Source organism: Equus przewalskii, chromosome 1 (assembly GCF_037783145.1).
Source record: "Equus przewalskii isolate Varuska chromosome 1, EquPr2, whole genome shotgun sequence".
Taxonomy (NCBI): Eukaryota; Metazoa; Chordata; class Mammalia; order Perissodactyla; family Equidae; genus Equus; species Equus przewalskii.
In genome coordinates this window covers 101421921-101494009 of record NC_091831.1, presented here as the reverse complement: position 1 = coordinate 101494009, position 72089 = coordinate 101421921, and the positions used below count along the sequence as shown (strand labels likewise).

General features: G+C 37.4%; 1 long non-coding RNA gene across 1 annotated transcript; it reads left to right on the top strand.

Moving 5' to 3' along the window:
• Positions 1-24444: 24444 nt before the first annotated feature.
• Positions 24445-50105, top strand: LOC139083335 (uncharacterized). Its single transcript, XR_011539975.1, has 3 exons — positions 24445-24538; positions 25422-25507; positions 49648-50105. It is a non-coding gene; the product is annotated as an uncharacterized lncRNA (long non-coding RNA).
• The last annotated feature ends 21984 nt before the right edge of the window (positions 50106-72089 follow it).

Genomic DNA, 72089 nt, shown 5'->3' with positions numbered 1-72089 from the left:
TATTAAAAACCCCACCAGACTGGTGCATTTGTCACAATTGATGAACCTACCTTGACACGCCATTGTCACCCAAAGTCCAGAGTTTACATTAGGGTTCACATGAGTATTCCTTGTCATTATACCTTTGTCCTTTTGCACATTTTTACAGGACTTTTCCACTCTTGGTAGTAGCTTAAGAAAAACAGAAGTTCCCATTTAGTAGGTACACAATAAAATAAACTTATTCATTGAGTAACTGATGTTATAATATAATAAACTTTTGAGAAATGCGCTCTTGCGATTTCATTCTTCTACAGAAATTTTGAATGATCTAATGTTTCAACCCCTGTTAAACTCTGCCCACTGCCAAAACTATTTTCAGAAGCGTTCGTGCCTTAATGGAAAAGGTGCAAACATAGTCTATAATTGCCTACGTACAAGATATTTTATTAAATAAAGACACGGTTTTAAAAGCAAGATTTCTATCTAAAAAGATTTGGGGAAATCTTGTTATGGTAGCTCATTTCTTCACATTCTTACAGCGTAAGTGAAAGCAGTCTCAGAGGCTGGTTGTAACGGGAAATGTGGTCCGGAATTGTAGCTCAAAGACACTTAAATGATATTAGAAATCCTCTTAATTCTGAGAGCAAAGAAAGTAAAAAAGTAATCCAGTCAAGTATCGAGCAAGATGAGGGAAGCATGTAGGTAAAAGGCCCAGAGCGACCTTCCCTGGACAGACACGGCAAGAATCACGCAATTGTTTTTATGGCTCAAGCTTGATTGAGACCTATTTTAAACCGAGTCTTTTCTGCTTTGGCCTTCTCTTAGAGGAAGACAAATGCCCTTGAAAAGGAGTCTTAAAAGTATGATTCACGGACTTGGGAAGAATTACCGGATGCCGACGGCCTAGAGTGGTGCCTCCCCCCGGAGGAGTTCACATTTCCTTCCTCTTAATCTGAGTGAACCATTAAAAAGTTAGTCAGTTCCCCAGAGGCCCTTCCCAAGGAATCTCCTAAAAGGAAATACCCTGCACTGGAAAGGTAATTTACCTAGATAGGAGTTAAAACGCGAGGTTCCAGTTCAGAGATAACCAATGACTTCACGTGGGCTGGTGGACTGAGCCTTTAAAGGATTCTCCTTGAAGTTAGTTGACAAATCGAAGAGGTAGGCAGAACCAAAAAAACACATATATTTATGTATTTTTATAAGCAATTAAATCTCAAACAGGATAGTTGCACAGCTGTTGGAATATCAAAGTGTAAATATATAATAAATTGATTATTTCTGAAAACAGACTCATATTCAAGCCATAGACATATTGTTTTCTACGCTGAGAATGTTTTTAATTATTTTATCTGGTGGGAAAACTCTTTTGTTAAGGATGGGAGGGTGGGAAGGGAGCAAAATCGGTGCTCTGGACCTTAGGGAGTGCTGTGGTCACTCAGTGCCTGACGTCTTCTGGAAGCAGGACTTAAGAGCTGATTGCCTTTTATGGCAAAATGACTCTTACGAATTTGCCTTTTTAAGGTCCACTGGAAAATGGAGCATGGCTACAGAAAGCTGCAGCTGTGAATATTGGTAAAGCAGCTTGGTTTCCCATCTCTGGCAATTCCCTCTCCCCTGCCCCCACCTCCAAGTAGCGTCTTACCTAGTTTTAGAGTAAATGATAGAACAGGACAGAATGAATGAGGACTTTTTGGATCATGTCTATTCCTAGTAACAAAGTAATTTATTTTCTAGTGTTCTATAGGCAACAGATAAGAAACTGACCACTGCATGTCAGTTAACAAGAATGTTTGCATTTCCTGGTTCCAGGCTCACCTTAGAAGGAATTTTACTGATGGTCCTGAGAATTCTGTCACAGTTTTGTTGCTCAAATAGCATCAGGACATGCATTTAACATTTACACACTCTTTCAGTTGATTGCTTAAAAGTTGTCTCCTAGCAGAAAATGGAGAGGAACTGTAAACACAGAGAAATGTGGAGAAATGAAAACGCTGGAGCTGCCCCATGTAAGGAAGAGGCTATATACTGAAATCCAGTGACAAAACTGAGAGACTGGACTGGGCAAAAGAGGCAAGCACATTCTCATCTTTTACTTACATTTTCTGAAACTGGAAGGACTAGATTCTGAAATGTTGATGGATTGAAACAACCACAACAAGCATCTTATTTCCTCAAGGAACTTAATGTTTCTTAGCTAAAGGGCAAGGATTTGATACTATGTTACCAACCAAAGTCAAGCAAGAAAGAAGTTTTGGGAATATTGGGATTTGTATATCTGTAATAAATATAAACTCTTAAGCGTGTGAAATGAAAGGCAAATCATGGGAAAATGTGTGTTTTTGTTTATCAAATAGTCAAATTTAAATTATCTGATTATAGGGCAAAATTGGGAAATTTAAATTATCTGATTGTAGGGCAAAATTGGGAGCAAGATTTTAAAGCTGCCATTGTAGTGCTTAATTTGCAGTTAAAAATAGTAAAACTATTGATAAGCATTTGTGCCATTATTTCTTGTCCTGTGAAATATGAAAAAGAGCTAGGAAAAAATCCCCTTCCATTTTTTTTTCTTTTCAGAAAACTCAGTCCACAGGCCTGCATATTGCACTCACATTTTTCTTGTGTGCTTCCTTCTGTATGTTTTGGCCGCACTGGTGGAATTTTCTATGATAAGAGGACCACCAATCCAGTATGCATGGTGTGGGGTTGGCCCAGTTGAGTGGGCCCCACTGGGCCTCCGAGGAAGACGGCCAGGAATTCACAGGGCTTGATCACTACTGGGGCTTTTTCTGCTTTTAAATTAAGTCTGCTCTTCCTGGTAAGTGAACGCCTGGACGTTGGGGCTTTAATACCAACTCAGTGATTGAGCAAAACTCCGTCAAGAAGAAGCCCCAGCAATGCTTACTTGACATTTCTCTAAGCTTGCTTAAAAGTGAAACGAGAAGGAGTCTAAGGGCAAAGGGGGTCATTTCGTGAGCTCCTACTAGGGCCTCAAAAAATTTTAAACCAACTTCCACAGGGGAATATGTAAATATAAGTAAAAGTGTCTTCATTCATAAGGGACCAACAGTTTGTCTTTAAAGCTCTTCATTTTATGCTCATAACATATCTGCCTACTATTCATATTTTCTTTTAAAAAAACAGTATTAAAAAGAAAGCTATCAGGATTCTTCCAGTCTTGATTTCTTTATTGCCGTCTATGATCCAATCTAATTTGGTAAATATTTATGGACCACATAGGCCATTTAAGTTACTGGGCGTGTGTTGATATAAGGGTAAAGAAAGTAATATTAGAGTTTGGTCAAATGGCTCTAATGGTTAGTAACCAATTTTCGATTCTCTTAATATGGTTACCAGCGTTTTTTTCTTGACAGTTTAGTTTCATTACTGTGACCAGTTTTCATCTCTCCTTGTGTCTACACCCTTTAATATCTGCCTTTGTCATGTGACAAGGGGGAAGAATATATCTATTTGTCCTTTAACTTAGAGTTACTCATAAGACTTGCTGTGGCTAATAGAATTAGGTGGCAATGATAGCATGCCTCAAGGGGCTTTGCAGGTTTCTGTTTTCTTTCTTGTGCTTCTGCTGTGGCCTTGAGGAGCACATGCTTGGGCCATACCGCTGGTCCCTAGAGGAGAATAGAGTCACCCCAGTTGAGTCATCCCAGCCAAGCTCAGCTTTGATCAACTAAGCCCCAAGTGACCTGCAGATACACGAGCGATAATAAACCATAGCTGTCTAAAGCCACTGCATTTGGGAGTGGCTTATTGTATAGCAATAATTACGTGGTAGAGTAAGAGTCATTTGTTCATTCACTTATTCATCCTTAAACATCAGCTGGACACCTAAGCCGCCAGTTCTGTGGCAGAGGCCTGACATACAAAATGCAAACTTCCAGGGGAAAGAGATAAACAGAGCAGTAAATGAAATAGATGTACAGAGTGCCAAGATGAAAGTGTGCCTTGGCTGCTATGATGACTCCCTAATAGGGTGCTACAAAAGACATCCTAGATAAAGAGGAATAATCTAAAAAAATATTAAAGAATAAGTAGGCATTAGGAAGGCACTAAAGCCGGATTCTGAAGGGGAGAAGTATGGGAAAGCGTTCTAGGCAGAGAAAGCACACAGTATTTGCAAATATCCTAATACTGAGAAAGAGCCTGGTGCTTTGAGGCAGAGCAAGGAATCTGCCAGTGGCAGGAACCAGGCCTCACGTTTTCTTAAACTCCACATGGTGCTTAACATAGCACAGTCAGGTATGGCTCAAGAATGGCTTGACTATAGTATTGGTCCCTGTCTCGAGTGGAAACTAGAAACAATGTATAAGGAAAGTCACCTTAAAATTACCCAGCTCTCTATCTAAATTCAGACCTGACTTCTTGAGAATGTCAGACTAAGGCAGGAAGCCTTTTGATTATTTGTGGTGTTTTTCTCTTCACTTCCTGCTTTAATCTTATAGCACAGGGACCAAACTATTCTAAGGGGAACTACTTCCTTGGTATTTTTGGCATATGCCTTACCAGGAAACTGGTGGAAGTGTCAGGGGTACCCTTTTCAAGAGATTTCCACTTCAACCAAGGGGGGTTGCATCCACTTCCTAACCATTCAAGGCTTCAGCCATTTGTGGTTTGCACATGTTCACTGTCATGAAGCCTTGTTGAGAAAAAGTCAGGAAGTCCTTAAAGGCCCCACAACTATGTTTTCTCAGCTTCCAAGTTATTAACTCTGCCATTTATACGAAACAGTCATTTAAGTAGAGAGATCTGGAAAATTACTATGTTCCAATTGGAAAGATGCTCTGAGGTCATCGGGCCCAGCCTTCCCCATTTACCAAGTTGGAAGGGCCTGCTCTGGGGACCAAAAAAAAGTGACTGGTTCAAGGTCTCATTAATTAAGGACAAAAATGCAACCGGATCCCCTGGTTCCCAGGCCAGGGTGCTTAGCATCACAGCCGATCGCATTCTTGACTTTTTATACTGCTCATATTATCTAGAACACTAAAGATGAACTGTAGACAAAACTTATAAAGAGAGAAATGCAATGCTTCTAGTATCTTAAAGCAAGAAAGAACAAGTGAAAAGAGAAAACGGTATCCAGGACTTTTCACAGAACTGAAGGCACGTGTTTGACAGTTATGTTGAATATTTTACAATGGTAAAACTGTTAGTAAACTTGAGTTGTGGGTGTATGAAGTGGAGAAATGGACAAGAAAGGAAGAAGAGGAAAGAAGACACTACATCTTTAAATTGAATTGAATGTTCTGTGACTTTAAATGAAAGCTCTTCTGTTGTTGGGCAAATAAATTTAAACCACTTAACATGGCAGAGAAGGTCAGGCAAGCTTATTATAGTGATCATAGCGTTACAGCTATTGCGATTGACCGCTGCTCTCTGGAATCACCAATAATCAGAGACCGCAAGCTGTGTTTGCAGAGAAAGGTCATCATTCATTTTTTTCAAAGCATTAATATCTTTTGTTTGTTTGGCTCAACATGAAACAGGAATCGATAGAGGTAATTCACAGAGCAATTAGCCCCTCATCTGTCAAACGGCATCTGGGTGTATTTAACAAAAAGACCTTTGGAAAGGTTTAAAAAGGAAGAAAGTGCCTGTACCATCAACAATTTATATTTTCTACATGACATGTTGTGTATGTATCTGTGAAAAGGGGGGCCTTGGGACTAAGAAAATATACATAAAGCATGCCATAAATCTACACTTCAATGTTATGGTGTCGCAGTGTAGAGATAGACCAAAAAAAGCTCAGATTACATTCTCGCCTGGTTCCCATGAAGATAGCAAGTGGCTTTCAGGGTTTTTGTATCATGGACCAATGCCGTCTTAGTATCTAGATTTCTCAGAAAAGAAGACCTCAAGGAAAAACTTGTGGGTGTCGGCAGTATAACAAATTGGAGGGGGTCAAACATCAGGGACAAATGCTCCCTTTTGGCATCAGAGCCTACGACTTTTGTGCCTGACTAGACTGCTCCTGAGCCGGGCCATAGCCATGCTGTGTGACCCATTGCGTGGAGACAGCTCCCTCCCAGATCAACATCAGCCACACCACACTTGGTTGGCTTTATCTCAATATCTAGTTTGCCTACATTAAAATAAGAAATGAAAAAGTGAAATGCAAATGAACTTAGAAGACTTCGATATTTTAAAATGAATCCTGTTCCGGGTCTATTTTTCTTTACTGAATTTCAAATGTGTGTACTCTGGGATTAATGTAGTAAGTATCAAAGAGGTAGGCTTTTTTTTTTAAAAAAAATTCAGCTTAGGGACTTGTCCACACATTTACACAAATGCTATTACTCTCAGCAGGACCAGATGTATTTCGGGAATGTGGTATTTTCTTTTCAATTCTCTGGCTCTTCCTTCTCATTTTTTCCTGACTTCTCTCCCCTCCACCCCCCTTTTTAGCTTGGTCTTCACCCAGACCATAAGATCATGGCCAGAAAGAAGTCAGGAGATAAAAAAGAAAGTTACAAAAGTTTTACTTGTTCTGTGACTTGACAAAATGTGTCTTTTGGTTTTGAATTTAGCTTTATTCTTAACATCCAAACATTCTGAAAGGTTGCTTATCCATCTCTAAGACTTTTCCAAGGTAACTGTGAACATCTGATCCAGAAATTATGTTATACAGTTGATTGAAAATGCAAGAGACTACACTGAACTTTGAGTATAATTAGAGAATACCACAGCAAAAGTCTGAAAGGAAGCAATCTTTAAATAATGCTGTCTTTGGGCAGATTATGGAGGTTATTTTTGTGTCATTCAACATTTCTATATTTTCAAAATTTCTTATATAGACATACTGCTTTTTAAGACTAAAATATTACTTAAATTTAATGTGGTAACACAAACAAGGCAATCATGTCTTTGCAAAGTCATTATATTTCATACTAACCTCAGATAACCAGAATTTTACTTTTTGTTAATACTGTCAAACACTCTTATAGAATTTGTCTCATGGCTAGCACTGAAACCAGTTCTTAGAGCCTCATGAAATTGTACAGAGCATGTACAGTTCTAATCTGACTGTTAAGACTGAAGTTGAAGCCAGTGGGGTAGCAGGAAGTAGCCCATGGAACATCTGGATTTCTGAAATAATGAAATCCTGTTATGAAAGAATTTCACTGTCAAGTATTTGAGTTCATTTTATTTTTTCTGAATGTGGAATTTAATCCTGGAGGCATTTTGACATGGTATTCGCCTCCCCCCAACCTCCCAAGATTTTTGTTATTTTTTTCTGTTTACATGAGCTATGTTAGATGCTTCCAAGCATTCAAAAAATAGCACGGCTTCCTTTAATTAGAAAGTTTCTTTGTAACCCATAGACAATGGCTAATAATTATTTTCCAAACTTCCACTTACTAAAGCAAACATCACAGTCAGCAGTTGCCTAGGGTCTATTTTGCTTTCATGAAAATACTATACTTCAACAATAATCCAAATCATCACTACTTCCAAATGGTTATTCACAAATAGGGGTCATTATTTCCTTGTTAGACTATCTTAGGGGTGAGTATGGCCTCCATGGGCTTTGTACATTCTTCTGATTTGTAAATCAAACCTGAGTTAGAAAGATGGACCGCCACCTCCTCCGGGCTCTGCTCAGTGTCACAGGGGTACAGTTCATCAGACAAACACCTCATAAGCATCAGTTCTGGCTGCCTTCCAGGGAAAACCATGTCATGCCATTGAATAACACTTAGGACCCAATCTTTCATCCTCCTCCTCCATAACTAAATAAATTGGGTAAAGGTCTTGCCCTGTCTCAAGATAACAAGAAGTTTAAAGAACTTACTAGTGTTTCATCTTGCAGACACTAAGCTTTAGAGAAGTGAACAAAAACAAGATGGCGGCTTTCCTGAAGTTCAAAGGCAGCTTTGATAGCAAATGAATACTGACAATCCTTTTCATTTTTCTGATGGGCAAAAATAATGCTGCTAAGAACAGGGTGGGGATTGGGATTGAGGGCTGATAGAAAATAAGCGTAGACTTTTCCTAATGTTATCCTACTCAAAACCTAATCATCCAGAACAGGACTCAGCAAAGTTTTTCTGTAAAGGACCAGATAGTAAATAGCTTATGCTATGTGAGCTATTCCCATATCTTCAACAGCTACTCAACTCTGCTGTTGCAGTGTGAAACAGCCACTGAAACTTGTAAACAAATTTCATTTGACCATGTTCCAATAAAACTTTATTGTGGACACTGAAGTATGAATTTCATAACATTTTTATGTGTCACAAATATTACTGTTCTTGAGATTTTTTTCCCAGCCATTTAGAAATGTAAAAACCATTCTTGGCTCACAGGTGATACAAAAGCAGCCATTGGGCTGAATTGGACTCTGGGGTCATAGCTGGCCCGCCTCTGCTCTAGAGTTTGGAAGTTCTAGTTCAAGTTTGTGAATCAGATCTTATAGAATGACAGGCTCTTCTTGGCTGACTCTCTTTAGCAATGGCTGTTGTTTACCATTTAACTACCATTTCATGTGAATAAAGGTATTTTTCTTTAACTTGAATCTTTTGCTACTTCAGAAAAGACTCATTCAACTTTTTAAACTCATTGAATTTAGGAGAGAATCTTAATTATGTGTGACTCAGGCACTGGCTGAGGGGAATATGCATATCCAGACCAAATTAAACTGCATAAAATCATGTTTTTCTACATTAAAAATAGATTTTTTCAGGTCAAAGTCCAAAACAGTCTAAAAGTCAACATCAATTTAAATTATAGTTTATTCAGGTAATGACTACATAATTATTAAATAATTTTGAAAACTCTTTGGTGACAAAAGGAAATGTAAGCGGAAATAAATCTGAGTACAAAACTCTACATTCATGCATATATATATATGTATCTCATATAAAAGAAAGTTATAAATTAAAATGTCAACAATATTTATGGGGATTATCAGCTTAATTATTTCTTTGTGCTTTTTTTCTTCTTTCCAAATACTTCACAATGTGTGTACTACTACTATAATTAGAAAAAAACAGCCAATGTTATAAGAATAGCCTTTGCTCCCAACTTTTAAAAGCATTTCATGGACAGATCTATGCCTCTGTAGAAATCCTGGATGAGGAATCATGGAATATTCTGTATAATTCATTGACCACCAGAAGACTTTGTGAGAGCATTGAAGGTAACCTCCAGTGAGCTCATAAAAATAATTACCTTAAAGTTGTACAAATTCAGCATTTATTTTACTGAGGAAGATTCACTCTGAGCTAACATCTGTGCCATTCCTCCTCTACCTTTTTGTATATGGGACACCTCCACAGTATACTAGGGGAGTGGAGTAGGTCAGCGCCCGGATCTGAACCCACGAACCTGGGCTGTCAAAGGAGAGTGCATGGAACACTAACCACTCAGCCATGGAGCTGGGTCCAAATTCAGCATTTTTATGACATGCAAATAAAGAAAAGGAAGGAAGAAACGTGAGATAACACAAATAAGATCTCATAAAAGGGACAGCGATAACTATATGTAAAAAGAAGTAATGGATGTTAGGAAGTTCTGTAAAATTTTGGCAGGTCAATAGAATTGAATGAGAGAGAGCCAACAAACCTCCCTCACTCGTTATTCAAAAGAGGCACAAAGCACTAATTACGCTCTGGCAACGAAATCTTATTTATATTTATGACCAAAGTTTTCTTAAAAGCTTGTCTTCCTCTTCATTTGTAAGTTTCCTAAAAAATTGGCTGAGGCCAAACAATTAAAGTTTCATTCATGGAGACAATGTTATCAAAAGGGATTCTGCCATGCATTTTTTAGTGCCTTTTTATTCCAACTTTTTGAAGAAAGCAGATCTCAACCGACAGACCAACACTCGATTCCTACCTATATCTTTATTCCTGTTACATTCTAGACACCACCAGGAAGAGGTAAATGTAGTTTATTTTCTCCTTAATTGAAAAAAATAATGAGATCTTGAAAGGATGTCTGAGAAGAATGTTCTCTTAAAGATACATTATTAAATGACTGCTTTAAATTATCAAGTATCAAAATGGCTTTATTTATGTTGTTCACTGCTTGGAAGACAAGTAAGTATAGGAGAATAAGAGTGGCTTCTCAGAAGTAAAATAAAGGCACTAGAGGCATTTGATAAAAGCTGAGATTTAATCATTAGATTTGGTATGTCAATCATTTTAGACTGAAAATACTAATAGTCATATACCTGAGAGAGATATTATGGATGGCCTCTGTCCTCTCTCTCTTTTTCTGCTTCCATCTCACAGAGACCTAGTTCCCAAGTCGTCTACTTGACTGACGGACTTGTAAGGGAGAAGAAATTAGAGCGGTAGGATCCACCTGTTTCACTTCACCTTATCAAATGCACTGGCCAATTTAGATTCTTAGCAGTTCTTCACAGCCTGACAAAAATTAGGATTATTCTGGGGCTTTGTGAGCCCTCCTCTCTCTCGGGATGGCGACATTCTGTCTTCACAACTCACATCCAGCCACCAGGTACCACCCATGGTCCACTGATGGCTTCTTAGTGCGTTCTAGCTGAAGTTAGAGGAAATGTGACTACACACTGCGCTTTCTACTGCTCTATTTTATGACTTGTAAGTTTATTTTAATGTTCAAAACTCATCTCAAAAAGATCCAGTTCTCTATGATGAGCTGCTGATTGAAACCCTACCATAAATGAGAATCATGTATGTTACGGATGGTGGACACTGCTCCTGTTCTTCTTGGGGACCTGCCATTTACTCACTAAGCGCAAGTGCTAACTGAGTTGTATAGAAAATGTATTTAGAGATTGACATCATGGCTGCCGAGAGAGAGTTATGAGAGACTTTGTAGAGGAACTAGAATGGGAATTGGGTCTTGAAAGATCAGCAAGTTGGGATGGGTACAGAGATAAGAGGCAAGAGAAAGTAAGGACCTATGTTAATGACAAATATATTGTGTCTCGGGGTCTGTTTGCGTTGCTGTACACATGCTATCCCATTCAATTCTAGTTAGATCAGAAAGCTGAAGCTCAGAGAAAGTAACGTTTTCGGAAGACTGCACAGCTAAGAAATACGGGAAAATGGATTTGAGCTCAGATCTGCCTCATTTTGCAATTCGTATTCTTTTCAATGCACTGGAGTGTATCAAGGATGTTTTTTGGAAGGCAGACTGATGGGAGCAAGAGTGAGGAGGTCTGAATAAACACCAGCTTTAGGAGGACAGAGCTTCCTTCCTGGAAACAGTGGTTGGGATGGAGCAACAAATAAGGAAAAAAAATGTTTTCCAGAAAGAGTTGCAAAATTGGATTCCACCTGCATGACAAACATTTGTCAAACCTGAATTTATCTGTTGATTGCAAAAGTATTCCATGTTAGTAATGGAAAATTAGGAAACTATAGAAAGAGTCACCAGCTATAGAATCAACCAGAGCTAGCTACTGTTGATGTTTCAGTATATTGCCTTCCAATCTCTTTATCCTTTTTCTTCAATAAAAACATATTTATATATATAGTTTTTGTGAAATTAGAATTTTGCTTTTCATATTTTCTGTAACCTGATGTCTGATTTAACAACATATCACAACTATATTCATCCCATGGTCTCTTTGAAAACATATTTTAATGGATATAGAATATTCCATATGTATAGATTACCACAATTTATTAAACTTCTATCATTGGATATTGAAGCTATTTCTGGTTTTTCACTCTTTTTAAGCTATAAATGATGTCTAATTTTTCCTGTCAATTGTTTCATTCATTTCTGATTTTCCCTTAAAAAACAATTTTAAGAATTCAGCTTGTTTTATTTCCTGTGATATAGAAAATTGAAATCTAAATTTCAATCTTATATCATCCTAGAAACTGAAGCCTAGGGAGGACCCCTGAGGGAACAAACAACATCCTAGCAGAAGTTTGACCTAATCATCATCATCATTATCATCTTCATTACTTTAGGAAGTTAATCATCCTCTGTTATCAAGAAGAGGGAGAGAAAGATTGAAGAAAAGGCACATAGGAAGAAATGGAGAAAGAAAAGGAACCCTGATTTCCCTTCTTCAGAAAACAGATGTATTTTCTCTAGGTAGGCAAACTTTTTTTAAAGTGCAAACTTCCTGGTAGTCTTGGCGGTGGTGGGAAGCACCCATTTTATTTATTTTAATTTGTATTTTGAGGAAGATTAGCCCTGAGCTAACATCTGCTGCCAATCCTCCTCTTTTTGCTGAGGAAGACTGGCCCTGAGCTATCATCCGTGCCCATCTTCCTCTATTTTATGTGGGATGCCTACCACAGTATGGCTTGACAAGTGGTGTGTAGGTCTGCACCTGGGATCCAAACTGACGACGCTGGGGCTGCCAAAGTGGACATGAGAGCTTAACTGCTGTGCCACAGGGCTGGCCCCTGGAAAGCACCCATTTTGGATTTTGTCAAAGTAGTTATTGGCTTTTTAATGCCCAGTAGCATTCAGAGATGGTACATCTATATGACTCTGCCAACCCTTCTCCTCGTTCTGGAACATCACACAGTGAAGGAAACCACCTGGGTTTGAACCTGGGCTACTCAGTTGAACAGGTCTGTGACTTTAGACAAGTCCCTTACTTTCTCTGAACCTCAATTTCCACAGGAGCGAAAGGAGATAATAATGCCAGCTGGGAATGTTTGGATCATGATGATTAAATTAGATAATGTATCATCAGGCAGTCACGCATAACTGGTTCCTTTTTCCCTTTCCTCCACAATTTTCCTTTTCACAGAGGCAGGAAGCTCCATCTTCTTCAGGAGCTTTCTTCAGTTTAACAACAGAGTTCAGTTATTCCAGAAAGTTTTAAATCCCTGGGCACCAAGGATTCAAAGGCATTACCCCATGTCCTTATAGGTATTGCAGTCCAGTGAGAAAGACTGGATGGTAACATAGTAATGAGCTAAAATGCCAAAGGGAGAGAAGTTGTGTATGTTCCTAAACGGTGGAACACACAAAGTTGTATATGTTCCTAAATGAGAGACGGCCAAACCTATTTGGAGAGGGGGCATCAGAGAAGTAATTTTTGACATGAGACTTACAAGATGAGTACATGCTTGCCAGGTAGGGGAAGGGAAGGCAACATCCCTGGGTTGGGTTTTTGCTTGGTCCTGTGGTGGTGGGGAGTGGGTTGGTGGTTGGCACAAGAGTCCCTAACAGAAGCTAAAAGTTATTCAAATGCCACTTCCTCTGCAGAGCTCTGTCTGGTCCCTTATACAGGAAACCCTCTCTACCGCCTAGCACTTTAATTGCACCACATCTGTGGATTTCTTTGATATATACTACTTCCTGCTTTGCCTTAGAGATATTTGTGTACTTATTTTACTTTCATTACACACTGGAGAAACCAGAAACTACCTTATCCTTGTATTCCCCACAATGCCTTCAACTTAATATACATATTTAGTGTATACATACATCCACAGGTATATGTATGTACATATATATAAGTATATATATTTTTATATATATGTAAATATATATATTTCTTTTTTAAAGAAAGAAAGCCAATATATTTCACATTCACTCTCTTTTTTTTTTTTTAAAGATTTTATTTTTTTTTTCCTTTTTTTCCCCAAAGCCCCCCAGTGCATAGTTGTATATTGTTCGTTGTGGGTCCTTCTAGTTGTGGCATGTGGGACGCTGCCTCAGCGTGGTTTGATGAGCAGTGTCATGTCCGCGCCCAGGATTCGAACCAACGAAACACTGGGCCACCTGCAGCGGAGCGCGCGAACTTAACCGCTCAGCCATGGGGCCAGCCCCTCACATTCACTCTCTTAATCACAGTAGGGTTCTTGGTCCTTTATTTATGGCCTTTGTGTTGTTGAAAAGAGCCTGTCTTTTTGTTATACAGCTTATTGCATGTTAAACTTTGATTGACAAGCGATACCTTCCCCTTCACCTCTGAAAACTGGCTGAGCAGGTTTTGCTTCTGTGATCAACTAAATGATTTTTTTCTAAACAATGATTCTTCTAGAATAGACAAATCAATCTATCTCTTCTCTACCATCCATGCAACTTAGAGCTCCTCAGGCAGAAGCTGGAGCATGACAAGGGAATGCCCAAAAGAGGATGATTTGCTAAGTTCCCAGCAGAGATGGAGAATGGCTGGGATCCTGGGTGGTTGTGTGACCAATTCAGGCATACTTTGTCCCTCAATCTGTTGGGTTTAGATCCCCTTCAATCAATTAATGGGCTACGGTTGGCTCCAAGTCAAACCTGCCAAGAAGACTGTTAATATTCACCTCATTATCTTGATTATTATCGGTAGTAATAGAAGTAATAATATATTACAAGAATATCATTCATAATGGCTTACATCTATTGAGCATTAACCATGGCCAGACACTTTCTAAACACTTTGTCAATACTAACTAAATTAATACCTAAAGTGATTCAATGACTTGGTTACTATTAACATCCTCATTTAATAGATGATGAGACTGAGGTGCAGAGAATTGAAGTATCTGTAACCTGCCCATGGATCTCACCTGGTAAGTGGTGACTCCAGATTTGAACCAAGAGCAATTGAGCCACCATCTCATTAATCCACCCGATTGAGGATGTGGGGGATCAGAATTGGCCACCCCAATATGTGTCTCTTTGGCTTGATTAATTTTAAGAACAAAAGACTCTGAAAGAAACTTTAACCTCCCCCCCCCCAACTGCCTAAAATAATTTAAAATAGAAGGGCCTGTTCCAGAAAGGAGCTAATACCCTAAGTTAACTGTAATGTAACATAAAATGTGTATCACAGGTCACGTTGTCTGTAGTTGGCCCATTTACACTTCCATCTCTGCGTGAATTCTCTTCTTCCCCTCTGAAATCTCAAACCACTACCCCCAACATTCTCCTTTGTCTTTAGCTGATGACGGTATTTAAGATGAGAGCCTCTACCATTTTGGTGAGTTGTCAGTTTTACTGATGTGTCCCATGTATACATCTTATAAAGCTTTGTTTGTTTTCTCCTGTTTTTCTGTCTCATGTGAATTTGATTTACAGTCCAGATAGAAGGACAAGAGGATAAAGGAATTGTCTTCCTCCTCTACAAGGAATTATCACTGTCCCTATTTTATAAATAAGATACAGAGACTTTAAGTGACTTATCTAAGTTCACACATTAGAAAATGGTAGAGCCAGGATTTGGAGCCGAGTCTGTCCAATTCTATAGCGTGAGTCTGGGACTCTAGGCTTCCCACTCCCAGGCAAGTTTTACAACACTTCTAGTTATAACTACATGGTATCTTTTCCTTACCCACGGGCTTTACCAAGTGATGGTTTCCTAGGATGAGAGAGAAATGAATAAGGTGGCTTCCGAACACTGGTATAGTAGTCATTGAAGTCAACTAAAGTAAGATTTGATGACTCTATGAGTGAGTTAATTTCAGGATATTTGAGATATTAGGAACGTTTCCTATAGGATCTGTCATGGATGACTGACGTCATTATGCTCTGCAGTAAAAACTATAGTTATTTTACTACATTTTGTTATGGTCCAGACTTCAGACGATGGTTTAGGACAAAAGGAGTCAAGAATCCAGGTCACCATGTGAGAAGGAAATATTCCAAAGTGGTATAGATACAGGGCACAGTACATCAAGATACAATCATCTTCTGAAACACCGAATTATACAAGCCAAAGACTAGGGAAGTCACATATGCCTTCATGCCCAGAATAAAGACTGGCCTGGGTGCCTGAGCCCACAGGCCAAGACAAGTAGACACTTCGAGTGTGTTTGGCAGAGAAGTGGAGATGAAAGCTGCTCCAGATTCCGAGCTCAGATTTGAGTACAGCAGAAAATATATCATAAATAAAAGTGGTTGACTGATGGATGCCAGCATAATTTATTGTTTATTGAATCTTGGATGGATACCTCCTTTTCTCAGATCATAGTGGGTGTATTAATACTCCACCAAATCTGTGGAGTCTTGAAAATAAAGTAATGAATTTGATCACCACAGCAAACTTCTGCTAATTAACCTGAAGTATCTATCTTATGTGTTTCTTTCCTTCAAGCAAATATATGATAAAATTGCCCAGTTGTCATTTTATTCTCCGAGATACCAAAAGAGACTTAGCAGAGTATATAGTGCAGGGTAAGATTTCTTATCTCTGTTGAGGGTGAAATCTGTGATGTGTGTTTACTTATGGATGGTGCCTACAATTGTCCTGCTTAAATGAAATCTGACAATTGTAAGTGACTGCAGGAAATGGCAGTGAGTGCTCCTAAATAAGTAAGGTTGTACAGAAGCAAGGGACTTTCTTCCCAGTCATGTAACCAAATTTGACAAAGCAGTCAGCCATCAACAACTAGTTATATGACAAATAATCCCTTAACAATCTATTGAGGTCTTCCTGTTGCTTACATTAAACTATTAAACAAGTCAGAAAACAATTATTTTGGCGAGATTGGCAGATAATATACTTAACTTCTTAGCAGTGTAACTGGTTTATTAAGGAACTTTAGCAAATTGAGTTAGAAATAAAATGCGTTCTTTTTGTCATGTTTTACTATGTTTGCCGATCCTGGTCTTCAACTATGCTATGTCAACATCCCCCTTTCTTATTCTTGAAATTAACTTGGCAAGTCCTATAATTTTCCAGTCCTTCTCAGATATTAAAATTCAGTTTAGCCTGTTTTAAAACTGAAATCTCATATTGGGTTCAAATTTCTTCTCTTCCTTTTCCCCAACTATCCTCAGAACAAACCCAATCCTGGGTGCTTGCATTGGAAAAGGGAGGCAAGAGATTTCCTTTACACTCCCACCACTCTCTCTCTTCTGGGTTAAGCTCTTCTGCCCTTCCTAATGTGACTCTGGCTAGGAAGAATTGAAGGCACATTTGGCTTCCCCTGTCCTTGCCTGACCTTCTGGTGTTGGGAGGAGAGTGTCAGGGAAGAAGGGAAAAGAGGAAGGATGTATCTAAATTGCTAGAAAAGTCAGTTTGGAACAGGGTCCTTGTTTTCATTGATTCTCTTTGCAACTGGGAACCATCGCTCATGAAGAACTCTTTCTACTGGAAGTAGTGTAGTTTAACTCTCAGATATCTTTGTGAAGATCCTGTATGCCCTTGGTGTCTCCAGAAGTTCTTGTTCTCTTCCCCATTGGCCTAACAGCCTCGAGGGCAGCCTGTGTCTCCTGAACCCTCTTTAATCTCAGTGCTTCCTCACTTGGAGACAGAACCACCGAGTCTTCGTTGCACACTCTGAGGGCCAGAGAGAACACTGGGTCAGGGGGGCTCAATCTTCTTCCCAGGCACATTACATCATCGTCCCAGCAGGCCCTACTCTCATAGGCTACTTTAATCTACTTTCTAGTAGGCTTCTTACCTCTGAGCACCTCTTGACCAACACTGGGCCCAGTTTCTATGAGTATTTTGCCCCCAAACACAAGTAGACGCATGTCAAAGCCACACAAAATTTCCCTCATTATGTTCCTCTTTTCTTTCATGGCAGCACTGGGACATGATAAAGCTTCTTGGTTCTGAAAACACCCAGCTGGAGAGTAAGACGTCAGCTCCCCTTTCTCAAAGGTTGTTCCTCAGTCTACAAGTTATACTTGTGAATTTTCTCCCTAGGAAATAGCCTCTCCCCATGAACCTGCACTCTTCAAAGAGTGGAGGGACTTTCTTCTCTGTGGGGCCCTTTGTGGGTAGACTGGGAGTGAGGTGTGAGGGTGAGTTGAATGATGTCTGGTTAGTGGTAGCAGACTCCATTCACATTACCTGGGGAAAGTGTGGCCCCAACTGTTGTTGGCTCATTGGTGACTTGAGAGTGTGAGGTATCTGTGATTCATGTTTTCAGTTTTAGCCCTGATTTTTACTTTAGTCCTACTACAAAAAAAGTCCCATTATATATATACATGAGAGAACCAGAGTGGGTGTTATTTCCAAGGGTCAAATGGGTACCATGTTACTTCCACTTCTCTTTTCTACTGCATCCTCCATTATCTGAAAAGCCAATGCATTTAGAATCTCCAAAATAAAGATGCTGGTCCTAGAAGGGAGTTGCCAACTATCTCCCACCAATTAGCAGTGAAACTGAAACACTTTCCCTCCCTCTCTTCTTGATTCGTCCTTGCTTCTAATATTTGGGGGAGCAAAAGCATGGAAAATAACATGTGGTAACGAGGGTGGACTCTGTTTGTAAGGGTCAAATGGGTATCATGTCACTACTACTTCTCCTGTCCACCGCATCCCCTGCTTCCTAATGAGCCAATGCATTTCCTGCTTCTTCTCCTCAAACATCCTTTAGAGTTGCCCACACTACTTGTTAATAAGCACAACTCTGCTGCTTGCGCTTTACTGGAAGTAGGCTCAGTGCTGACAGGATCTGACCTCTTGGTGGGTGAAGGGGAATGTGGGGTCACAGCTGCACATGACCTTCTGTTCTTCAGACTTACTTCTTAGCTGAGCAGTCAAATTTTGATTTAAACTTCTTTTTTCCTAGGCCCTAGATCAGTTCCTTACCTTGGAGCATGGCCCCTTTGCTGATCTCATACATTTTTATTTTATTTGATACTTGATGCAATGCTTGGATTATAGAACTTCCATTCAGTAAAGGTTCTGTAACAAATTGTTCTTTTGTCCAATTGCCAACTATCTCAGACTAAAAACATATTGGGGGAAAAAGCTAGAGAAAAAATTAAATGGAGTCAAAATTAGGGGCCGGCTAATAAAATCAGATTTTCTTGACACTTTTAGTCAATGCAAAAATAATTGTGGGAATATAAAAGGTTTTTTATGGTCAATTATTCTTGTCTTAGTAAGAATCTATAATCATAGCCCCCTCAGAATAGGTAATAATCCTCCGCAGAGAAAAGTGAGACTTCCCTGCAGATCCATAAGAAACGTAAAACGTTATCACATGCATGCATAAAATATATTAATATTGAAATGTGCTGGCTGTAAGGTCAGGTGGGCAGACATCTTTTTTCTACCCTGAAAAAAAATATATACTATCTGACTTTATTGGGCTGCTGACATCCAATTGATCTGCATTATTCTTAGCTGGCAAGAGCCTATATACCTAAATGCCTCAGATAATAGGTATTACAGTATTAGGTAAAAACCCGCCATGCAGTCTGTAGCAATATCAAAAAGGTAGAAAGTGTAAAATAAGGGAGATTAAGATGACACCAGAAAGCTTTGAATGAGGTGTCATTTTGCATTTAGAAAGACAACCAGGATAGTTAAGACAGAGGGAAAAAATGCCCCTTTCTCACTAGCTGCCCTTAAAGGTTTACAAATGATCTGTTAACAGAAATGAGTTTCTCTTGGGCTTGAGACACCATTTATTACGCCGGGACAGAGACAAAAAAAGGAGATGGAAAAGACGGGCAAATTATGCTTATTTGAAGGCAAAATGCTTCCCATCAGCAACATGATGAAAATGTAGCAAAGGTGTCAGCCAGATGTTGACATGTTAATATTTTTCATGAGGTCTTTCACTGAGGAATGAGTACAAAGAACTTTTGGGGTGTTCTTTAGAATATGAATTGAAATGCTTTGTTAGGCTAGAGGGCTTGCCTGGGAAATCACGATTATATTTGATGATGAAGAGGAAGAGGAAGTCGTCCTAAATAGGGGGCTTGAACCTCGATTCCCTGGCTGCCTCCCAGATGTCTTGTGCTACGAATGGGCTCATCTGATCTCTCCTAGTCAATTTCATTCTGGAAAGTAGCCAGTGGGCCTAGTTCACGACCCAGTGATGTCATTATAATTCATTCTCTCTCACCACAAAGACTTCGGAACTTTCCAATTTACAATGGGTCTTTTTAATAAAGAAGAGTGTCATGCACAGAATTTTTAAGTGTTTCTAATGATTGATCTTTTTTTCTGTTGTAGCCTCAAAATGGCCTATCTTATTCTTATGAAGACTTGACTATCAAAACCGTTCAAAGAATTGTATATCTTTGTTAAACTGCATAGTATGTCTTGTAGGCCGAACAAGGCTAACTGAAGCTTATTACAAGAAAGCATCTTGTCCAAACAAAAAAAAAACTTTATATCTTATTCATAAATCAGAATAGGGTACCTAAAATCAGAATGGGGCACATAAATGTTCATTTTTGACCACTCACAGAGCATCTCTAAATAGGGTAAATGCCATCTTTAGCAATGTTCTCTGAGTTTTGAACCTGCTTTTTAAGTAGGGAGAAGCCAGGGGCTCACAGAGACACATGTGAGTCATTGAAGAGGGCTATGCCATCAACTGTGTGTTCTCTCAACACCTCTCGGGGGCTATAAGGAAGTATTCACTGATCAAGATTATGCATAAATCGAGCTGAGCACCCAGGAGTTAGGGCTCTCTCCCAGAACCTCACCTCTTTGAACTTAGTGAACCCTTCTTGCTAAAATAAACTTTGCTGAGACGACTTCACTTATCCCTGGCACAGATCTTTAAAACCCTGGGTAGTACAAGTTGAGTGGATGATCAATGCATGTGAGGCCTGTGCTGTAATTTAACTTGCTCTGTCTGACAGGAGATGTGGAATAGCTAAAGAGAGGCTTTACTTGTAATCTTCTTATCACCTTATCCTGGAGTGTTTGTGAAGAGCGAGGCCTTCCCTGCACTAACTCCAGTTGAGGGTTAATGCTACGAAAGAGAAATTGCCCTTTCCTGTGTCTGATGGAACCAGCTGATAAAGCCTTTGCTGCACACCTTGGGAAGCCTCATCTCTCAGGGCTGAATGGACATTAGCTTTCCTGACCTAACATCACTTCTCTTTCCTCTACACGCTCATTAACAGAAATAATTTGCCATAATTATGATGTGCCAGGAAAAATTCTGTACTTTCTTTTTCACCCCTTTTTCTAACAAATAGGTTCTAAATAAGATCTTCCTTGCTGGACCATTGTTAGCAAGAGATGGTGAATGAGAAGACGGAAGTGACCAGACCACCAATGGAGGATGGGGCCAAGATGGGATGACCTGAGTGTTGAAATGATAGTATAGAAAAGGTCAGGACTGACAGAAGGAGTGAGGGGTGGGAGGAGTATAGGAGGAAAAGAGAAGAGAAAAAAAAAGAGAGAGATAGATAAAGAGGAGTGGGGAGAGATGTTTTTAATAAGAAAGAACACGACTTGGAGGAGCTCAGAAAAAAGACAGCTCAGGATATGGCAAAATTGAGGAAGGTTGCATGCAGAGGGAGGGCTGCACAGAGAGGGGGCATCGACCTTTTCAGGAGGCAGTTTGCTTGTTTTTACAGAAAGCTGAGCCACAGCAGAGTCTGTCAGCCTCAGGTTCCCCAGTGCCAGGTAGTTCACACTCTTCCTGATGACTTTGAGGTCTATAAAATTCTTGGAAGTGAGCGCTCTCTGAGTCTGATCAAGGGAATGTTGTCTTTCCAGGCAACAGATCCTGGATTGGATGTGCCCTCAAAATGACCACATATTAGTGGGACAGCAAGTTCTATCAGCCAGCAATCACCACCAAGGGTAAAATTGTCATCATAGCCATAGATGTGAAGGGTTGGGGGGACCCAGAGAGTAAGTAGAAGGGGTTACAGGACAAGCTTCACAGGGGAGATACAACAAGGATGATAGTAATAATAATAATAACAGCAACAATTTTAATGACAAAATTAATATCAGCTACTGCTATTTTTTAAAGCCCCTATTATGACTATGTGTCTTCTGTAAACACGTCTGGCTGTATGTGGATCTGTAAATATGTATGTATGTATGTATGTAAATATGTATGAATCTATAAATATGTCTATGCTCACAGAATCCCTCAAGGTAAGTATTATTATTATTTCAATTTTATAACTGGAGATATTAAAACTTAGAGAGCTTGCAAACTTATCCAAGGAAACATGCCCACATATTTGTAAAATTAGATCATGGTATAGTGAATAAAAATATACAACTATTATCTATGAGATCCATGATATCCATGAGCAGAGTGAGAAAGAAGGGAAGGGGGAAGGTGGTAAGTGAATGAAGACACAACTGGAAGATTTGTTGGAAACTAGCTTGGTGAATGGTTCATATGCTGCCCATATGAAGCTATATTCTATCTTATAGGCAATAGAAAAGTAGAGGAGGTTTTTAGGAAGGAAGTCATATGACTAGAGTTACATTTGTGAAAGATAACTGAAGGATAATTGATTAAAGGAGGGGTAAGAATTCAGTTAGGATGACAATAAGAGGTTTATGGCAATAGGCCAAGCAAAGCACAATATGGGGCGAATAACCCACAAAAATAAACACAGGGACTCATTTAATCCTAACACTGAGTGCTATCACTCCTAGTACCATCTCCATTTTATGGCAAAGAGGGTTTAAATCTTCCCACAGCAGCAAGATTAGTAACGGCAGAGCTCAGACTCAAACCCAGGTTCTAGAACCTGTTCTTGTATTCACCACACCATATTTTTTAGAATGATAATAAGAGTAGGGATGGAAAGTGAAAATATGAGCCAGATTCGAAAATCTTTAGTGAATTAGAGGACACGATGAGGACATCTGTAGATAAAAGTGGAGAGGGTAGAGAGTCAAGGTGAGAGTTTTTATAAGAGCATGGGGAAATTATGGTCAAAAAGGTTTTGGGGATGAAGACTAGTGACCACAATTCTGACACTGAAGAATTTGTAAATAACTAAAAATCATCCTCTAATTTTGGGGTCTTCAGAGGGGAGCAGTGTCCTTCAGGACCAGCCCCTTTCTACAAATTCTGATTTAATTGGATTGATGTTGACTACAAGATATCAGCTTTTTTCCAAGCTGTCCCATAAGTATAAAGTGAACCCTCCAGAGAGAACCCCTGAGTAAAGTCAAGGAAGGGAGAAAATTTTCTGAAGAGTAGAAGATAGAGGAAAATTTGCTGATCACAGAGTGGGAACTCTAGTAGTATAAATGGAAGTATTTGAAAAAGAAGAAAACACAGCCATTGGAGTTGCTAATGCAGTTGTACAGATATCTTTGAAACACTGCCTTCTCCATTACTTGATTTTATATTTATTCCATGATAATGGTTCAGTCTGGTTGCATTATTCTTTTACTGTAAGCATCCAAAAGTATTTTTGATAAGAGAGGAGTAGGATGCGAATACTAAAAAATAATGATGATAAAATGTAGGGATGTATGACAGACTACTGGCTTGTTAATACATAGAAGATACAATTTATTAACTGATGCTAGGAGGGTGAGTTTTTACTATTCATACAGTGGGTGATGGCTTGGGTTGAATCATCTACAATGTCATGCTCCAGCACCCTCCTCTGCATTTTCCTTTCTCAGATGCTTATTGCCTCATATAACAAAAAAGGCTCCTGTCCTCATTTTTAAACCAAGACTTAGAGAAAAAAAGAAAGAAGGAATGCAGGTAGGAAGGAAGGAGGGAAAGAAGAAAATCAGAAGGAGAAATGGAGCAACTCCTCACGTAGCAAGAACAAGTGGAATGAATTAATGGCAAGTATAAGGCACTGGAGGAATGGTTGGACGAGGAAGGACAGTTTATGATTATCTATTGAGCTAATAGGAAGAAATAAGAAATGTAATCAAGCTGTTTCCTGGAACACAGCATATGTAGACGTAATCAAAGGATGCTGCAGCTTCATATTGTAGTATGCGAACAGTTGATGATCCTAAAGAATTAAATGGAATTAATTAAAACTCTTTAAAAAAGCTATTAAAGAATAGTTCCATAGTTTTCATTATTAAATGCCAATTTAAACATTTGACTTTGATTATATTTGAGAAATTGATTGTACCGTAAGAACAAAGATACCACAATATCTTGGAAATAGCCACTTACTCCAGGTACTTGAGTTTGTCAGTCAAATATAAATTCTACATTTGGGTCCAAAACCTCAGTTGCACAAGGACAGCGTGATTTGACTTATAAGTAGCATATTTGTCAGTTGTATACGACGGCTGCATAAATAAGCAAAGTGGACATGGCTGCATAATGAATGAGCTAGAGCAGGGAGGGGTATAATCCTGCTTACCTGCGGGCTGTTCTACTCACACCTGTAGAAGAGGGTTCTGTTCAGAAATTAAAAGGGGCATTGATGAGCTTGAGCACAGAGAAAATAACCATCATGATCTTTTTCTTGGCTAGAAAACAGCCTACAGAGACATACTAACGATCTTCCAAAGGTTGGTTGTCTACTGTATGCCATCCTAGAAAGTCTTGTTAAAAATAATTTTGAGAAGGGCAACTTCGGTGTACCATCAGGAAGAACATTCTAATAATTAGAACTTTCCAGAGACAGAATGGACCTCTATTGGAGGTAATGAGTTCACTTTAGCAGGAGATGTTCATCTCAGTACTAGGTAATCACTTGTTGGACCCATTGACAAAGAGATGAGGGGAGCAGAGCAATAATAATAATAGTAACGATAATAATAATAATAAGTGATAGTTATTGAGTATTTACTGCATGCCAGGCGCTGCTTTATATATATCAGCATATGTATCCCAACAACTATCCTATGAGACTGATGATATTCTTCCTATCCTACAGATAAGAAAAATAAAGCCCAGAAAATTGTTAATAAATGGCATCGCCAGAATTCAGCTCTACACTTAACAACCATACTATACTGTTCCTTAAGGTAGGTGTGATAACAGGCCTTCAACGTCAGTTTAAATTCTAATGATCACTGATTTTGGAGTTATACTTCAGGAGTTAGAATAGAGGTTTGGAGTCAGACCAGGGTTCAAATCTGGATTCTTTCTTTTTATTAATGTGTGACCTTGGGTGATGTACTTAAACTCTCTGAAGCTCGTTTTCTTCATCTTTGAAATTGAGATCATAATATTTAATTCATAGGACTGTGAGGATTAGATAAGATAATGTATGCAGCTTTTAAGTGCACTGCCTAGCTCTAACTATACTCTTAACAAATATTTTAGTGTTGCAAGACATAAGACATTATTACAGTGGTTTTCTGAATTACATGTTGCGCTAAGTTTTAGTATCATAATGTTTTAAAAAGATTATTGATTCTATACCAGATTTGAATCTTCTCAGAGATTAACCATTTGATTTCGTCCTTCAACCTCTTCTATAGTAAGAGGCCAATTTAAAAATAATTGACAATTTGAGGGAAATATTTGCAATATGTATAGGAAAAAAAGACTTAATCAAGAATGTATGAAGACAACTGAGCCAAAAAATTAGGCAAAGAACAAATCATTCACAGAAGAAGGGATACAAATGGTGAATAAACATAAGAAAACATGCTCAAACAAGTTATTTTCGGCCCAACTCTCTGGAATACTCATCATTGTCATCATCGTAATTATAATATCCACCTCACTCCCTTATTCCCCCTTGACTCCACATCTCCTTCCAATTATCACTTCATGTCTCCGCTTCCTTCATAGCAAAAAAATGCAAAAGATTTGTCCATACTCACTGTGCCTACTTCTTAACCTCTCTCTTGGTCTTGAATCAACTCAAATCCAGGTTTCTCTCTCTCTTTCCCATTGTAGAAGAGGAAGTATGTTTCTCCTAGCACTGTTGAATGCCATCTTGAAATCACAGATGAAACTGATTCTACATAAATCAGAGCAGAAAGGTAAGAGGAAACCGTCCTTAGTGACATGACTGAGAGTTCTAACTAACCAACCTTAAAGCCTACTTTACTTTTAGACATTTCTGTTATCCTTTAATCCATTTGGTGAGGCTTCTGTTTCCTAGAATAAACCTGGATGAGTAGCACCACTCCTCCAGGAAGGTCTATGGATAAAGATGGATTTCCTAACAGGAGGGAACATGTGGGGAAGCAATGACTGGCAGCATTTAAGGAGAAAATTCCTGGAGACAATGGTATACAAAAATGACAGTCAATATTCAACCTAAAGATTTGTACCTAAAGAGTACAGGATAATTCACATGTGAGCCAAGTTAAATCAGTGAGAGATTCAACCAAGATCTGAAAGTGTTGGTGAGAGGACAAGTGATAGGCTTAAAAAAAATCATGAAATGGTTTGAATTAAAATATGTATTTTTTTTGCTCTAGGATTCAGACTAAAGCAAATTTAACGTCCAAGTTTGTTAATTTATCAGTGAATTAAAGAATCCTTGACTCCCTCCTGCCCTCTTTTTAGTTAATTGAGCCAGTATTTACCCATGACCTTGGTGAGATGCTGGAGACGTAATTATGAGTAAGATATTCCTCATATCCTTATGTAATATTACACAATATAATAGGGAAGACAAATATGAAAACTATTACTTTTGTATACTTCCAGTGCAGTGAGTGAATTTCTTGGGTTTGATTTTCAAAACCTGAATTAAAGTTCTTCAACTTATTTTAGAAGAAAACTTTTTAAGCCCAAGATTTAACCAACAAATTTGGCTTCTTTAAGTTCTTTATTAGTCTTACTTTTTTCCGCTCTTTTTTTTTTTTTAAAGTTTTTTTTTTTTTAAGATTTTTTTATTTTTTCCTTTTTCTCCCCAAAGCCCCCCGGTACATAGTTGTATATTGTTCGTTGTGGGTCCTTCTAGTTGTGGCATGTGGGACGCTGCCTCATCGTGGTTTGATGAGCAGTGCCATGTCCGCGCCCAGGATTCGAACCAACGAAACACTGGGCCGCCTGCAGCAGAGCGCGCGAACTTAACCACTCGGCCACGGGGCCAGCCCCTTTTCCGCTCTTTTTGGCCCTAGAGAACCAAAGAGAGAAAGGTGGGAGAGGGAGAATGATGAAGTAGGATATTCTTAGAGGGAACCAAAGAGATCCAGAAAAACTCTAGAGTACAGGGAAAATGAGCAAAAAGTAGAACCTGGCGAATCTTTGAAATAAAAGTGAGTTATGAAGCTTCTCCACCTTAAGGTGATTTATTCAAAATTTTATTCATGGCATAAAAAGTGACCACTAGAAACCTGGATTATAAACGCTGACTGTCAAAAACTTAGCCAGGGTTCGAATCCTATGCCATGACCCTTGCCCACTGGTCCAGTTGAGCTGTTTTCTCTGTATTCTGCCCCTTCTGTTGTGCTAAATAAGTTTTACATAGTATTTGTAGATAATTTTTCTCTATAAAATATGATCTCTCTACCCAAATTATACTTTACATTTCTCAATTAATGTCTACGTAATTATATATTTTAGAAATGTAAATTGTGTTCCAGTTTATGGCCATCATTCATGAATATCCATTCTCATAAACAATATTTTCATAATACTTCCGAAGTGGAAGAAGAATGATTCCAATTGTGCTGGATTCCAGGAGGGGCATCTGAGAAGTAGAAATTTGCTCTCAGGGATAGACACATTGAATCATGTTTTGAAATTAAAAAAAAAAATGTTTCCATGGCTGAAAATTTCTTTAGTGTATCTTATAGTGACGATTAAGTCTTCTGAATTGAATTCAGTTCTTTCGCTATAATTCTATGTTTTTGTTTATCATAATCTATAAATTCTTAAAGCCTATATTAAACACTTGTACCCAACACAGAATAAAATAAATGGTCATAGCACATAAGGTTATCAATACGTTTGAGGATATTTATGTTTGGCAGAGTCAGACATCCTGACTTTATGTTTATAGATACTCATGTTTATGTTATAATAATGTATACACAGTAAGTATATGTGTATTTGGAGAGTGCTTCATTACATCTTTTATTGTACCAAAGAAGATTTATTATGTGGGAAAAAAATACCTCACATCTCTTATTTCCTACCATTTTAAACAAGAGAATTGTTGTCATCGCTATGTTCACTGTTATCTTCAAACAAACTCATGGTCACTGTGCTTGCTCTTGAGCTGCAATGAATTTAAAAATATAAAACAACAACAACAAACAAATTTAAAAAACATGGTTCCCACATTCAAAGAAGTGGAACAGAAACTCTTAATGTACATGTACTGTGTATGTTAAAGAAAATATAACCACGGAAAGCAGTCTATGTAAATACCAAAGGAGTAATGGAGTTGGCAAATAGGATCCTGTCAGAAGAGGGAGAAGGTTCTCTGAGTTGGACATGTGTGTGTATATTTGGGAAAGAGTTTCACAGAGGGGAGAAACTTAAACTGAGCTTTTGAGGACTGGTAGACCTTGGATTGTGGAAAGATGGGTGAGAGAGAAATCTATTTCATATATTAAGAAGGAAAGAAAGAAAGAGAGAGAGAAAGAGGGAGAGAGAAAAATAAAGAGAGAGAGGAAAGAAGGAAGGAAGGAAGAAGGGAAAGAACAGAAGAAAGAAGGAAGGGAAGGAAGGAAGGAAGGAAGGAAACAAGAAAGAAAGAAAGAAAGAAAGAAAGAAAGAAAGAAAGAAAGAAAGAAAGAAAGGAGGGAAGGAGGGAAGGAAGGAAGGAAGGAAGGAAACAAGAAAGAAAGAAAGAAAGAAAGAAAGAAAGGAGGGAAGGAGGGAAGGAAGGAAGGAAGAAAGAAAGAAAGAAAGAAAAAGAAAGAAAGAAAAAGTTCTAGAGGCTTCCACTTTTGCCTGGGATATAGAAAGAAATGAAAGACTTTAGCTCCCTAGGAAATAACAAGAAATCATCAGCTCAGCAGTAAAAAAATAAAAAACACATACTTTCTTTAATACCATCAAAGAACTGTGGATGCAAAGAAATCCAAAAGAGCTAAACTCTGGAAAGACAAACCTTTCTAAGTAAATGAAAAATATAGGACGCATTCACACTTTGGTCAGTTGCTGAAGTTGGGGGCAGGTGGGCTGAGGAGCAAACTTATCAGCAAGGACAGTCTTTGCTTAGATAAGAAGAAACAAACCAGACTTTTTGATGAATCTGTGGGCTGCCGTGGCAGACTGAATCTGGAGGAGCCCAAAATGAAAAGAGAATCCTCTCTGCCAGGTTGCTTACAGGGGAATTTAGATGACTAAGCAGAGGCTTGGAGTAGAGGCAGAAAGATTCCACAGACTTGCAGTTTCACAGTTGTCAGGATCTCAGTTTCCTAATAATCACAGGGGTCCCACCATCATGCAGCCTCATTGTCTGTGGTCTCACAGTCCTCTGGGCCTTGGAGAAACGGCAAATATAAAGGCTACTTTCTTTATTTTCTTAAATTTTTTAAAAGTCAAAAACTCTTTAAAAGATAAGCTAAAGAAAAAATTATAACAATGTATGGGGTTTTAATATGTAAAAGTAAACAGTGTAATAAAAATAGCACAAAAGGTAGGAGGCAGTGTAACTGAAATTATACCTCTATAAAATGATTTCATTACACACAGACTTATATAAAGCTCTTTCAAGATAGAATGTGATAAATTAAGAATGCATACTGTAATCTTTAGGGCAACCACTAAAATAATACTACAAAGACGTACATCTAAAAAGCCAATAGAAGAGGTAGAATGGAATACTGAAAATTTCTGTATTAACCAGAAAAGAATTCAAGAAAAGAGAAACAAAGAAACAACAACAACAACAAAAAATAGAAGGAACAAACAGGAAACCAGTAGTAAAATGTCAGACTTAAACCCAAACATAAATATAAGTAAATTAAATGGGTGAAACACATCCCATGTGAAAATTAGACATTTCACAATGGATAAAAATAAGACCCAAGGATATATTACAAGAGATACACTTTAAATATAAAATCATGGATAGATTTAAAGTAAAAAATGGGAAAAATATATACCAGGTAAACAGTAAGCTTGAGAAAGCTCATGTAGCTATATTAACATCAAGTAGAAGGGACTTAGTCACAAGGAATATTACTACTAGAAATAAATTGGATCACTTCATGATGGAAAAAAGATCAAGTCATTACACAGACAAAACAATCCCAAATGTATACTCATTTAATCACAGAGTTTTAAAATAAATTAAGCAAAAATTGATAGACATAAAGGAAAAATTAGATAAATACAGAATCATGTTTGAGGATTTTAACACCTCTCTATCATAAGTAATTTATAGAATAAGTGAATAAAAATCTTTGCAAATATAGAAGATTTGAACAACATGATCAATAACTTGACCTAATTGATGCTTATGGAACAATTACACCAACAACTATGAACACATATTCTTTTCAATTATACAGAAAGTATTCAATAAGATACACCATATGCTGAACTATAAAGTAAATTCCAATAAATTTAAAATGTTGAAATCTTAGAAAATATTTTCTGACATCGATGAAATTACGTTAGAAGTTAGAAACAATAAAACAGATACGAAAGCCTAAAATATGTGAAAGTTAAACAATAGACTTCTAAATAACCCAGGGGTGACAGAAAATATCACAAAACAAATTAGAAATGATTCTAAATATATGATAATGAAAATACAACACATCAAAATTTGTGGGATGTAGCTAAAATGGCTTTTAGAGAAAATTTATATCTTTAAATACTTAAAAGAGAAAAGGGTGAAGGTTAAAAATTTATAATCTAAATTTTCACTTTAAGAAAATAATGAAAGAAACAAAATATACCTTAAGAAAGTAGAAACTAAAGAAATAAAATGAAAAAATCAGAATCAATGAAGTAGAAAACAGATAATAAAGAAAATCATCAAAATGATAAGTAGCTTTATGAAAAAAATGAATAAAATTGATAAATTGCTGCTAGATCAAAGAAAAAAGAAATGCAAATTATCAATATCATGAAACAGGAGGAATTGCTACAGATCCTATAGAAATTAAAAAGAAAATAATGAGATATTCTGAATAAGTTTTGCCAATAAATTCAACAGCCTAGGTAAAATTTACAATTTACTTGAAAAGTACAACCTTTCAAATAGTCAACAGAAAGAAATAGAAAATTTGCATAGTGTTATGTATTAGCCAGCTCAGGCTATCATAACAAAATCCCACAGACTGGGTGGATTAAACAATAGAATTTATTTTCTCACAGTTCTAGAGGGTAGAAGTCCATGACCAAGGTGTGGGCTCATTTCATTTTCTGGTGAGAGCTCTCTTCTTGGCTTGCAGATGTCTGTCTTCCTGCTGTGGACCACATGGCCCTTCCTCAGCACTCTGGCACCTCTTATAAGGACACTAATACTGTCAGATCCGGGCCCCACCATTATGACTTCATTTAACCTTAATTATTTCTTAGAAGCCCTGTCTCCAAATCCCTCAGCCACAATGGGGGTTAGGGTTTCAACATATGAATTTCAGAGGATACAAACATTCAGTCCATAGCACTCTATATCTATTAAAGTAGTAAATGCTAAATGTAAAATTTAAAAGCTTCTCATTCCCCCTGCCCCCGAAAACAAAGAAACAAACAAACAGAGAGACATCAGCCTCATAGGGGAGTGAGTTTCCCGGAAACATTTCCCCTCCAATATACAAGGAGAAAAACCTTCATAACCCAACAGAGGACATCCAAATACAACACAAAAAAACGTCAAAGAGACCCACGTAGCCATACGATGGATAGCAGAGAGGCTGGAGGCCCCTCAGAGGAGGTGGAACAGGGTAAGAGATAACTTGGCTCCCTTCCGTAAAGACTGTGATCAGGACGGCAGGAGGCCTCTGAGAGGAAAGGAACAAGGGAGGGGATGTTTGTTCTCGGGAACATCAAGAAATCCCAAGTGCCCTTGCAGCCTAGAGGGAAGCCCTCTACCAGGGCAAAAGCTTTCACTGGGGGTGGGGGAGGGGTGACCTTATCAAGCCAACAACCAAGGAGAGCAGATAAAGAGAGCAGAGGGAGAAAACTCCAAGGAGAAAGCACCCCTCCCCCACCGACTGAGGCCCCGCTCCAACCCCTGGGATTTTGGCTGAAGGCACAGGGCTCAGAATACATGGCTCTTGACCCCCACCCAGTGATGATAGGTAGTAACTGTGACCTAATAACATCAGGATGTGAAAAAACAGAGCCACTCCATCTAGCAATATCAAACATTATATTAGATCTCCAGACGAGAGAGAAAATGACAAGTACCCAGAAATTAGTGCTGAGAACACAGAAATATGTAACCTAAATGACAAGGAATTCAAAACAGCTATGATCAAAAAACTCAACAAGGTAAAAGAGAATGTAGAGAAACAATTCAATGAGTTCAAACTACTTCACAAAAGGGACTGAAACTATAAAGAAGAATCAATCAGAAATATTAGCGATGAAAGACACAATGGAAGAAATAAAACAAAATATGGATTCCCTGAACACTCGAGTGGACATCATAGAGGAGCATGTCAGCATAATCGAAGGTAGACATGTTGAAATGCTCCAGACAGAGGAGGAGAGAGAACTAAGACTAAAAAGAAATGAAGAAATCTCTGAGAAATACCTGAATCAATTAGGAAATACAACATAATAATTATAGGTATTCAAAAAGGAGATTGGAGTAGAAAGCTTGTTCAAAGAAATAATAGCAGAGAACTTCCCACACCTAGGGAAGGAAATCCACGTGGAAGAGGCTGCCAGATCTCCTAAACATGTCAATGTAAAAAGACCTACTGCAAGGCATATAGTAATTAAACTGGCAAAACTGAATGACAAAGAAAGAACATTAAGGTCAGCAAGGCAGAAGAAAATAACCTACAAAGGAGCTCCATCAGGCTTTCAGCAGATTTCTCTGCAGAAACCTCACAAGCTAGGAGAGACTGAAATGATGTTCAAATCATTGAAAGACAAAAACCTTAAAAACTTTCCCAGACAAGCATAAGCTAAGGGAGTTTGTAGCCACAAGGCACCCCCTACAAGAAACCCTCAAGAAGGTCCTCATACCTGAAAAAAAAAAAAATAAAAAGGAAGAAAGGGGTTACAAAGCATGGAGTAAGGTGTTAAATAGGTAGACAGAATCAGAGCAGGATAACCAATACTCAAGTATAGCATTAAAGACAAAGGGAAGGAAAACACCAAAAACAGATAATCTTGTCATTTTAACCACACACTCATAACACAAGATGGAATAAGATGTGAGAAAAACAACTTATGAGGGGAAGAGGAGAGGGACTGAATCGATTTAGTCTAAGGAAATTAGAGGCCATAAGAAAAGGGACTATCTTACCCATAAGATCTTGAATACAAACCTCAGGGTAACCAGTAAACAAAAAAGCAGAACAGATACACAAATTTTAAATAAGGAGAAAACAAAGAAACACAACATAAAAAACTACATAACTCTATTGGTAGGCCAAACTACACAGGACAAGAAACAAAAGAAATGCAGGAAAACTGGAAAATGAGTGATAAAATGGAAGTTTTAAGTCTTCATATCTCGATATTCACCCTAAATGTAAATGGATTGAATTCTCAATAAAAACACACAGTGGCAAGATGGATCAAAGAACAAGACCCAACAACATGCGGCCTCCAGAAAGCACATCTCAACTCCAATGACAAACACAGGCTCAGAGTGAAGGGATGGAAGATGATATCTCAAGCTAATGGCAAACAAAAGAAAGCAGGTGTTTTAATACTTATGTCAGACAAAGTAGACTTCAAGATAAGACAGGTAAAGAGAGACAAAGAGGGGCAGTATATAATGATCAAAGGGACACTCCATCAAGAAGAAATAACACTTATAAATAATCTATGCACCCAACACAGGAGCACCAAAGTACATAAAGCAACTATTAAACCTAAAATAAGACACAATAATAGTAGGGGACCTCAACACTCCACTCACATCAAGGGATAGATCATCCAGACAGAAAATCAACAAGGAAACAGTGGAATTAAATGAAAAGCTAGACCAGATGGACTTAATAGGTATATATAGAACACTCCATCCAAAAACAGCAAAATACACATTCTTCTCAAGTGTACATGGAACATTCTCAAGAATAGACCATATGTTGGGAAACAAGGCAAGCCTCAGTAAAGTTAAGATTAAAATAATAACAAAAAACAAACAAACAAAAATCTCTCCAGGCCCAGATGAGAAGAGAACTTCAAACACTTCAAAAGTGAGTACTTGCAAACATTTAAGGAAGAATTATACCAATGTCACACAGTATATTTCATAAAATAAGAAGGAGGAAAACATCCTAATTTGGTTTATGAGTTCAGCATAATCCTAACTCCGAAATATTAAGAAATAGAATACAATATATAAAAATGATAATATATAATGTTTAAATATGACGTATCCAATATGGCAAGGTTGGTTCAACATTCAAAAGCTAATTTAAATTTATCACATTAATAGAATAAAGAAGGAAATTACATGATTATCTCAATAGATGAAGAAGAAATCATTTGACAGAATTCGACAGTCATTCATGATAAAATCTCTCAGAAAACTAGGAATATTCTGAATCTAATAAAGAGATGTCCACATAAAAATTTTCACTTAATGGTGATACATTTAATGCTTCCATCTAATTAGAATGTCATAAGGAAATCCATTCCATCACTTTTATTTCATTTTTCCTAAAGGTGCAAGCAATGCAACAAAAGGAAGAAATGGCATAAAGATTTGAAACAAAAATGGAAAGCTGTCATTATTCACAGGGAACAAAATTATTACACAGAAAATCCTAAGGGAACTACCAATAAAATGCAAAACCTAGAATTAATGAGGGACAGAATATAGCAGCATTGCAGGATTCCAGGTGACTATATAAAATTTAGCAGCATTCCTATATAATAGCAATACTTTCCAAATAATAGGAAAATAAAATTTTAAGATGCTGCTATGTACAGCAATGTCAAGATAAGCCAAAATATTTAGGAATAAAATTGACAAAAGATGTGCAAGACTTGTATTCTGAAAACTAATAAATAAATTTAAAGATAAATCAATTGAAATGACTAAAACAATAGATTCATTATTCTTAATATGAATAATTTTACCCAACTTAAAGTATAAATTCAATGCAGTCTGAATCGAACTCTCAGCATGCTGTTTTTAATAGAAATTATCAATCTGATTCTAAAATTTGTATTTAAATGCAAAGCTAAAATGATTCTGAAAATTAGGAAAAAATTGACAAATTTTGTTACTTGATTTCAAGAATTACTATAAAACTATAATAAAAATCAAGATGACATAGGTAATAGAAAAAAATAGAGAGTCCAGAAATAGATCCACACATACACAATCAACAAATTTTCCGCTAAGTTTTTAGGATAACTCAAAGAAGAAGAAGATAGTCTATTTGACAAACTGTGCTGGAACAACTGCATATTCATAGGAAAAATAATCTTGTCCACTACCTCACATCTAATGCAAAATTTAATTTCATATGGAGCATAGACCTAAATATAAATGTTACAACTTTAAAACATCTAAATAAAAAATAGAACAGTATGTTTGTGATTTTGAAGTAGGCAATAATTTCTTAGATAGGATACAAAGTCATTAACAACAGAAGAAAAAATTACAAATTAGACTTCATTAAAACTGAAAAAATGTCTGCTCTTCAGAAAATACTATTAAGAAAATAAAAAGGCAAGTCAGAGGGCCAGCCCTGTGGCTTAGTGGTTAGTTTGGTGCACTCTGCTTCGGTGGCCTGGGTTCAGTTCCCAGGTGCTGACCTACACCACTCCTTGGTGGTCATGCTGTGGTGGTGGCCCACATACAAAATAGAGGAAGATTGACACAGCCCAGGGCCAAGCTTCCTCAGCCAAAAAATAAAAAATAAAAAAGGCAAATCAGAGGCAGGGAGAATATATTCACTTCACACTTTACAAAAGAAAGTATATATGAAGCTGAAAGGTATGTAAAAAAATGTGCTCACCTCACTAATCATGAGGGAAATGTAAATTAAAACCATAATGAGATATCATGTCACCAGAATGGCTAAAATTAAAAAGATTGACAATGCTAAGAAGTGGTGAAGATGAGGAACATGTCGAGCCCTCCTACAGTGTGGTGGCCGTGTAAAACGGCACATTTGGAAATTTTTGAAAACTGTTTAGAAGTTTCCAGGAAAGATAAATATATACCTACTCCATGGACAAACGATTCCAACTCTTAGATATTTACTTAAGAAAGATAAAAACCAATGGGGCCAGCCTAGTGGTCTAGTGGGACCACTTCGGCGGTCCCAGGTTCACCGGTTTGGATCCCAGGTGTGGACCCATGCACCACTTATCAAGCCATGCTGGGCAGGTGTCCTGCATATAAAGTAGAAGAAGATGGGCACGGATGTTACCTCAGGGCCAATCTTCCTCAGCAAAAGGAGGAGGATTGTTGGTGGATATTAGCTCAGGGCTAGTCTTCCTGAAAATAATAAACAAATAAAAAAATAAAAATAATAAATTAAAAACCAATCTTCTCAAAAAAGGCATATATATGGATATTCACAGTAGCTTTATTTACAACAGCAAAAACTGGAGAGGGTGAGGTGAATCTATTTAATGTTCATCCACAGAAGAATCGATAAGCAAACTAGCTATTCATAAAACGTCATACTACTCCACAATAATATATATAAAAACATATATAAAAATTATAAGCACTATGCTAAGTGAAGGAGACCAATCACAAAAGAATACACAGAGTATGATTAAGTTTATTTGAAGTTCAACAGGTAAAAGTAAGCTATAACGATGGAGGTCAAGTGGTCGCCCCTTGGTGGTGGGGGAGGTTGAGAACGGAGGACCCAAGGGAACTTACAGGGGGATGAATATGTTCCACGTCTTGAGTGGAGCAGTGGATACACAGCTAGAAACATTTTTTGAAACTTATGTAACTTTACATTTCAAGGATGTACATTTTTGTATATAAATCATCCCTCAACAAAGCTGATTTTTTAAAAAGTTAGAGGCAAAAATACTTTTACCTTTTTTTCCAGATTTTTTATTCTAAAGATAATGTGTTTGTTTTGTGGGAGAATCCAGTGAATCACTCATATTCCTACTCTCCAGATTATTATAATTGATAATATTTTGGAGTGTTTATTTCACCCATATCTTTTCTTATTTTAGTCTTGCAATTTTAAGTGACATATACTCAGTTTAGAAAAGTTTAAAATATACATAACAAACATGAATAAAGCCAATAATGCCATCAGCTAGACTTAACAGCTATTAGTATTTTTCATTGCCTTTTTCTCTAATAATATTTTTAAGCTATAAAATTATCACATGATTATTACAGAGAATTTAGAAAAATATGGAAAGTATTGATAAGACAATACAAAATTACCTGGAATTCTATTTTTCAGAAAGAACCACTATCTATGCTCCAAGAAGGTTATCGGCCACTGTCATCAGCAGCCAGTAAATAGAACTTCTAGCCCAGCCTCATCTTACACTTCCAGCTAATGACTCTATGACTAGATGTTTGTTTTTTGCTTTTAATTAAGCATCGTTAGTTTTTAGAGCAGTTTTAGGTTCACAGCAAAATTGAATGGAAAGTATAGAGAATTTCCATGTACCCTGTGTCTCCCCCCAACACACACATAACCTCTCCTATTTCAACATCCCCCATCACAGTGGTGCATTTGCTACAATTAATGAACTACATTGACACATCGTTATCATCCAAAGTCTGTAGTTTACATGGACTCACTCTTGGGGTTCACTCCTGGCAATGTTTATTCTTCAGGTTTTACAAGTATATAATGACATGTATCCACCATTGTAGTATCATACAGAGTATTTTCACTGCCCTAAAAATCTCCGTTATCTCCCTATTCACTCCTAACCCCTGATCCCTCTACTGTCCCCATAGTTTTACTTTTTACAGAATGTCATATACTTGGAATCATACGGTATGTAGCCTTTTCAGATTGGCTTTTTTCACTTAATCATATGCATTTAAGCTTCCTCCATGTCTTTTCATGGCTTGCTAACTCATTTGTTTTTAGTGCTGAATAATATTCCATTGTCTGAATGCACCACATTTTATTTATCCATTCACTATAAGGACATCTTGTTTGCTTCCAAGTTTTGGCAATTATGAATAAAGTTGCTCTAAGCATCTCTGCGCAGGTTTCTGTATGGACATAAGTTTTTGATTCATTTGAGTAAATATCAAGGAGCATAATTGTGGGATCATATGGTAAGAGTATATTTAGTTTTGCAAGAAATTGCCAAACTGTCTTCCAAAATGGCTGGACCATTTTGCATTCCTACCAGCAATGAACAAGCGTTTCTGTTCCTCCACATCCTCCCCAGCATTGTCAATGTTTTGGATTGTGGCCATTCTAGTAGATGTGTTGACTAGATGTTTCTAACTTTCATTTTCTTTCCTTTTCACAGCATCACAATGTAGTTCAAAAAAGAAAACATTTTCTAATTTTTGTAACAACTGGTAAAATCACTAAATAATGCCATACATGTTCTTTTCCAAATACATATGTCTTTTTCATTTACCTTTACATTTTGAAATTAACTGAAACCTAGGCAAAGAGGTCACAATAAATTGCAAATTTAAAAAGGTAACAAAAACTCTTAAGGAGTGAACTGCTCTTTGACATCACTCGTTAACCAGTTTGCTTCCTTCTAGTAATGTATCTTTTGTAGCTTCCTCAGTATGAATGTTTTATGTCAAATCACCAATACTGACTTTTTTCCCAATGTAGTGATGTGATTCACTACTTTTGATTATTTGTAGGAGTGTACCTGAAGGCATTCCTACACCAGGATTGCTAACAGTAGATTAACTATGCATAGAAGTAAGAGTCTACCATGTAAATATATCCTGACAAATGCAGACTAAATAGATTTCCAGCTCATCCCCAAAGGTAAGTCTTGAAAATAACGGAGGCCACTCCAAGGTTCTACTTGACTTAAAGGGAAACTTGAAAAAGGCAAAGTCAAAGAAGAAAGAGACAGAAGTCTTAACCCATTCATTATGTCTAAAATGTCTTTTGCAAATTTTATAAAATCAGATGATCATGTAACATAATGCTGGACCGCTTTCCTGAGCCTTTGAAGGCTTAAGCAAGTGAGAAGTCCTGAGGTCTAAGCTTCCTCAACTTCCCCATGAATCAGCCTCTGATTTCGCCTATATCTATATTTTGATCACCACTTCATTTCATTGCCCTCAATAGACACACTAAAAGGATATAATGTATCTATATTTTCATCCATATTTATGTTCCTTAAATCATCTCATAGCCGGCACAGCACCCTATGCCTAAAATAGTTTCTTACTTATGGCAAGCACAAGATATAAGCTTTTAGAATTAGTTGGATTGGACTGAATTTAATTGACAGTGTAAAAAATTTAATTGGGTTGGTTCTTATTCTTTTTATGCCTTATAGCAAATTGAGAAAAATGCAGGCTTTGGAATTGCTTACTAGCTGTTTTTAATTTAAGGAAAGTTATTTTACTTCCCTTAGACTCTGTTTTCTAACCTGCAAAATGAGGAAAATAATATTATGCCAGAGACTGCTAATTGTCTCCCAGTATGCATTGCCTTCCTCTATAGTGAGAGAAGCCCTGGTTGAGCTGGGCACATGACTACCCAGAATAAAAGCTGTAATCCCAGACTCTCTTGCAGTTCATTTCAGATGAATGAGATGTAAATGTCACATAACTGCTTCCCAGAATCTTTCTGAAAAAAGAGCTGACACACCGTCCTTGCCTCCTTCTTCATCATCTTGATGTGCGGAATAAACAAGATGCTAGAGCTCTACCCGCCATCTTGGATCATGAAGGACAGGACCACACCCCCAGGGGAGCAGAAGAATGGGCTGAGAGGTTACTTATCTGGTGGGAGTTTGAGGAGCAGAGGGTGTCAATCTTGAGCTGCTCACCTATACGTATTTTTGTTTCAAACAAATACCATCTTGTCTTATTGAAATCACTGTTATTTAGAGCTTCTGTTGCTTGCACTGAGTTTGATACCAATGACTGCCTTGCAGAGTTTGTGAAGATTAAATATGTAAGTTATCTAGTACAGTGTCTCACACACAACTGATATCTGCTCAGCATTTTCTTATCTGGATTTTTTGTTTGCCCAATGAAGTGGTCCTCAAAAATATCATTATACTCCTGATGCTAGCTAGTAAACATCTTCATTCCTCAGTTTTCTAAAACTAAGTCTTCTTAATTTCATCTACGTATTAAACTCACTAGCTTGATCTCTTTTATGAACTGTTAGGAGGGGAAACTTCTAGGATGGAATTTAATATTTTGTTACTGCGTAGACTTTCCAGCATGTACTGGTATGTAATTTTTCCCAGCATATAATTTTCATCCTATTTTCTATTTTTTCATCTTGCTGCTGTCAGCTATAACTTAGAAAATGTCTTTAAATAGATATCTGGAAAAGGAAAAAAAGCACTGCAAATGTTTTTTAAAAGAAATTACAGCACAAGCATCTGTGTACACAGTTTACAGAATGACCAAATTTTGTCCTTTTAAGAGAGGTCAAAGAAGCTGAGCTGAAGAGGATCTATGCCAGAATCTCCATGAAACTGAAATTAGAAGGAAAAAATGGTACTTTTCTTTTCCCCCAAGATGTGAGTTTAGTTCATATTATTATTTTATAATGGAGGAGATTATACACATATTCAGTCCTACCTTCCCAAATCCCCATTTTTTGTAAAAGTTTTCTTCGCTACCACGCAGTGGATTAGTTCTTTCCTTTTGGACACCTCGTTTGGCTTCATTATCTTGCAAAGTTCTTTGGATGATGACTTATAGCTCTTTTCCACTAAAGATGCAAAATGCAAATAGAGTCCAAGGCAGAAGAGTGATTTTCTAGGAGCAGGAGAATGCTACAGGAACAGAGCTCCCCGCCTTTCGGAGTCAGCCCCTTCTTCAATTACAGCCCTGCCACTCCCCTCCTGTGGAGCCCCGCGAGGTGCACTTGTTAGAGAACATACAACGTAACATCAGCTCAGGAAGGGCCCCCAAATTAATCTCTCCTGGTACATTAGGAAACACTTCGCTGACATTTGCTGTCCCTGTCAGCCCTAATAAAGAGATTTTTACCTGTATTTGCCTATTCAACACTTCAGCCCCTCAGCCAATTTTGGAAATTATTTCTGATTTATGGCTCTCTCTCAGGCAGTGTCATCCTGCCTGTCAATTACGCCTCAAAGCAAATGCTAAGTGAATGCCGGCTGGTAAAATTAATAAGGGAAACCTTTACTCAAAAACCTAGACAGAGGCTTGTAAAGGGGATCATTCAACCAGGCAGTAACTCGGTGGCTGCCTGTGATATTTATAAGCGAGACAGAGGTACATGGAGAGCTCAGTCACACACAGAAGGGAGAAGCCTTTTTCTCCCCTCTGTATTAGAAGCTCAGCCACTCTGGAGAACACGATGACCATCACGATGAGAGAGTTCAGCGGTCCCACTCTCCTCGGATGCGAGCCGGGGTCATGCCCAAGCTTTGCAAGGGGAAAACAGTTCAATTTCAGTACAAACCCCCAAAATGGAAAGATACCTCTTTGTTCTGTTCTTCTTCTTATTAGCAGTAGTATTTTAAAGATTACTGATATAAATAATATATCTCTCAGTTTATATGTTTTTCAGATACTTGACACTAGAAAAATTACTGCTATCAAATACATTCATGATTGAATGATTGAATGAAGCAAGTCCACTTAATCTCTGAAGTTCCCTATGTCCACCCATATTTACAGCAACCTTGACCACTCACCTCATTTCTCTGTAGACTCCAGCCTCCTGACCTTCTCTCTGAGCCTTACATTTGCTTAGCTTTTTTCCACCCAGGGCCTTTGCGCATTCTGCTGCTTCTACCAGGAATGATTTCTTTCCATGTTTCTTCCCCCGGAGAGGTTGAACTCACGCTTCAGGCTCTGGTCCTAATAGCACTCCCTCAGAAAAACTTTCTCCTCAACCGATGTGAGTTTTCATCTTTTTCTCCTATTCCATCCTTTCCTTTCTTTTATGGCACTGATTAGAGTTAGTAATCATGCGTTAATTTGTGATATTATTGTTTCAATACTTGTTGCTCTCACTAAACTTTATGCAAGAAGAAGCAGGCCCCATGGTTCTTGTTGATTTACATCTAAACCCTCAGGATATAGCACACCCCTGGCTCATAATGGACTCTCAACGAATACCAGTGAGTTCACAGATGATGAATGAAGGCTTAATCTCAGGCTAGATCTGTACAATGCTTTGTCACTTGGAATCTGAAAGTGTGTACTATCTTATTCTTGTTTTGCTTTTCTGCATATATGATATGTCCACAAAATATAGTCTATATTGTTGCCTAAAATAATTCTTGCCATCTAAATATGCTATTGGCAGTAGGTTGAGTATCATATATACATCTAGCACCTTTTCTTCAGCTTCGTAGTAAGGTTAGTCGTTAAATGTCTGACCTCTCAATGAAAGCACAACGTTCTCAAAGTGAGAGAACCACATCACACTCACACATGGTTCCTCCTGAATGTGGCCACACAGAGGTGCTCAATATTTCCCAAAGCCCTGCCTCCTTTTCTTTCTGTAGAGCTGAGTTGCAATGTTCATTGTCATTCATTTGACAACCATCAGTTGAGCGTGTGCTAGGTGCTAAGTAAGCATTTAGCATGACCGTGTGTTACCAGAGATGAAAGGTATTGTACGTGCCCTTGGAGAGCTCACAATGAACATGACCACCATTAAAACACATCCCAGGACTTTATGAATTGCATTTATTTTTATGTCTAACATATAGGAAAAGATCCCAGTGTATCGTAGGAATCTAGAGTAGGCTCAGATCCTTCATCCAGTATGAATATATTCAATAATATCATGATCTTACTAATTTTTCACTTAGTCCAAAGGCCCACTGTCTCCTAAACTGGGAGATGACCTTATAGTGACAGACTTCCATGGCCTGGAATGCTTATCATCTAGTAAGCATTGAATAAATATCTATTGAATTGTTGAATGAGTAATTAAAATATGTCACTGAATAAACAGGATTGAAACAAAAAAACAACCCACTAACTGGGAAAAAATATTTGCAAGTCATACATCTGACAAAGGCTTAATATCCATATTGCATAAAGAACTCACACAACTCAACAACAAAAAATCAAACAACCCGATCAAAAAATGGGCTGGAGACATGAACAGACATTTCTCCAAAGAAGATATACTGATGGCCAATAGGCAAATGAAAAGATGTTCATCATCGCTGATCATCAGGGAAATGCAAATCAAAACTACACTAAGATATCACCTTACACACATTAGAATGACAAAAATATCTAAAACTAATAGCAATGAATGTTGGAGAGGTTGTGGAGAAAAGGAACCCTCATACACTGCTGGTGGGAATGCAAACTGGTGCGGCCACTATGGAAAACAGTATGGAGATTCCTAAAAAAATTAAAAATAGAACTACCATACAACCCAGCTATCCCACTACTGGGTATCTATCCAAAGAGCTTGAAATCAGCAATTCCAAAAGTCCCACATACCCCAATGTTCATTGCAGCATTATTTACAATAGCCAAGACATGGAAGCAACCTAAGTGCCCATCAAAAGATGAATGGATAAAGAAGACGTGGTATATATATACAATGGAATACTACTCAGCCATAAAACAGAACAAAATCGTCCCATTTGCAACAACATGGATGGACCTTGAGGGAATTATGTTGAGTGAAATAAGCCAGATAGAGAAGGACAATCTCTGTATGACTCCACTCATATGAGGAATTTAAAAATGTAGACAAGAGAACAGATTAGTGGCTATCAGGGGAAAGATGGGGTGGGGGGTGGGCACAAAGGGTGAAGGGTGCACCTACAACACGACTGACAAACAATAACGTACAACTGAAATTTCACAATATTGTAACCTATCATTAACTCAATAAAAATTAAAAAAAAATACGTCACTGAATTACCAAAGCCATTCTCCAGACTGAACCTGAAAAATCTTAGTGGACATGGTAGAGGTCATGTCTGTAAAGCTTCCTCAAGGAGCTAGAGACAGATGTTGGTGTTTGTTTCCAGAATCTTGCTTAATTCACTTTTGTTGACTTCTGTAGAACATTTTCAACACTGTATAGTTCAGTGTCAACTTCAGAACACATCTCTTTAGTATTAAGGGGAAGGCTCTGTTAACTTTCCTCACTTCAGAGAGGCAGAGGAATGCAGCGGAAAATGGTATTGGACTTGAAGCTGTGACATCCGTCACTTCCTAACTAGATAAGGCGCTTTGCCTGCTACATCTTCATCTCCTCATCTTTAAAATCATGGGCAACTACAAGAATCAAGTGAGTTTTTAGAAAGTGTTTTTAAAGTACTATATCAATATAAAGCATTATTACTATTAGTAAAGTCTGGTGATCTAGGTTATTATGTTCCTCACTCTAAGCTGAGTGCAAAGTGTTCTTCATGACTTCAATCCTGTCTCTGTGTGTCATCCATAGAATGCTTTCAATAAATTCTTTCAATATTCCCTGAGGGTAAAGGAAAGAGAGCTAAAGGAGAGAGATTTTAATACTTGGATTAAACTGGACAAAAACGGGGGCAATAATACCTTATTAATTCATCCATCAGATACTTATTTAATCGTTGATCATCTACTATGTAAAAGAGATTGTTACAGATACTGAGGATACCAAAGAGAGCGAAATGGAGTCTTTTTTCAACATGGAGGTTATTAGTGGGTGCTGCAGAATGCAGATTGTCATTAAATTTGTCTCCTCAGGCCCCTTGACTATTTCCTGGTCCACCTACACACAGTTAGGTTCAAGATGCATCCCTTAGAATTGAGAAACTTGCAGCTATTAGCAAGGCCAGGTTGAAACTGAGACCATGGTATTCCTGTAGATCAATGAAACATTAGCGCTGAAAGAGAACCTGGAGGTCACTTTATGACATCTCCTCATAGCAGAATTGAGATCCTTATTCCTTTTTTTTTTTTGAAGATTGTCCCTGAGCTAACATCTGTTGTTAATCTTCCTCTTGTTTTTTTTTTTATTCCCCAAAGCCCCAGTACACAGTTGTATAGCCTAGTTATAGGTCTTTCCAGTTCTTCTGTGTGGGATGCTGCTGTAGCATGGCTTGATGATTGGTGCCATGCCTGCACCCAGGATCTGAACCTGTGGAACCCTGGGCCACCAAAGCAGAGCATGTGAACTTAACCACTCAGCCCCGGGGCCAGTCCCGAGACCCTTATTCCTTAATGCTGTCTCATCCATATGAATGGTTAGGGAACTTCTAGTTATCAATGACTACTGCTATTCAAGCCAGCCCTGGTGGTCTAGTGGTTAAGATTCAGCATTCTCACCACCACGGCCTCAGCCCCTATCCCATTCAGGGAACCATACCACCCATCTTTCAGTTGTCATACTGTTGTGGCTGCCTATTGCTGTGATGCTGAAAGCTATGCCACTGGTATTTCAAATACCAGTAGGGTCATGCATGATGGACAGGTTTCCGTAAAGCTTCCAGACTAAGACAGACCAGGAAGAAGGACCTAGCCACTTTCTTCTGAAAAATTGGCCATGAAAACGCTAAGCGGAGCATTATCTGATATAGCACCAGAAGATGGGAGGATGGCTCAAAAAGACCGAGCAGGCTGTACACATTGTTACTGGGAGTCAGAATCGACTTCATGCTAACAAGTACTATTCAGCTTCTAGTATTCAGCATCTTGGCATTTCTTACAATGTTTTAGAGAATATAGAATGCTATGCTTGTTTTTCCCACCAAGTGAATCATTGTGAGCATGATCTCTTTGAGTTAATAAGTAGATTTGTAATGTATATGGTTATCTACAGAATAATTCCCAAACATGTAATTTTTTACAGGTTTTTATCAAAAGGATTTGTGATTCAACTTGTGAACGTTATTCTATGACCCCATGAGACCACAAACACCTTAGCTGACTTTTGTTATAGAAAAAGTCATAAAAACTGGTGTTGGACAATTCTAGTATCAAATGCAGGTTCCACTCCTTTGTATTATACACTTCTGAGAGATAATCACATCTGACACTGCCATGGGAGGGACACAGTACTGACTAAATGCGCAGATGTTGGAATCGTATATCTGAGTTCGAAGCTTCCTCCACCACTTTCTATCTCTGTGACCTTTCAAGTTACTCAACATTATGGATATCTAAGTTCCTCATCTGACAAAGGAAGTAATAATGATGCCTTCTCATAAGGTCGTCACAAAGGTTAACTGAGGTGACACTTGTAAAGCACTTGGAACAAAGCCTGGAAAATGGTAAGCATCCAATATTTATGTAGCTATGTAACTGCTAGTCAGGGTTCCTGATTTCAAATAACAGAAATTTACCTTGGTTAATTCAAGCAGAAAGAAATCTATTGAAAAGGTATTGGTCTCTCACCAATTTGAGAAGGCTGGTGAAATTGAACGCAGAAAGGAACAGAGGAACCAATGCATGGTCAAGACATTGCCGTGGGAGGGTACCATCACCAGTGCCATCTTCAGCAGAACCTATGAGTTACAAACATTTTACTCAGCTGCAGCTTCCCCTGATAATCTCTAAGGGACTTGGCCTCCTTGTATCGTAAGTTTTCTGGCAATTACAGACAGGAGTATCTTTTTGGAGGAGCTCCAGTCACATGGCCCATGACAGGTGACAGGAACTATAGCCATTATTTTACCAGCCATTCTTCAATAGTGTTGGTATTATCATCCTTCCATTTTGAAAATAAGAAAACTGAGGCACAGAGAGATGTAGCAACTTAGTCAGCTATCAAACGGCAGAGCAACCTATCAAGAATTTACACACACGACTGAGAACTCTAATACCCTATTCTTTTCACTGCACTGTGCCTCCAAAGTTGGGATCTGTTTCTTACATTTCATGCTCTACCTGCCTTAGTACTTACCACAGGGCTGAGTATACTCATTCAATGTAAGGAGAATTAAATTGGAGCAAAGTTCATCTTTGTTGCTAGAGCCATCTTCCCTCCCAAGCTGATCGAGATTTTTTGTGTAGTTTTGCCCGTGGCAGATGCATTTTTGAAAGTAAAGTGTTTTGGGTGTAGATGTACAGAAATATATATAAATATTTAGATACCTATCTAGTTTGTATGCATAATAACAGCAAGTCTGTGTGAACAAGAAGAGTAATGACTGATTTCAAGTAAGAGAGGCCCCTTTGTACTTGACATCCCCTTCCGAATTACTGTGTCACAATCTTCTCCCACTGAGTCAGTGAGGTTCTAAACATAGGTTTTGAGCATTTGGAAGAGATTTCTTTGCCTGAACATGAATGCTAATCTCTTCTCTTCCTAGGGAAGAATTCTAGCACTGGGGCCCTGTAGGTCAGCAGATTTAGCTCTGGGATTCATCTCTGTCATGATTGCACCTTCAATTCCAGAACAATTATGATCGGATATGAAACTGTACAATTGGGATGCGAAAGTTTTAGAATGACACAGAGTGATAGAATGTCCTATTTTTGCATATTCCTGGAATCCCAGATTTCATTTTACTTTAGGAAGCCTTATTTGTCTACAAAATCCAAAGCTCTTGGAACACATATCTTAGGAGAACAACTCCCCACCTTCCTGGCACTATGAGGCTTCAAAATCTCAACGATTATGTAGACATTAGATCCTGAAGAAAATAAAAAAGTAAGGGAGGATAAAACCCCAAATTTATGTAAAGTTTCAGATTAGACATCTCCTTTAATTGTCATATTAAACAATATAGCCAACACTTTAGCATATCTTGACTCATTGAGTTTTGATCCACGTTAGTCCTTTTAAATAGATAATTTTTACACTCCCCAAAAAGTTCTGCAAAGAGTATTTTTTTCACGATTTATTTGAGAGGAAATTGAAAGTCAGAAAACCTCAGTAGTTATCTCAATTCTAAGACTTATTATGTGGCTGAGGCTCTAACACCAAAGTCCACATGTGAATGCACGCTAACACACATGAAGCAAGAACAGGGCCATTTAGAACATGTAGATGTTATTTTTCCCTAGCGGTAGGGCAGAATCAAATTAAATGTAGAACAGAAAAGAAAAAACATCAGGTATTAATGGGAAATTAGTAAAAGGTTAGAAGGAAGACGAGGAATTTGGGGAAAAGCAACATTCCATTGAATGGCGTATATGAAGTGTATCGCGCAGGGTCGATGTTTTCTCAACACGAACATTTTAAACTATTTCTACATGCCCCATGTTGCTTGTCAGCAGAGATATGAAAGGGATAAATATAACCCTTAGATTTTCACAGCTTTGCACTTTGAAAAAAATCAGCAATCCTTCTCCAGTTATCAAAACCCAGCATTTCTTGTAATGATGGATGCAGCATCCTTTGGAATTACTCAAGTGGTGGTAGCAAATGCTGGAATAAATTGGGGACTTTTAAAAATCAAAAGCCTGACTTCCTGTGGTTCAAAAGCTGCTAACACGGAATTCCCTCTATGCGTCCCCCTTATTCATCAGAGCACTTTCATCAGCACATTCATCTTCAAGCCACTTAGCTCGTTCTGCCCTTAAGTTGGCAGAATGCTCTCATTGGATTTGTTCTCTGTGGAAAGGGAGGATTTCTAAACACTTTTGCTGCTTCTACCCGATCAAACTAGATGCGCCGTCCAGGTTAGACATGATGCTGTTCCAGACATAACTCTTTCAAATTGTCAGAACAACTTTCAGCTTGGGATGTTTTGCTTGGCTCTCTAACTCTCTGAAAGTAAAACCAGTTGGTCTCCCACTTACAGGTTTGGTTTTGTCCCCACTCATAGACCAGTTATACCCTATTTCCTGGGAATTGCTGGAGCCCCAGGCTGGTGGTTGGTGTTCTGTCAGTATTGACGTCAGTACCTCTGACCTTTTGCCCTTCCTCCAAACATAGGAAAGAAAGACTAAAGGTGAGGGGAACAAAGGATACAGAGAAGGACTATAGATCATTTAGATACCTATTCTTCAAGCCAAGATTATTCTTACCTTTGGGATGTCGTAGTCTCTTGCTCTTGCTCTGTGTAGAAACTTCTTGCTCTAATGCTTTGGCACCTGAATCCTTCTTAAGTCTTAGGTCTCAGGTCAAATGTGACTTCCTTAGAGAGGCCTTCCCTGATCACCCAATTCAATGTAGCCTTTGACTCTCCAGGTTGACTCATCCCCATCGCTCTGTCAGTCAGGCACTTATCCACATTGAGAAGCATATTGTTTCTTTGCTTCTTTTTTTTAATTTTCTCTCCATAGCCCCAGTACATAGTTGCATATCCTAGTTATAAGTCCTTCTAGTTCTTCTATATGAGATACCACCACAGCATGGCCTGATGAGCAGTGTGTAGATCTGTGCCTAGGATCCAAACTGGTGAAGCCTGGGCCACCGAAGTGGAGCATATGAACTTAACCACTCAGGCACCGGGCCAGCCCCTTTTTGCTTCTTGTTTATCTCTCTGCAAGGTAAGCTTTCTGAGAAGAGGAAATGTATCTCTTTTTTAATGCTGAAATATATGCAATTTGTTGGGTAAATAATCAATGTTAGTTTCCTATAAATAGTTTTTGTGGCCTTTCTTATTTTTATTTCTATTTTCTTACAAATATACACAAAACATGATTATTATGTAATCACAGAACATATGTTTCCATGATTTAGGGTCACAATTTTCTACAACGACTGTTACGTTAGTCTAAAAGTTCCATCATATTAAAACAGTAGTATAGGGTGACACCTCAGCACCCATTTCCCCACACAAAGTTATGGGCCAGTTTTCTTTATTATATGTCCTCATGGAATTAGGTGACTTCTTTCTTAGTTTATTAGCATGAAGATTTCACTAATTCCTGACTTCCCTCTAAGAGGTAAACTCTGAGATAGGAGGGGTTGTGTTCCCTTTTCCTCTCCACTGTACCCATATCTAGCTTGTTTCCTGGAACAAGGAAGCTCTCAACATACTTCAACAGGTAGGAATGAAGGATAAAGGTAAGAACCCTAACCTTTTTCCTGTGTCCCACTTCCAGCTGGGTTTCCATTTTTGACCAGAGCCCCTGCCTCAGTATTCTGGATCCTCACTCCTGAAACAGGCATTGGCCTTCTACCCTGACCTTCATGGAAGTCCTGTGCATGGATGGATCTCCATGACCTTCAGCCTGAGCTCCATGCTTATCTGCTTACCTTCAAGAGATCTGCTTCCAAAAGACTCTGGAGATGACAAGGTCCACTTCCTTCCTTGGGCAAACATGTGTTGGTTGTTGTTGGATCTCCCTAAAGCAGACAGCTAGCGTGCCTGTCAGGAGCAATGCTCTGTTCTCCCAGCAGCTCTCGTGCCTGAAGAAACGGACCCTGACCACAGCAGATATGAACAGTGCTTCTTCTAAGAAAAGACAATCTGAGGCTCATGGGTGGTGCCAGCCATAACGCTGTTTCTTAGCTTGACATAGGGAAAAGGAATTCTCATTTGAAGACATTCAATTCCAAATTAAGAAAATAACTTCCTGATGTTGATAAATATTCAATAAATATGGATTGAGATAGGAAAATAAAACAATATAAAATTCACAGGCAATGTTATCTAAATTTTTCTTACTGAGACCCCATCAGTAAACATTATTTGAAACATTGCCCACAATATGTATTTATTTGTAAATTATATGCATGTATATTACGAAACATGCCTAAATATATACATTTTAAAAGTATAAGATAAAAATAAATAGAAAAAAAGAATTTTGTCCAGCAAAGAGTCATCTTATATACTTCTTGTACGCTCTCGGAGATGCACTGGCCATCCTTCATAGACTAGTCTTAGAGGGAAGCTCACTCAGGAAAGTTCAAGGGGCATTTCCTCTGCTGCTCCTTGAGGTCACTATTCACACCTGCATCACACTGCAGTTCCCGATCTGATTTTGCTCCCACCTGACTATGCTGTGAGATTACAGAGGCATTCACAGAAACTAACAAGTTCTGTGAATACATATTTTCAACACAGTAAAACGAGGTAAGGGGAACTCCAAGAAAATCTGGCTAAAAGAGAGACAGTTTTCATCATTTGTAAAATAGTTATCAGAAAGATTGCAAGAAATCAAGAGAAGCGTCTGGACTGTGTGTATATAGGTATATGTGTGTATGTATATATGTATATATCTCTCTCTCTCAAACACGGCTGCCTGGTCATGAGTAAGCAAGGCACGTTTTATTGGCAGCCTGTGTTCACTAAAACCTTTGTACACATGCCAAAATCCAGCCTGCCAGTGATGTTCATGGACTGTGTCATCCAATATTATTAGCAAATTGTGCAGTTAACCTAGTGCAAGAATTTTATTACAACCATATATTTGGTACTTATAGATCAGAAAGTTTTTGATAGTCAACCCCTACAAACCTTTTGAAGAGAGAAATTGGATTTTTAAAAGTATGTTTACAGTTAACTGGAATTATCACTACCCTGTAAATTCAATGTGGGGCAGCAGCCCATCGGCTTCATTTTTGTTAGTTGTGGCAAATGGTTGGTATTTCTTTCTTTTTTTTCCTCCTAGAAAGTTACAGTGAACAAAGATCAGTGAATCTCCCAATCAATCATTCCAGTTCAGAAGTGTGTTGTTTTCCTCCTTAGCCAGAATGCCTCCCAGCTGTCCACTCCTGTCCTCAGCCCAAACAAATCTCGAATACTTTTGTTCAGTGATAGGAAGACATCCTTAGTCTGACATTCTGGTATTGGTATTAGGCTGAATGCTCAAGATGGCAGGAAATAGCCAATGAGAAATGAAAAAATGCCCCAGTGACAACACAAGGGAATATCCTATTATCTGAGGTACCAACTGCAAAGGAATAAAATACTGGATCCACAGAACGAACGCTCCTTTAGGCTGCATGTCTTTGCAATTGCCCTCTATGGCACATTCACAGAGGTGGAATTTCATTTCCCCCTAAACACTGTGCATATAATAATGGCTTTCAAAATTTCACAGCATGAGTCTACAGCATTCAAAGACCAGTAAGTTACTATTGATAATTCAATAAAGCTGGAATTTGCTAAGAATGACTTTAAAGAATTTTGAGTTTGAACATGGCTCAGATGAGGCCACAAGTTGGACGTGGCCTTCTTTTAACTACCATACCACCACTGTCCCACAAGCCTGAGAAATTGGACCAACAATATTAATGGATATTGGTAAGTCATAACATTTTGCCTTTCTAGACATCTCAGGATGAGGTTAAGAAAATGTGTTTGTTTTTCCATCCTCAAAATTGCATGGAATCCATAGACTTAAAATTTCACGGAATAATCACGGTTCACATGAGCAAAGTAAGTAGTGTCAGAACTTTATTTTGCAAAGGATCAAAAGAAACAAAGAAAAGAAAAGAGTAGTAACATTAAGTCAGCTTCGAACTTAGGCAGGGCAACCAATTATAAACTAACTTGAAAATGTATCCTTCATTTCATAATCACTTAAACGTATAGAAACAGTGAACATCAGAGATACTAAAATGAGTATTTTTATCTACACATTTCTGTATTTATGTACAGATTGACATAATAATATACATAATATTACATTATCATTGTGTAATTTTGGAATATATTAGCTTTGCAAAAGTGCAAGAAAAAACTAATAAATATATTTCTAGTAATATATTATCATTGTAAAAATGTGTAAAAATAGAAAAATATAAGGAAGACAATAAAGTATCCTTTTTTCCAGTTCTGGACAATAACCACTATTATTAGATTTTCTTGTACAGACTATAAAATTTTGTATCCTAATTTTTTTCACTATCACAATATAAACCCTTGAACATGCTTCATTTTAATTGCTGTATAATATAGCATTATTTGGATACACTGTAATGTATTTAAATCAATATCAAATTCTGATATGCTTTTATATTTGATTTCATAAGTTATATTACAAAGAAATGTTTTAAAATAACATTTCTTCTATCTATATTTTAAATTATTCTTTAGGATAGACACCTAGAAATGTAATTATTTGGCCAAAGAGTATGGAGATTTTTAAGGCTTTTGATGAATAATGCTAAATTGCTTTCAACAACAACAATGTAATTTCAAATAAGAATAATTATTTCGAGGGAGAGGTTGTATACAAAATATCCAAAATATTTGAGTCAATGGCACTACTCTCTAGCGCTTTGACCAATGAAGAAAAGGAAAATGGGAAGATTAAAAAGAAAGAAAGAAGGAGACTGGAAGTATTCTTAAGCATTTATATTAATCAACTCACTTTACCATCAATGGCTCTGTTGTGAGGTACAGATCTGCCTACAGTTAAAATAGCCAATCAAGTCGCATAGTCCAAATAATTTGTCTTGATGTTACCTCATTATCTATTTTTAGAGAAAATATTTCAAGCAAATTCCAACCACTAAATCAGTGGTTCTTGACCTTTTTGTCATTGAAAATGAGAGAATATGATGAAGACTGTCCATTCTCCTAGAAAATGCACATACACACAGAACTTTGCATCTATTATCAGGGATCCACAGATCCCCAAGTTGCTCTTTCCATAGTTCCTTTTGGTCTGTAGAGATTTTTCATTAAGAAACCCTAAAAAGATCATTAGCTCCTCTTCAAAATATTTGAAAGGGAAACTCATGGTGGCAACCTTTAAATACCATATCTGAATATCTTTGCATTCACAGAATCATTAATGCTATTCCTGGGGGAAGAAAATTGTAAAGGCACTTAGTTAGGTGGATCTACACATTTTGAGGGACACAGGTGCCTTTGAGAACCCAGTGAAATCAGTGGACCATTTTCCCCAGGAAGAAATGCTCACAGACACAGTTAGCCGCAACCTTGACACAGCGTTGCTGAGTTCAAGTGTTAGGTTCAAGGATCTTCTGAATTCTCTCCTCAGAGTCCAAAGAGTCCAGGCTGAGAGTCCCTGAGTTCCAATTCCATCACCTCCTCAATTGTACAGACAAAGAAAGTAAAGTAGAGAATAGTTAAAAGATTTGCCCCTATTCATAAAAGGAGTTGCTAGCGATGCTGCAACTATAATCTATATTTTATGACCTGTTTAGCACCACTTTTGACTCACGTACAGATCAGAAAATTGAAATTCAAAGAGGGAAAATTCCTCACCATAATCATGCATTATATGATAGAGAACAAGGAAGTGACTACACTTCCAAGCTCTTTAGCTTATAGGTGGCTCCCTTCTCATCAGGAAGATAATATATTTGTATTTGGGAATATACATTTTGGGACTAGATCAGTTAACTGTAGGTGGTCAAGCTGTTTAACATGGTCAAATAATGCATTTTCACTGAAATACTCTGTGATTAACTATAGAAACTCCATGTTTAAGAGCTAAACGTGTATTTGCATACCTGGGTAACTCAGAGCGCAGATGTTCGCTTCTCGGCATGCTTATCCAATTTGCATTTGCAAATATGAACAGACTTCTCATTGAGAGCTTTCCCTTCTGCACTTTAAAATTTGACCCTTTGAGTTCTGAAGTTGACAGTAATCATCTGGTTTAATTCTTGAGTGTGCAATGTCTACAACCAGTAAAGTTCTTTATGTAAATGGAATGCTTCTCTTCGTAATTCTCTCAGGCCCACTAATTTGAAAACTATGCAAGAGAGATATGAAAATGCCCTGGTTTTGATAAGGTCTTTTACATATCCTAGTTTCCAATTTGGTGACACATCAGTGAGATGCCACAACTCGTCAGGAAGTCCACCTTCTTGAAGCCAAAATAACAAATATGTAGACAAACAGACCATCACTGCCCATCAAGCACTAGCTGTTGAATCACACCCCTGCTCTCAGAATCATCACAGGCAATTTAAGCAAATGTTAGCTGGCCACTGGCTTCTTGTTTTCTAGGCCTGTTAGGAAAATAAAAGTTAGCACTATTTAAAAGAGTATCTTGCAAGTTGATTTCTCTGCTAATTTCTTGTTTATATTTGCTTGTCTTATCTTTCCAATGAAGGCTGAATTCCAGCCTAGTGAATCAGTACACAGAGGGATAAATTAAAACTCAGAACTATGTTAGGAGCCTCCAGGGTTGAGACTCCAGAAAAGTCAGGGCACGGAGCACAGGGGTCACTCAAACTCAGCCTGAGTTCCTTTTTCTTTTCTGCTAGATATATTTAAGGTGCTAAATGGCCTCTTTCTGGCACTTATGCTATGAAGACTGCGACAGCTCATACACTAAAGAGAGTTTTTGTGTCCATTTCAGAAGTAATGTGAAATAGAGTAGAGAAATACTTCTCAGGACTATATCTGTAGTCAGCTATTGGAGAAGAAAAATGAAGAAAAGGGTTAAAAACAAGGAATGACTCCTTAATTCAGTTTAAAATCAGCTCGTCTTGCTATGAGTTAACTAAACTAGTCACTAATATTTTTCAGCAACTATATGCCTCTTGCAACAGAGATCATAGGCACACACCATCCAACCCTATCTCAATTAGTCCTAAGTAAGTGGGAAGATCATCAGACTACTGAGAACCACCATTTTGGTTATTATTTCTTGTTTGACCAGATTGTGAGATCTTTGGTGAAGTTTTTGTTGTACAGAGAAAGGAGACAAAGAAGACAATCTTTCTTTTTCCAAATGGATGCACTTGCCACGGAATGTCAGACATCTAGTTATCTGGACTTAGACAGACCATGGAATGGGCAGAATTAGATGGTCAGATCATCCAAGGTTTGAATCTTAGCTAAGTGATGGTCCTGAATGAATTGTGTTTCCTCATTGAGCTTAAGCTAACTCATTTGTAAAATGGAGACAGTGAGATTTCCCTCATGCCCTGTTGTGAGGCTTCACTGAAGAAACACATGAAACCCTTAGTATGGGACCTGGCACATAGTAGATACTCAATAAACAATAGCAATTCCCAATAATAGAATGTGAATAAGATCATGAGTTTCCTCCATTTTCATGTAAACTTCTGATATATTGCAATGTGGCAGAACTGAGATAACAGACTTAAGCCTCAAGTGAAAGAGAGATGTAAGTGCTTCCAAAGGATGTGATCATCGCTATTACTATGTACCCACATCAGCCTCCACCTAATACTGCAAGTGGGAAGGTCAGTATGGAACTCTAGGGAAATCTCTATGATGATGTTCAGAACAAGCAGTCTAGGAGGTACTTATTCATTCTATTTTAAGTAACTTCTGAAAGGGACACAAAATCACCTTTGGTGTAGGGACAGTCACAGTTGTCATAGCATGGGCGACAGAATTAGTTTTGAGTAATGAGAAGAAGACATCATTTAATTTCTCTGTGACAAAAGAGAAATCAAATATTTCATTTCTTGAATTTCTGGAAAAAAACACACTCATTTCCTTTGCAACTAAAAAAACCTAAAATATAAACTTTAGAGTGCGTTATCCACCAGGTAGCAGAATACAGCATAGGCTAGTTCAAGCCAGCATTTAAGCACAATGATTCATTTGAGCTGAGCAACTTTCCATATAATCATGCTTAATATACATTTTTTAGTTGTTGAGATACTACTGTATGAACATGTGTATATTTCCAAATTCAAAGAAAAGAACTATAAAATATGATTCAAGCCATATGCGCTTTCCCTTTTCTTTAAAAAAATACATACTTAAAATAAATTGGGGCATAGATTTGCAGAGGCCTATGAAGATTTTATTCAAAAAAAATTTCTTAAATAGCCAGGTGACACCTGAAACAAGGGCGTTGTAATACTCTCAAGAGATCCAGGTCGTCTTAGCATCCAGCCTCACTAGCCCTGAGGCTGGAAGCCTTGGGCGATCCAGCTGGTTCCAGTATGGTTTCAGAGCTAGTAGACCCAATTAGCTGAATCTCTCCATCTGCTGGTGAGGTGCCTGGTCTAAGTATTATGGACTGTAATGTACATGCTGCATGTGAAGTGAAGAATAGAAACCATGATCTGAGTAATTCAACAAAAATCTAGTGGAAACCTTGCCTGCCCCACCATCCAGTCTTGATTTATCAATTCATTGTGTAGAACCTGTCAAAAAGTTGAGTCTGATCCTGATTCAGAATTATCGAAGTCACTTCCATGCAAAAAAGTGTTTGTGCCATCATCACTCTCATCGTTGTCATCAACATCATCATTCTTATTACCTGTCCACTGCATGTCAGGAGCTGTGCCAGAGCTTCCCACACATTACACCAGTGAGGTCTCCAAGCCACAGTGTAAGTTAAGTATTCCCATGCAACTAAGAAGAAACTGACATTCCGAAAGAGCCTATTTGTATTTGACAGTTTGGAATAAGATGGAGAGACTGTTAGTCTTTTCGTGCTAATTTACTTTGTTTCGTCTTGCCACTTGTTTCATAAACATTTATGGAATGTCTTTCACATACCAGTCACAGCATGGCCAGGTGGAAAAACTCTACAATCCACTGACCTGGGCTTAAATCTCAGCTCTTACACCTACCTACTGAGTGATCGACTTTGTGCATGTAGCTGCTAACCTGTCTGAGATTTATATCTCTTGTTTGAAGATAAGAAAGCTCATACCCACCTGATAATAAACATGTAATGTGTGAAACAGAGTAGGTATTCAGTAAAATAGTTTTGTTCTTATTTGACTTTCTTGTGACTGAGGATCCACAGCTCTCTCTAAAAAATAAGAGAAATAGTTGTTGGCTATCTTAAGAACTTTTACAAAGTACAGCTAATTTTTGTTTACTTGCTTAAAAACAGTAGACAGGCCCCCTATGGTAACTTTGAAGGAGATTGTGGAAAAATCAATCAACCCAGGGTCATTAGGATGTCCCAGTTCAAAGGAAGCCAAAAGTCATTGCTCTAACATGTCCTCTGGGTTAGAGCTACAATTCTGCCTCTCAGCGACCACTCCTTCCCCAGAGCCTGTTTACAACACCCGAGGCCTTCTTGAGGAATCTTCCCTTTTCTGACAAATGGAGATAGATATCATCAAAATTTGTCTCCCCAGAGAGAAGTCCAGTCGTAGGCCTTTCTCCTTTAAAAGTGCAAAAAATGCATGTTTTGTTTTTTGAGAACATGTTTTTGCCAATTTGCACTTGGAAAGGCATAAATATATAAAAAGGGAATTTCCTTTTCTCTGAATAATTAGGAGAGAAAAATGTAGCTTTCGGTCAGGGCACATCTGCTTCAGTTTTTCAGTTGTGTATTTAAAGGGAAAGGCTGTCAAAAGGAACCAATCCTTTTTGTGCACCCACTATATGTTGGAATCCTTATTCAGTGTGATATATATAAATTTTACACACGATCCTATATAAAAAATATTATTATCATTTCTGAGTGATAATAGTTTTATTTGTCTTCATTGGCATTGCATTTGAAGTAATTTTATTTGGAAATAATATATTTCTGTGTGTTTTTAATTCAGACTTGTACTAAGAAAACATTTGATATGGCTCCTGCTTTATTTTAAGGATGAGAAGCCTTAAAGAGGTTAAATGCCTTGCCTTGTCAGGCAGTGAATGCCCAAGGTCGCGCTGTGGTAAATATTACAGCCAGCATTTTTTGGGTCCAAGCCTGTCTTCCTTTACTGTGTAAAACTTCCTTGTCATTGAGTATCCAGCTTGTTCAAATTTCTATCTCCTTAATTTGGAAAGCATGTTATGTGCTAAATAAATTTTAGTTGATTTACCATATATGTTACTTGCACATTAATAGTATACCTTGCAAGAAGCATTTGTGTTGATCGCTGAACTCACTAGGATGTTTGAAGAATGAAATGTTGGATTCAGTGTAGTTAAAGAGATATCCTTAGAACTTGCTACTTCAGCACTGGATGGGGCTTTTTATTTTTTCCGAGGAGGATTAGCCCTGAGCTAACTGCTGCCAATCCTCCTCTTTTTGTTGAGGAAGACTGGTCCTAAGCTAACATCCATGCCCATCTTCCTCTAATTTATATGTGGAACATCTACCACAGCATGGCTTTTGCCAAGCGGTGCCATGTCCGCACCTGGGATCCGAACCGGCGAACCCCGGGCCGCCAAGGAGAACGTGCGCACTTAACTGCTGCACCACCGGCCCGGCCCCTGGATGGGGCTTTGAGGATAGAGAAGTCCAATGCAGGTTAATTCTGACTTAAAAGTTCTTTATGACTTTAAACATTGTTAAATATTATTTGAAAATATATTGTCTTATTCTCTTGTATTAGAGCAAATGTTATCTAATATTTCTTTGCCGATCTAGCATCTCAGTAATTCACGACCAGGTTCCTAGGACAGATTGAAGGATTAGCCCCAATTCTTCTCCCTTCCCTGTGTCCACATCCTTTGCCAAGTAAGTGTACAGTCCTTCCCACAGTAGTAGAGTGTGCTTCCCCACTCCTTGACTTCAGGCTTGGCCAGATGACTTCTTTACAAGTCAGCCAGTTTGACGCAAATGGGGGATTGAAAGGTGGTTGTGTCATTGGACTTGCCTGCTTGCATTTCTGCCATGCACCATACAAAGAGATCCTTCCACATAGTTTCTGTTCCTTTCACCTGGGCCCCAGAAGGTTTAATGAAGCTGCCCAGAGACCATAGCATAATGAGGTGGGAATCCAAGCCCACCTGGATATACCATTGAGGCAGAGTGACCCAGCTGACCCCCAGCCAAGCCTCAGCAGAAGTGCAGACACAAAAGAAGTAAATGCTTATTGTAGGTCCCATGATTTTGTGGTGTTTGTTCCACAGCAATAGGTGATTGACACAGGCTCTGAATGTATTTTTTCATGGTAAAGCAGTAAAGTCATAAAATGTATAGCTGTAGCTGACTCTAATGTTTATAAATCTAAGGATTTTAAAAAGTGAACAGTTCCTAGGATATCTTTGTTACTATTCTCCTGTAGAAGTTAAACTCCATTTAAAATAAGAAAAATAAGACTCTTGGTTGAAGAGGTGGACAGAGATAGCTAAGAATCACTTTCCCTCATCATTATTATGTTGTTCATCCAAGCGCTGAAAAAAATCTCTCATTTGTTCATTAATGTATTCAACAAACTGCTATGAAGCTCTATTGTGCAACAGGTAGTGGGTTTTTCAAGTGAGCAATCCAGGTTTCAAAGTTCACACACAGTTTAAAAGAGAGACAGAGGTTCAAAGACACAATTGGTGTATAATGTGATAAGAGGCTGAAATGGACGTGTGCATGGTGGAGAATGTGAGGAAGGCTTTTAAATAATAAGAGCTAAAATGCATTGTGTGCTTATTGCAAACCCAGTCCTGATTTATGTGCTTGATATGAGTTGTTTCATTTAATCTTCAAAACCCTCTGAAATGAAATAGAAACAACTAATACTATTTCCGTTTTACAGACAAGGAAATGAAGGTCCATGGAGGTTAAATTACTTGTCCCAGGTCAGGTATCCTGTAATGACAGTGGCTGTATTTGAACTTGTACAGACTGATTCCAGTATACCACAGCTGGAGATCAGGTCATATGTGAGCCAAATCTTAAATGCAGAGGGCTGCAGTAAATAGCCAGGCTTTTGGGGTGGTCCCATGTAGATACAGCTAGCTGGCCAAACTCAACACCAAAGGGCTTTGGCTACTATGGCTTGATTCACACTGGTGTTGATAATTATAGGGGCTCAAAGCCCTGTCCTTTTGAGACTCACACTAAATGGTGTCAACGAATCTTGACACTCCTTCCTATTCACAAGGAATTCTGACTCACTTTCCACTCTTCGTTTCACTTTTATCCTAGAAACCTTTAATGTCCATATGAATGACACAGCCAATATCCTGACTCATAGCTCCTGACATCAACTCTGATAGCCTTTACTTCTATTTCATCAACACAGTGTGATGACCTGAACTCTGACTTTCTTACTCTCAGGAACTGTGTACCCACTAAAACTTAACTATTCCATTCTCTAGCCATTACACAAATTCTACCAACTCTAGACATCACAGGTTTCTAGATCTCCTATTCCCATTAAAACTATACACAATACCAGATTCCTCAGCAGCTTAATTTCTTGAGCTTATTCTAGTCTATCTCATCTTTCTTAGTTGCTTTCATTTTTAGCCTGATTATAAGGTGAATTTCTTTAATTCCTTAGCCCTTTCAACACCTAGTCTGCCCACGACACCTGCTCTACATACCAAGTCAGTGGATCACTTGTGGACTGCCGTGTCCCACTACAAGTTTGTGACTCTTAAACCCAACTAGATTCTGTATCTCTCAATCATCTGTAGATACCTACTGAGTCATCGCTCCCTTCTTGACAGCAGTTATTCCAAAGTTTTATCTGTCATGGGCTGAACTCCATCCCCTCAAAATTCACGTCTTGAAGTCTTTACCGTCTAAGTACCTCAGAATGCAACTGTATTTTAAGATAAGGTCTTTAAAGAGGTAACTAAGTTAAAATGAGTTCATGAGGATAGGCCCTAATTAAATGTAAGTGGTGTCTTTATAAGAAGAGGAAATTTGGAAATGGACTCCATAGAGGGAAGACTGCATGGAGACACAGGGAGAAGGAGAATGTATCCATCTACAAGGCCATGAGAAAGGCCTCAGAAGAAAACAACCCTACTGCCACTTTGACCTTGACTTCTAGCATCTAGAACTGGAAGAAGATAAATTTCTGGTGTTTAAGCCACCCAGTTTGTGTTACTTTGTTAGGCCAGCCCTAGAAAAGGTACACAATCAGCCTCTTCAAATCTTCCTTTTCTTCTTGCATTTCTTGTAGCAAGTAATCTCATCTCCTGCTTTTTTGGGGAAAAGAGGAGATTTCAGGCTGGAACTCTTTATCTGCCTGCTGTTATACCCCAAATCCATTCCCCTCACTTTTCATCTCAAAGAAAGACGGGCTCCTACCTCGGCCCTGAGCTGATCTTCCATTTCACTTTGGAGCCTGTGTCATCTGATCTTTTTGAAAACTCATTCCACAAATGATCTTTTCTCTCCTTTATCCTAAACATTCTCCTCTTTGCTGGGTCTTTTCTTTCCAACATAGAGATATACTAACACTATGACTAGACTTTAAAAAATGATGTAAATAACATCTTATTCCATCCCATGATACGCTAAAGAAATAATTACGCATTCTCTTTCCCTTCATAATCAAACTTCTTGAAAATAGGTCAACATTTCCTCTGTCCTTCAGTCCACAGCCCACTACATCTAGCCAAGCATCATATTGCTAGACTAAAACTGCTCTGACCACGTCACCCTACACTTCCAAATACAAATACACACAATACTTTTCAATTCTTGTCTTCTTTGACTGCTCTCTGGTTCTCAAACTATCATCCACTTATTATCCTCTTTGGTTTCTATAATATGGCATCTCTGTTTTCCCTCCCAACTTCCTGACTGTTCTTTCTCCCTCACTTCTTAGATTCCTCATGTCTCATCTTTCCTTATTCTCATTTTTTTCTTAATTGTTGATGTTCCTGGGAATTCTTTCTTCCTCTTCTTTTTTTTTCTTTTCTTCTACTAATGTCTATTTTACACTCTACTAGAATTTCATCTCCTTGGAGCCCTCATGCTGATGGCTCTAATGTTTTCTTTTTCTTCAGCAACTTTAGGGTTAAGAATGCAGACTCAGGAGCCAAATTATTGGATTTACCTTATGGCGCAACTACTTCCTAGCCATGCAACTATGGGAAAGTCACTTAACTTTTCTATTTAACTTTCTAATCTTCTTAAAATGGGTTTAATTTGGTTGTTTTGAGGATTAAATGAGTTAAAATATGTAAAGCACTTAGAAATTTTTGGAACATAATAAACATCAAGTAAGTTTTAGCTATTATTAAATAACTGTCCAGAAATCCAATTCTATATTTAAAACCACTTACTGTCCCCAGATGTCCCATGGGTATCTCAAAATCTTATCCAAAACTGAACTCATTATCTTTTTACCACAAAGTCTTTCCCTTTGGCTGCTTTCTCTGAAAGATTCATATCTTTGTTTCCAGATATGAAGCCAGAGCCTGGCCATTTGCTCAGACTTTTCCCTCTCTTTCCTCTCCATCTTCCAACATTTACCAAGTCCTGTGATTTCTACTAGGAAATTTCCCTCCAGCCTGTATCCTACCTTGCATGCCCCACTGTTGTAATGCAGGTCAACATCTTTGGTGTGTGTGCTGTGTATACTGGAGTAGTGGGGATCTGGACTATTACAATTAATCTGCCTTGACTAGGTCCATTCTTCTAGTGCATTATTTACTCAACACTCAGGGCATGATTTTAAATAACACATTCATGTCACTCCTCTGCTTGAATCCCTTCAGCAGCTCTTCATCAGCTTCAATGTAATGTCCACACTTTCAGCATAGTTTACAAGGTCCCCCTTGGTTTAAACACTGTTCGCTACCTTTCCAACTTAAACTCCTACCAATTCACCCAATGTGCGCCACAACTCAGTCAAATTTAACTACTCGCATTTGGCTATTCGTGTTATCTTTCAAATCCCTTTTTTTCACTTGCTGTGTAGGCTCTAATTGGAGGCTTTTAAGTACAGAGTTCAAATTAAAGTTCTAAACATGTTAAAACAAACATAAATTCAGATAACCTAGATTTGTTACAACTCTCATGAGTTAAATAATATAATTATATAAAGCCAAAAATCTTTCAAACTTCTTGTAATCTTTTTCACCAATTTTCCCCATTTAACAGACAACTTCTTTTGAAAATTCATCTTTCTTTCCCCTCTCTTTTTAGAGCTTGGTTCACATTCATTACTCCATTTGGCAATCCCTCTCCTAAAGCTATGTTAAAACAATTTGAGTTTGGATATTGCAATAAAGAATCCAGTTAGTTTTTTTAAAAAAAATCCCAAATAGATTGATTAAAAAGAAAACAATGAATAATACTATTGGGGTAACCTTCATATCTTCCTGTGTGGGTGCATTTGCATTTTCTAAATTTTCAAATCTATACATTGATCACATTGGTAATAAGAAAAATATGTCTAAAAATGAAGCAATTACCAAGCAGCCAGCAAGTTATAATATGTAATGGAATCTGTCTACATGTTCTCTTAGCATAAAACCCTTAAAGTTAAGTGTTACTGAATGCAAATATGGAGACACCTGCTAGTTAAGTGGGTACCTTAATACAGACCTCCTGGGGATTTGCTACATTCTTGCCAGATGTAACTTTCAGATTTTCTCTCCAGCCTAGATAATACAACCATTGATGAAACACGTAGTTGAATCAGCCATTTGACTTTGGAACTCTCTCAGTATCGGCGTTGGTAGAATTATGTTTAAACTTAACTCTCTTTAACAAGATCTGAGGAATCTTCCCACATCTCAGTGTGCATAATTATAAGTTTTTCATTCTTGGCTTCAAGCACACATGCTGTCTTTTCTTTTCCCAACCAGTTCCCTGGCTTTGTCCCCACACATCTCTCTACTTATCTCTATGAACGCTACTGCTTTGTTTATAATATAGGTGACAAGACACAAACCAGGATTTGGAAAGAGTGAGTGGGACGAGACTGACTTTAAGTTGCCTTTTAGGCAATGTGCTCTAACTGCAACATTTGCATCTGGCATTTTGTAGCTTGTAGCCCTCTCATCTTATGTTATGTGTGAATTCCAGTCGGGTGATTCATCCTGACATGGGAGTTCTTTGCTGCTTCTACTCTGCAAAAATGTGAGAGAATGAGGGGAGAAGTGTCTCATTCCTTCTGATTTTTCTAAGCAATCTTTATTTTTTTCCCATAGCTGAGAAAGAGATTTTCCGATGAGAAACTTTGCAGTTATGACATTACAATTGCATGTTTCACAACCCAACTTGCTCTTCTTGTTGCTCTTTCCCCCCAACTATTTCTCACAATTCAAAGTAAATTGTGAGATACTAGCACAATTAAGGCTCTGGAAAGAGGAAAATTGCATATTATGGCCTTGATAACCCTTCATGGAGAACAAGTCGCAACTCTGCCACAAATTCCAATTTTAGAGTTGGATTCAACAATAATAGTGAATAGAAGAAACACAGGAAAGCAGATATGTGTTTTCAAACCATCCACGACCAGAAATGTTTATCTAGAAACATTAGGCTCTGGCAAGATGTCTATCATCTCCTCCTTGCATATATTCCAGTTTGGACAGAATAGCCCTTATCTATTATCTAAGTACTTTTACAACCTTATTTTGGAAAGGTCTCCCTGGTCACACGTACCTTAAGCTGGAGAGGAAGGCAGCTGATTGCATATTTTTTTAAACTGAAACAGTTTCTGTGGAACAATGCAAATTATATTTATACCATTGCTTGCAAAGATGAAGATAAATGGAATTGTCACATCCACTGGGATTGGGATTGAAAGTTTCTTTGTTTAGTGGGCAATGCACATATTTCATCACCTAGATAAAGTAACGTGCAAAAAGTAAAACTAAAATTGCTAAAGCAAGGAACCTATCCAGAGGTTAAATATTTTGAATTAAGATACTAGTATTTGTACACAGTCTGATTTCAAGCAAGCACATAAAAGTCATAAGAATGTGCTATCTTTCACTTACAGAGTTGCTATTATAATAGACAAAATGTCAGTAGGAAGTTTTCACATCCAACATGCCACCTCTCTATTCTACTACTGTTTATATATGTACATCTATCTCTCTAATTCATACCCTATTTTGCTTGGCATTGCTTTAGAATTTCACCATTTTTTATATTAGTAGGCTTCTCTCTCCTTTTACCTTCAGTCAGACTCCTCCAGCTCTTTTTAGAAACACCAAACCTCCTCCTGAGCCTGAATTAATTCAACAAGTTAGTGAGAATTTTTTAATTAAAAGTGACAAAAAACCAATTTAAAAGTATCTAAACTAATGAAGGGAATTTATTGAGCCATGCAAATGGGGAATGTGAATGGTGGATACAGATATGGCTCTCAAGCTATCATTTAACAGGATAACATCAGGACTATATTAGTCTCTTCACTTCTTGACCTTGATTAATTATTCTTGCCTTATTCCTCAGATAGAATCTCTGGATGTGGTGACAAGACAGCTTCAAGAACCCTGGCACAAAATTCCACTCTAATAAACTACTCTGTTGGAAAAATAAGGTCTTCCTTAATAAACTTAGGCGGAAAAAAAACACAGGAAAGATTATGGTTAGCTCTGCTTGGGTTATGTTTCATCCTTGAATAATTCAGTGCTATGTCTAGGGGCAAGAAAGCCTTCAAAGAGCTAAATCTGGGTTAAGAGCACAGAACTCTATCAAATGTCCAGGATGCAATAAAAAATGAACATGCCCATAATGGAACAATGCAATATAAGAAAAAAATAGCAGAAACAACTGGCAGTAAAAACAATGTTCAAAGTGTTGCAGGTATTGGCATTATGATGCATACAGTTTAAAATAACTATATTTACCATGTTCAAGGAGATAAAAGACATAATGGAAAATTTAGGCAAAGAGATGAAAATTATTTAAAAAACAAATGGAAAAATCGAATTAGATTAATAACACAATTTATTGGTTTAACAGGAGATTTAAAACAGCTGGAGAGAGAATTAGTGCACTGGATGTTAGTTTAGAAGGATATATACAGAATTAAGAACAGAGAAATACAAAGTTGTAAAATAAGAGAGAATAAGATATTGAGAGGATACAGTAAAAAAGTTGTAAGATGTGTGAGTCAAAATCTCCAAAAGAGAAGAGAGAAAAATGGGTCAGAAACACAGTAAAAGAGATAATGGATGAGAATTTTCAATACTCAGGAGAGATAATATAGTATAGGATATTGGTAATATTTACTATATTGGTATAACAGGATAATGTGCATAGGGTAAATTGTATAGAATATTCTTCATGCAAAGAAACAAAGATGACAGATAGAATCTCAGAATTGCAGAAATAAACAAAAAGCAACAACAAAATGGTAAGGATATGGAAAAATATAAATGATTATAGTATGTTAAACCACAATAATAATAGTATCATGGGTTTTAAAATATAGTTTCGTAAAATACATGAAAACTGTGATACAAAAGTTAAGAGATGAGGAAAATGGTGATAAAATGTTCTAAGTTCCTTGCATTGCCCTGTAAGAGGGTAACTGAACTAATATTTTATTTTTAAAATTCAAGCAGTCATGGCATGATTTCTATGGCAACTACCAAAAAACATGATAAAAGGTATAGTTTCCAAGCTAATAAAGAGAAAAACTGGATCAATAAATAAATGATCAATAAGAAAATTACTTGACTCAAGAGTAGAGAAAAATGAACATGGATTAAGACAATATGTTTAACCTCAAATTTATCAGAAATTGTATTAAATATGAATTGACTAAATTCAATTAAAATACAAATATTGTTGGACCACAGAAAAGCTCAAAACAAAATTCTGTGCTGTGTATAAGAGACATCTAAAGAATAAGGTACAGAAATATTTAAAACAAAAAGATGGAAAAAAAGATGTACCATGTAAACACTACAAGAAAATTGTCATGCTATATTAATATCAAAGTAGACTTTACAGGAAAGTATAAATAGAGATAAAGAAGGATTATCTGTAATAATAAAAGTGTCAATTAAATGGGATGATATAACAATCTAAAGAAAAACTGTCAGAAACACAATGAGAAATAGAGGAATCCAGAATTATAGCAAATAAGTTTAATAAATCTCTCTCAGTAAATAACAACAGAAGTAGGCAACAACAAAAAAATCAGTAAGAATATAGAAAGTTTGAGTTACATTACTGAAAAATTTGACAAAATATTGACAAAATTTGTCAATGATAGTGCATCATAAAGCAAACCTCAACAAAATTTTAAAAGTTGAAATAATGGAATATAATCTCCAAACACAATGTTATTAAGCTAGAAGTCAATGACAAGAAAAACATTGAAATCTTCCATGTTTGGAAACCAAGAAATATAATTCTAAGTAAGCCAAGGGTAAAGACAAAAACCACAATGTCAATTAGAACATATTATGAACTGAGTAATAATTAAAATTCTATATATAACAAATCTTGTAGTATGCAGCTAGAATGGCATTTACAAAGACAATTAGCTTTCAATGAATGTATCAAATAATGGAAAGACTGAAAAGCAATGAGCAAACTAAACAAAGAAAGTCAACAGAGGGAAATAATAATGATAAGGAGAATTTAATAAAACAGTAAAAGAATCAATAAAACCCAAAATTAGTTCCCTGAAAAGACTAACAAAGTTGATCGATTTCTGGAGAGCATGATCAAAACAACAACACTAAAAGAGTCAGAAGCTACAAATTACTAATGTAAAGAATTTTAAAAAGTGGATAAAGGGGGCCCGCCCAGTGGCACAGCAGTTAAGTGCGCACGTTCCACTTTTGGGTGGCTCCGGGTTCACTGGTTCGGATCCCGGGTGTGGACATAGCACTGCTTGGCATGCCATGCTGTGGTAGGCATGCCACATAGAAAGTAGAGGAAGATGGGCACAGTTGTTAGCTCAGGGCTAATCTTCCTCAAAAAAAAAAAAAAAGTGGACAAAGTGCTGACCTTATAGATAATTAAATAATAAAAATTTGTGATAAACTATAACAACAAATTTTAAAACTAGATAATATAGAGTAATTTCTAGAAAATACAACTTACCAAAATTGGGCCAAAAAGATACAGAAAATCTGGTTAGTTCTATGGCTATTCATGTAGTTGAATCAGTAATTAGAATCTTTAATTAAAAGAGTCCAGATTCAAATAGTTTTACTAGCTAGTTCTAGAAAACATTTAAGGAATAAAGACTCTTTCAGAGAACAGAAATAGCAGAAACACTCTACAACTTATTTCATGAGACTAGCATAAACTTGATACACAAACCTAGTAACAAAGCAAAATCACAAGCCAATAACCCACAGTAATATGGATGCAAAAAAACTAAACAAAATAGCATCAAATTGAATCCACAAGTGAAAATGATAATATATCATGACAAAGTTGGGTTTATTTCAAGAAGATACAGTTGGTTTGACATTAGGAAATCGATCAATACAATCCACCAATTAATGGGACAAATGAGAAAAATCTTATGATCATCTCAATAACTAGAGAAAAATTATTTTCCACTAATGTTGTTTTCCCCATCCAGGTACTCATATTGCATTTCATTGTTATGCTTCTTTAGTTCCCTCCAGTTGTAACTGTTTTTCAGTCTTTCCTTATTTTTCATGACTTTAACAATTTTGGAGTATGGGTTCAGTATTTTTGGAAAATGTCTCTCAGCTTGGATTTTTCTCATGGTTATACTAAGTTTATGAGTTTTGGGAAAGAATATTATGTAAATGAATTTTTCTCATTACATTGTATCAGGGGCATGTGATATCCATGTGACTTCTAACTACCATGTTAACCTTGACCACTTGGGTAAGGTAGTGTCTTCTAGGCTTCTCTACTGTAAAATTACTGCTTTTCCCTTTGAGTACTCTGTTCTTTGGAGAAGAATCACTATGTCCAACCCACACTTAATGGGTACAGGGTTAATTACACTGCACTTTCTAGAGTGGGGGATATCTATATATATTATTTGGAATTTTTCTGTAAGGAGAATTTGTCCTTTCTTCTTCACTTATTTCTTTATTCAATCATTCATTTACATCAGCATAGACTTATGTATATTTATTTTATATTGGTTATAACCCAGTACAACATTACTCGTTTTGTTGTTCCAACTGCTCCAGCTTCAGCAGTTGGGAACTCTCTCAGATTGGCTTCCATGTCCCTTTCCGATCCTTTTGTTTATTACACATTTTCTTACTTTCTGGCACTACAAGATGCTTCAGGCTCACCTGTGTTTTTCCCATCCCTAGAAACATCACTTTCACCAAGGTGCTCTATATTTTTAATTAAGATATGATTTTTATTGAGTAAAGAGAATAAATCTTAATCGTACAGCTCAATAAATTTTTGCCTATGTATACACTTATAACTACTTCCTAGTTCAAGATATAGACCAATTTCATCACTCCGGAAAGTTTTCTCAAACCATTTCTCAAGCACAAACTCGCCCTGTATCTGACTTCTGTCACCCTACTTAGTTTTGCTGGTTCTTGAATTTCAGTTAAATGGAATCATACAATACATACTTTTTCGTTTCTGGCTTTCACTGAACATGCTGTTTTCAACATTCATCTATATTATTGTGCACATCAGCAGTTCTATTCCCATGTAATATTCCATCATGTGACTATAGCAAAATTTGTTAACCTTTCTCTATTGACGGACATTTAAACTCTTTTTGCTTTGCTTTGTTTTGGATTTTGCCATTTTGAATTAATTTGACTAGAGTGTCTTTTGGTAGACAAATTCTTTCCCTGAGTGTAATGCTTTTGAGATTCATTCATACTGTTGAATGTATCAGTAGTTCATTCCTGACTAATATTATTGACTAGTATTCCATTCTGTGAATGTACCAGAATTTATTGATCCATTCCCCAGTAGATGGATTGTTTCCATTTGGCGCAATTATGATTTAAATTGTTATAAACATACATGTACAGCCATTTGTATGGATATATGTTTTAGTTTCTCAGGGGTAAAAAGCTAGGCCAGGGGATTGCTGGGTCTTACAGTAAGAAATTGATGAAGCATTTTCCAAAGTGGTTGATCCATTACATATAGGCACCAATAGTATATGAGAGATCGGTTGCCACATATTCTTGCCAGGACTTGGTATTGACATTTTTTTAACCATTATAATAGATGTGTAGCAGTACATCTCTTTGGTTTTAATTTGCACTTTTCCTAATGACTAATGATGTTGAACAGCTTTTCATGTGCTTATTGCCATCTTTATCTCTTCTTTCATAAAATGTTTGCTCAAATCTTTGACCCATTTTTGTATCAGATCATTTTCTTATTAAGTTGTGAGAGTTCTTAATAAATTTTGGATACCAGTTATTTGTCAAATATGTGATTTATAAATACTTTATCTTAGAGTATTGCTTATCTTTTCATTTTATTAACAATGTCTTCAATAAAGCAGAAGTTTTTAATTTTTAAGAAATACAATTTATCAATAATTTCTTGTTTGGTTTGTGAGTTTTGTGTTCTAGCTAAGAATGCTTTGCCTGACCCAAAGTCACAAAGATTATCACCTATGTTTACTTATGGAACTTTCATAATTTTTGGTTTTACAGTTAAGTCTGTAATCCATTTTTCTCCTAGCTTCACTGAGATATAATTGATAAACAACATTGCGTAAGTTTAAAGTGGAAAACGTGATAATGTGAACACGGAGATGGAAATATGACTTCAAAATAGTGATTTTATCTCCTTCAGATATATACTCAGAAGTGGATCTGCTGGATCATAAGGTAGTTCTATTTTTAACTTTGTGAGGAATCTTCATACTTTTTTCCATAGTGGCCTCACCAATTTATATTCCCACCAACAGTGCACCAGGGTTCCCTTTTTTCCACATCCTCACCATCACTTGTTATCTCTTTTCGTTTTGATAATAGCCATTCTAACAGGTGTGAGGGGGATAGCTCACGTGGTTTTGATTTGCATTTCCCTGAAGAGTAGTAATGTTGAGAACCTTTGCATGTACCTGTTCGTCATCTGTATGTCTTCTTTGGAAAAAAAAATGTCTATTCAGATCCTTTGCCCATTTTTAATCATATTTTTTTGTCTTGCTATGGAGTTGTATGAGTTCCTTATATATTTTGCATATTAACCCTTATCAGATATATGGTTTGACTCTGATCCATTTAGAGTTAATATTTGTTTATGGGGTAAGATAGAGGTTGAGACTCATTGTTTTATATACGAATGTTTAAATTTTCCAGCTCTGTTTGTTAAAATGTCTCTCCTTATTTTCACTGAATTTTCTTGTCACTTTTGTCAAAAATAAATTGAGTATACAACATGACATATGCATGAGTCTATTTTTTGAACTTCTATTCTCTATTCTGTTCCATTGATCTACGTGTTTATGCTTCACCACTAACACTACTAAGAAGAAAACTTATATTATTGATTGGAGACTTTTATTTTTTTGTGTTATAAGTATATAATCTTGTATACTTCCCTCAAAGCATTGCTATAGCTATGTCATACAAATTTTGATATGTTGATGTTTCATGTTTCTTCAATTAAAAAGTGTTTTCTAGGGGCCAGCCTGGTGGTGTAGCAGTTAGGTTTACATGCTCTACTTAGGCAAGCCAGGGTTCACAGGTTCGGATCCTGGGTGTGGACATACAGATTGCTCATTGTGCTGTACTGTGGCTGCACCCCACATACAAAATAGAGGAAGATTGGCACAGACTTTAGCTCAGCGACAATCTTCCTCAAGAGAAAAGAAGAAGATTGGCAAGATACATTAGCTCAGGGCCAATCTTTCTAATAAAAAAAATTCTAATTTCCATTTTGACTTCCTTATTGAGCCATGGGTAAGTCAGGAAGTGTGTTGTTCAAATTCCAAATATTTGGGGATTTTCTGGATGTCTTTGTGTTATTGGTTTCTAGTTTAGTTACTGTAGTCAAAGAACAAACTTTGTATGATATTGATTCTTTTAAATTTGTTGAGAGTTGTTTAATGGCCCAGAATATGACCTTTC